The 72,089-nt window shown below is 39.1% G+C and overlaps 2 long non-coding RNA genes across 3 annotated transcripts; one reads left to right on the top strand and one right to left on the bottom strand.

The window, feature by feature from the left end:
- Positions 1-28,173: 28,173 nt before the first annotated feature.
- LOC132006609 (uncharacterized) lies at positions 28,174-56,295 on the bottom strand. Its single transcript, XR_009401155.1, has 3 exons — positions 56,184-56,295; positions 55,222-55,362; positions 28,174-28,385 (listed from the first exon to the last, which is right to left on the bottom strand). It is a non-coding gene; the product is annotated as an uncharacterized LOC132006609 (long non-coding RNA).
- A 2,401-nt stretch (positions 56,296-58,696) lies between these two features.
- LOC132006503 (uncharacterized) lies at positions 58,697-61,521 on the top strand. Of its 2 annotated transcripts, XR_009401118.1 has the most exons (4): positions 58,697-58,782; positions 58,939-59,063; positions 60,726-60,922; positions 61,225-61,521. It is a non-coding gene; the product is annotated as an uncharacterized LOC132006503 (long non-coding RNA). The 2 variants fall into 2 exon arrangements; XR_009401117.1 differs by having other exon boundaries at positions 60,726-61,521.
- The last annotated feature ends 10,568 nt before the right edge of the window (positions 61,522-72,089 follow it).

The raw sequence follows: 72,089 nt of genomic DNA, 5'->3' as shown, positions 1-72,089 counted from the left end.
TTACTTTAAAAAAAAGGGCACCTGGGTGGCTCAGTGGGTTAAGCCGCTACCTTCGGCTCAGGTCATGATCTCAGGGTCCTGGGATCGAGTCCTGCATCGGGCTCTCTGCTCAGCGGGGAGCCTGCTTCTCTCTCTCTCTCTCTCTCTCACTCTGTCTCTGTCTGCTTGTGATCTCTCTCTGTCAAATAAATAAAATAAATAAAAATATTAAGAAAAACACAAATATTGCAAGAGTAAATTACACAGAACAGTATTTTGGTTAAATCATTTAAGGGAGGTTATTATCTTTCCTCTTTGTTTATGCCCCCTCAGTCACATCCCCCCAAAATCCAAATATTTGAATCTTCAGACAAGATTATACACTAAAATGAGGGTAATGGTTCATTTGAATCCCTTCCTGCTCCTCAACCCTTAACTCTTTTTTTTTTTTAATTCAGAATAATAGCAAAAGAGATTGAAAGAGTATCAACAGCTTATTCTCATCTATGTTTAAATCCCCTGTTGGTTAGCAGCCCTCATTCCTTAGATGTTTTGCCAGAACGTCTATGAGAATAAATGTCTAAGCGTGATTTTTAAAAAGACATTTATACATCACCATGAAATCTTGTGAAAGATTGATTCAGCAGACCTTCACAGTCATTCTCATCTAAGCTATTTTAGAAATTGGCTACTCCCCCCCACAAACTCCCTCTTATTTCGGTAATTTACACCACATATTGTTACAAGTTAGATTGTTTTGCCCATCTCGTTTTTATTCCAAATCTATTTCCCCTGAGCAGTCAAAACTACTGTAGTGTAACATTTATTACTATCTATTTTTTATTACTCCTCAATCCTGTAACTATGCATCACTTCTTTGAGTTTTTTCTCATTAAAATTAATACATGTATATGTTTTAATCCTATAAATGCGTTTCATGTCATATCCTATTGGACTAGCAAAAATGGTATTAGGAAATTGATTCATGTTTGGAGGGCTCCCGCCTCCTCTCCTTTCTCTCTTCCTCTTACTTCACTCAGCAACCGTCAAGTGTAGAAATGATTGGATTTTCATTAAGTCTGCTAACGAAGTCTTTACACGTTACAATGAGCAGCTATCACTTAGGAAATGTCAATAACCTTAGAAGTCAAACCATGCTGATTCGTTTCCACTGAAGCATGGGAAAAACTATTCCTCTGGATGCATTAGCTTAGTCATATCGAGAACATTCAAAAACAATTAAGCTTTTGAATATGGACAAGAAGCATGAGGAGTGTGGAAAGTAAACTGTGTTCAAAGTAGAGGCTGTGGCTTCTCTTCATGGCTCTGTCCCTGACCAGCTTTGGTGAGCCTTGACAGGCGGGTTTTGAGATCCTTCCTGGATCTCAGATGCGTATGTAAAAACAGTATTTGATGACAATTTCAAAAATTCTATTCAATTATTGTTGGGGAAATGTAATGAGATGCATCTTCTCTCAACCCACAAATAAACCATATAACAGAAACATATACATATATATGTATATATACATATATATATTTTTCCCCACTATCTGAAAGAAAATGATCCTATGAAAATGTTCATAAGCCAAAGCAGCACAAAGCAAAGAAGCAATTACCATTAATTTATATGGGAAAACTTCTGAGTATTCCCAGACCCCCAAAAATCACCCCTTTTAGGCTTTCTTGATACCTCAGGACACAACTTATTAATGGAGGCACAAAACAAACCGAGCTGAGCACAGAGGCTCACAGACATGGTTCAAAGTTCTGGTGGCCTGATGCCCATGTGCTGAGTGTATGTTCCGAGGGACAGTGCTTGGTGATCCCACTCCCAGTGCCCTGCGTGTGCACCGCTTCCGTAACGGTTCACTCTCAAACCAATGCTGAACACCACTTCTGCATTTTGTCATTTTTCATAAAAGCAAAAATTCCCTTTGATTTCTTTTGGTAGGCAAAAGCAGGTAACAATGTAGTTCCCTCATAAAAGCGAAGTGGCATAGCAGTAAACTTTCAAAAGCAGGAACACCTGGATATACACAGAGAAGGAGACTTATTACAGGAAATGGCTGCCATGTTCATGGAGGTCAGAAAATCCCATGATCCACCATCTACGAGCTGGACCACCAAGCAAGCCAGTGATTTAACTCAGGCCAAGTCCAAAGGCCCAAGAACCAGGAGCACTGATACCCACGAGCCGAAGAAGATGGATGTCCAAATTTAGTCAGGAGAGTGAATGCACCCGTCCTGTGCCGTTTTGTTCTAGTCAGGCCCTCAATGGACTGGATGCCATGGGGGAGGGAGATCTTCTCTACTCAGCCTACTTATCAGATGGTACTCTCTTTCAGAAGTACCCTCACAGACACACCTGGATATCATATTTTACCAGATATCTGGTATTCCTTAGCCCAGTCAAGATGACACATAAAATTAATCATCACATAGCACAAAAAAAAAAAAAAAAAAAAAAAAAAAGTGTTTTGCCATGGTCTATAATGTCCTAAAAAATATACGAATGTGTCTAAGAAAGAAATTTGTGGAACAGTGATGGATTAAAAATACACAAAGGCACCAGGAAGAGTCTGTCAGGGATATCACAAAAGGTCCAGTGTGGTGACAACACGAGCAGGAAGTAAGTGAATGGGAGGAAGTATAAGGGAGTCACGCTAATCCTTGAAAGCTCAGTGATAATTTTAAGAGTCTTGGGGCTTTAAATTAATCACAGACTATCACTGATGCTGCTGGGGGTACTGACCTATCTTCAGTTACATCTGTGTTCCTTCTAAAATTATAGATTCGATCAAGAAAAAAACCTTAATGTGTTACTCACTTATCATTGATGAAAGTGTATTTTTTTAAATTAATTTATTTGACAGAGATCACAAATAGGCAGAGAGGCAGGCAGAGAGAGAGAGAAGGAAGCAGGCTCCCCACCAAGCAGAGAGCCCGATGTGGGGCTTGATCCCAGGACCCTGAGATCATGACCTGAGCCAAAGGCAGAAGCTTTAACCCACTGAGCCGCCCAGGCGCCCCTGAAACAGTGCATTTATGCAGAAGGACAATATGATACTGTAGAGATTTAGATAGAAAATGCCTCACAGCTCCGAAGTATACAGCCCCTCCTTTCTAGGATTCGTTACCTCGTTTGCAATACTCTGGGGCCTTCCTTTCAAAGAAAAAGAAAGGCTTATTGTTCAGTCAATAAAGTACAGGACTATGCACTCAATAAATGTTGATTTCTTATAAAGTTTTCGAAGTACGGTGGTTTTTTTCCTACGTTTTTTATGTGTAATTTTGCACAAGGGAATTCTCAGGCCTGTTCTGTACGGCCACTTTAGTGTTAGGAAGCGCACAGAACCCTAGAAGAAAAGAGAGCGCATTCACCCTACATCGCTTAATGTACAGAAGGAAACACGTCGAATTTAGATGGAGATAAATCTGATTCAAACCACATCACTACAACCACAACATCAACATACATATTACCCAACCATGCTTGCAAATATGGAGAAAGAAGAAAAAAAAAGTAGTTCAGGAAAATGCTTTATTACATGTTTTACCTACTTTAAGGTGCTGACTATTGAATAATTCTGCCGCCTCAGAACTAGGTTAACTACTTAAGTTGTGTAAATGTTACTGATTATTTCTGTTGCTTTTTCATACAATTAACATAAACTTGATCTATGTTGGTAATTTTAAAAAACACACACAAAGGATCTTAGGCAGCATTAAAAATGCTGATCTGCAATTTGCTCCCAGGAATGCAGAGGCTCTTTCTCACATACCCTCAGGGTGAGCAAGTTTAGGATATTTTAATAAATTCACACTTTAAATTATATAAAAGAGAACCATTAGAAATTAATGCCAAACTCTAAACAGGTTTGGATTACCACAGTAGATCATAAGTGATATGCAAACGTTTCTTTTTAGAAAAAACTAAGCATTAGCATAATTTATAGACCTATTTTCAAGCTACAGGCATCTGTAGAAGTGCTCACCAAGCTCCTCTCCAATTACAGCGGACATGCAAAGAGCAAGGGATTTCTAAAGGCTGCAATCCAAAGGGTGGTTCTCAAAACCAATTGCATATAAAATCATGGAGGGAATCTCCAGAAACCAGTGATGGCTGTGACTGACTCCCAGAGATTCTTATTTAATTATTCTGAGATAAGTCCCTAGTCTGGAAAATAGCTGGATTATGCTTGGCATGTAAGCCTCCAACATTCAGACCTTGGCATTATATATATATATATATATATATATATATATATATATTTCCCACATCCCCAGACACAAAATACACTAAGGACAGAGTAAATAAGGAAATCAGCTTTTTTCCAATATCTGATGAAAATACTTTCAACCAAAGCCATTAGAGCTTCTGTTTAGAACTAGCATTTGGAACTTAATGCCAAGTTAATGCTCTGAGGGGGACCGAACAGAGAAAGGACAGACCTGGGACAGCATACTCCAGAAAGTTCATGTCCAGCTGTGTTGGCCTCACCTTGGGGGCATTCTCCCATGGGTGAGCCCCTCCAGACCATCTCAGCTATGATGAGAATCTCTGAAAACTCCAATAACACGGACTTCTTGGTTTGGGAGATAAGCCCTTCGCCTCTCTCCAAGCTGTTTTGTCTCTGTAGCTGAATGACACAAACTCTAAGTCTAGCTTTGTTGGTTGACAAACTGACACCTATTCCCGGAAGCCAGGGAGAGATGGAAGGCAGAGGTGGCCTACTCCTACTCCTACTCCTCCTTGGGTGGTAACAAGATTGATAAGCAAGAGGACTGACTTGTGAGGTTTGTCTCAGCCCAAAAGATGAGTAGATCTTTGTACCTACCCACCAAATGCTTAGAAGTTTAACTAGAGGCTCTAATGGGGCTCTACCATGGCTACCGCCCAGATGGAGTCCACAATACATTGCTTTCTCAGGCTGCGTCCTTGAAGTGGGTCTTAGGGTGGGCACAGTGGGTGGGACGCACTTTGGAATGAAAGGGGAGCAGTCAGGCACCCCCAACAGCCCAGGTCCAGCCTGCAGGTCAACCAACAGTCACATCCTCTTGATGATCTCCTCGAAGTTTTCCTAATTTGAGATGGACATTTAGAAATAGATACAAGAATGAATGTACTTAACTACTGAGGTGAAGAGAAAAAAGATCATCTTTTAGATAACCTAATTAGAGAGTAATTAGTAATAACTAATTAGTTAGTAATAGTGTTAGAATTACTAGCAGTATAAGGTAATATTCATCTAGACTAACCCTAAAATTGTATGCCCCCTATTCAGAGTCTAACTCTTTATTTTAAAAGGTTTTGTTTATTTATTTGAGAGAGAGGGACAGAGCCACAACGAGTGAGGGAGGGGGAGAGGGAGAGGAAAGGAGCTGAGCAGGGAGCCTGACATGGGGCTCAATCCCAGGACCCTGAGATCATGACCTGAGCTGAGGCAGACGCTTAACCAATGGAGCCTCCCAGCACCCCCTTGAATTCTGGTTCTGATCAACATTCAAGACTTGGAAATAGACTAATATTAGGTGGACAGAAGCAAACCCATATCAAGGCTGGAGAAAAACTGATTATTTCTATCTCGCATCCTCCATTATTTTGGCACAGATACCTTCATTCAATAACCAACATGGAGACTTCCACATCAGGCTATCTTAGAGTTCCTAACACTCAAATTGCCTTCCTGGCATTAATAAATAGAAAATTTGGCAAAATACGAAAGGAAATTGTTTTCAGATACTGAGTCATCAGCAACAAGACCATCATCTCTAAGGGAAAGAAAACAAACATGATGACTTCTACTAAACCCCAGCTTTCTGCCTAGAGGCGAATCAGTCTCTCCTAGTTAAAAAGAAAGAGATCAGAGTTTAAGGAGACTAAGGCAGCCAGACCAGCACACGGAAGAAGAGAACACCGTACAGAGAAGGAGCTCCAAAATCTCCTTCATGATCCCCGTAAGTTGTTTGCTGGAAACGAGGAGGCACAGGCAAAGAGTGAAAGGAAGGATCTCAGAAAGCTGTGAACTGAACAGGTCTCAGAGCTCCCCCAGGAAAAGGGGGCATTTCAGTTCTAACCATCTGGACTAGAAAGTCCTCACTGAACACACGAGGTATTCAGTAAAAACTACAGGAGACTAACACTTTAGTCATAGCGTTTAACAAGCCCTACATGAAGGTGCTCTATAGCCACCTGTGGCAGACAGTTCTAAGATGCTCTCCAGGACGCCTGTCCTATGTCAGATGGTCTTTGTATAGTGTCCTCCCTTTGGGTGCAGATGGCACCATCCACTTAACAAAGAAGTCCTGCTGATTTATACTGTTAAAACTCTCAGAAACTCCGAATAGAAATAAACTTCCACCAAAGAGCAAAGATCAATAAAATAGACAATGAAAAGCTAACAATGAAGATAAATACCAAACATAAATTTTCTGGAAAAAAAATCAATAAAATTGATAAAACACTAACAAGACTGATCGAGGGGGAAAAAAAGAGAGGATGCAAATTATCAATGTCGCAAATGAACTAGGTAACGTCACTGCAGGTACTAGATTAATAAAGGAATATGAGTCATTATAAGCCAGCAAATTTGACAGGTTAGTTGAGTTAGATTGTTAAAACACCCACAAAAAATGACTCAAGCGAATTCAGAAATATGAAGATCCTTTTATGTATTAAAGAAACTTGACAATTAAAAAAAAAAAACCTTCTCATGAGAAAATAAAGTAAAACTTAAACGCTCTAGGTCTATATGACTTCACTGGGAGAAAAAAATTAAAGAAAAACATCCAATAACCAATCATGATTCCAACTCCCAACATATTAGGGACAGAGGGGTACTTTCTTAGCTTGAAAAAGAGCATCTACAAAACCCTTAAAGTCCACATCACACTAAAAGGGGAAAGACAATATTTTCCCATTAAGATCAGAAATAAAACAAAATATCCATTCTCATCTCTGCTACTCAATGTTGTTACAATGCAAGAAGGGAAAAAAAAATAACATTCAAACAGAGTAGAAATGATTTCATGATTCTGTATAGAGAAAATCTGAAGGAATATGCAAAAAAGTTGCCAGTTTTAATAAGTGAATTTAGCAAGATGCAGACTATACAGAAAAAAAACAGCAATTATATTTTTATATGAAAGCAGGGAAATGAAACTGGAAAATTAAATGTGAAAATAATTCATCTTACAATACCATCCAAAACCAATATATTTAAAATAAATTTAATAAATACTTATTTATAATAAAATAAATTTAAATTACAAAATTTAAATTTATGTAAAATAAGATAAATTTATTATAAAATAAATTTAATAATAATAAAATATAAATATAATAAAATAAAATTTGGGTAGACATGTACATTGTCAACTAAAAATATTGCTGAAAGAAATTAAAGAATCTTTAAATCATGAAGAAGTATACCATGTTCAAGGATCAAACATTAAAAATTATTAAGACGCCCATTATCTCAAAACTGATCTTTAGAATCAATGCAATCCCTACCAAACATGTTCTTTTTTCCCATTTCCCCTTATTTCTACCACTGATTTGCTTTCAGTGTTACCTGTGAAAACCTAGCTTACTGAAGAGTATTTCTGAGTCTGTGGAGTTGGGGGTGGGGAAGAAACAGACAGAATAAAGAATAATAGTTAATGATTCATTTCCAAGAAGCATCAAGGTTTGGGACACGGGAGAAGAGGAGAAAATAGTGAGGTTAAGGGTAAATTACCAGAGAAACGGTAGAACAACTAAATCGGGGTGTTTCACAAAGAAAAGCAAGGACAGCTCTCATTTGCTGCAAAGCAATCAGAAAGGAGGCAGAAGGAAATAAAAACAAGACGAAGATCATCGAAAATAGGAAGGGAATTTTTGTGCTGTCACAACCACCTCTAGAAATGTGCATCCGGCCTGTGCGAATCACTCCCTAACCAACTCCCCGCGGTGATGTGCGTCTTCGGTCATATTTCTCCTGTGTCCCATTAGCATAACTTGAAGGTGGAGTGGTGCTGTTCCCATACAGTTCTCTCTCCAGATACCCTGGAGTCGCAATTCCCTGAGTTCAGTTACTCCGTGCTGAATTATTTAGATGACTTCACTTTTTTCAACTAAAAGATGAGCCTGTCATTGTCCTGCCAGCAGACTGTCAATATCAAATGTGTCAAACCAGATTTCAGAAACTGATCATAACCTCCAATTTCTTACCTCAATGAATACCACGCCACGGGCAACACATACATTTACTCCTTCATATATTTATTTAAAATATATACTCTATTTAGCATAGAGTATAGTTGTATTAATTATATTGCTCAAACCCTCAATGTCCTCCTTATATTTTATGTATTTGATAAAAGTTTAAAGAGCGTGGTTTCTTAATGACTCTTCCAGTAATTGTAAGGTTTTCAATTTACCTTGGATTTTTGATGGCTTTTGTAATAGGTATTTTGCTGTTCCTTTTCCCTCCTACTGGAAGAGAAAGTATCTTTGACCGTCCTATCTCTCACCCATTTCTATTTGCTTCATTCAGTCTTGCGCTATCAATCCAAATAATCATTATTTTATTTTTCATGTAAGCATTCCCCCTCCGTTAGCCTTTCCAGCAGGAAGTGATGTAGATGTGTCATTTCATGTTCATATGTCAGTCATCCTGAGTCATAGTAATTAAACATCATGAGCTACACATTTTTAAGTTCTTTGTTTGTATTCATCTCTATGTCCGTTGTTCAGTTGTTCACTCTATCGCCTCTACATCAGCATCCGAAAAACCATTACGTCTCTGAGAAAGTCTTTTCCGATGCATTTACATGGAAACAACAACTTGCCTGGGCGTTGACATTTTGTTTCAAAACTGTTTTCCCTCAAAATTTTATGGTTGGTTATTGTTCTGTCTTCTGACATTTCATATTGTGGAGAACTGTGGCTGTTAAGATTTTTTGGTTTTGTTGTTGTTGGGTTACCAAGTTTTTGATTGCCATGGTTCTGCTCAGACACTGTTCTGCTGGAAAGCGGTCAGATTTTACCCGTTTGAGATTGAAGATGCCGTGAATATTCCGCGAGGTGAGGGTCTTTTCCTCAGTTGTGCCTAGAGAACAGCAATCTCTCTGAGGCTTGAGATTTTATTTCTCCTTCACTCGTGTTACATTTGTTTTGTTTTTTAATTGTCTCTGTTCCATCCGTTTTGGTTTCTGATTCGGAACTTGATTCTCTTACAAGCTTACAGAAAATATTTCTACTTATCTTTCCTATCATTATTTTATCTTTTATCTCTGCCTCTGTTGTAAAGTACATCATCTGATTCATTGGATTTCCTGCCAATAGCTCGCCGCTGATGCCTGTCGTTCTCAGTCCTTTTGCTATGTTTTCAGGATTCCTCGCTCTTCTCAATTTCCCTCTTCCTCTCTGCGCACCCCACAGCTCAGTCTTGTCCTCTGCTGGAACTGCAAGGCTTCCCGCGGCGTGTGGGTTCACTGTTCTCAGACTGGCATCCCCGCTTACTGGCTCAGAAGCGTGGATCATTCCAGGCCCTCCGTGGTCCCGTTACCACAAATACAAATCTGTACCTCTGGGAGACAAATCTGATTTTCCACCCAAAGCTTGACATGCCACTTCTTTCTCTATTTCTTTTTTTCTTCTTCTTCTTCCTCTATTTCTTAACTCCTTGATAAACACATATCGCAGCTCAATGCAGACAAATCAAAGGTCGGATATGATGTGCCCTTCCCAAAGGGAATCTGCCTCGTATTACAGTGAAGATCCCCTGATATTTTTACTGAGGAAGCATTTAACATAGCTAATTAGCACATATAACCTAATAAACAAGCAGAGGCTCACAATGAGCAATACCATTATCATATTTAATTCCTAATACTTTACCTGCATGAATAATAATAAGTAAATAACTTAATTATTTTATTATGTTATTTATTTTATGCACTTTATTTTTATAACTTTGAATCATTTACCTCTAAGTCTTCTAAAATAATGTCATGAAATTCAGGCAATTGGAAGGCCAGTGGAAAAATAACAACAGGTATCATAAGTCACTCGCTGCACTTTCCTCATGTCCAAGTCCCATGTAATGCAGAGAGAGTAAGTATGGGACCCTCCCAACTTACAAAATATATGTACAATATAGTATTTTTCTGTTACAAAAGTCCTATATTGAGCACAATATAATATACCTAACCTGTAACAGATTCCCTATCACGAAATGTCCTTGTTACTAAAATGAAACGTCAGAACTTCCTGATTCTACTTCTGGCACCATAGTGTTCTATGAGCCTTCTAGACTAACATCATTCCAACTCATTCCACAAAAGATGACCTTTGATCAGTATAATATGCCCTCTGCCTCCAAGGCACACAAAAGTCTAAAAATCAAACATATATTTTGAAGTGCTTTCAGCACCTGAGTGGGGGTGAGTGGGAAGCAGCCTAATCTGAATTTCATACTGTGGTTACTTAAGACACTGTATGTGAATTCTACTACCACCTGCGAACTCCCGTCTTAAAGACGCTGCGTACACGATACTTTAAAAACACTTATCAAAGTAAAAAGCATCAAGCTGTGCATATACTTAATGTACTCAAAATACTATGCTATTTGCACACATTTATTAATGTTCTGCTTATCTCTCAAAGAACTTTGAAGTCATGGTAATGCAACCTCATAAAATATCTTCAAAATAAATTATGCCATGTAAAATCTTTTTAAGAGTGAGAACCCACATGATTTCTGATGGCTTCAGAAGGACCTCTACGTATATGAAATGCAGCTTATTTTTATGAAGAAATCTGTTAACCCATGGCATTTCAACTCAATCCTCTATAACTCTTCAGCTTAAACTGCACATTCTGCTGCTTCTTCTAAATTGGTTTATATATAAATCCCAGAATCTAAGCCTGCCAACTAGGGGTTGTCTCTGTTCTCTTTTACAACATAGACAGGGCAAGGTTTTTGTCTACTTCAGTAAGAACCGTTAGGTCTCTTTGGGGGGTTATTCAGAGCACTGCTAACCTAGGGTTTTATTTTAATGTCGGAATCATTGTTTTGCTATTTTGTAATTAAAGAGATTTTTCTTGATGCAAATGCTCAGCAACATTCTTTAGGGACATTTTTAAGCGAATGTTCCCATTTTGTGTGGTGTAGCAAATGAAGTCATTTTTGTATTTTTCCTATTATATTTTGTAAGATCGGGAAAGAGCTTTGCTCCTAGAATGCCCTACCGTGGCTACAAGCACAGCGGTCTGAAGAAAAGCTCTTAGAATACAGAAACACAATCTGAAACAATGTGGAGGAACTGCCTGCCGGCTTGGGGGAAAGAGCAATAGTAGACAGACCGACTGGGCTCACAGCGATCAGAAATGAGGTCATTCACATTTAGCAAAAGCCTTGGGTATTTTAAGGCAAGAGGAGAGCCAAAAACAACCATTCCCCAAAGCCAAAAGATTCTTCGGATATGCAGTGAAAAGGCTCCCGATTCCATATGGGTCCTTTCAGTTACCTTTCTGCCCGCAGGTAACAATGACATCAGCCCTCAGCCTGTCTTCCAATATGGAGCCCCCAGGTATCATGAATGAGTGTGTTTTCCACAAATTTCAGTCATTTGACCAAGCTATTCAACATCACCTTCTCCATTTTCAACTGAGGACTGAGGCATTCTTATTTTCCATCATTATTTCTTCAAGTAATTTTCTACATATTCAGAGAACTGGGGGGGGAAAGTTTATTTGAGAATTGTGGATCATGCTCAGCTCACTAGTAATTGAAATGCTTTCTAAGCACTCTCTTTTCAGTGGGGTGTCACTATCAGGGAAAATCTACTTCCCGTGGACAGTCTTCAAAGCTATAAAAACTCCTTATTTTGTTCTCTTACGCTGAGGTTGGGGCGGGGGGTTGATGTTACATCCTCGTTCAGATAAAATGATTTTTGTTCCATATGTTCTGTCTGAAGGCCTGTAATTTCGCCACTGTTGATGGTGGAAATGAAGTTTGGTGGAGGAAATGATGTGGAAAGGCCTTTGATATTTCTGGGCTGTTCCAGTGAACGTGAGCATGAGTGCGCGAACAGATTTTACACACAGCATCTTCCAAGACATCAGAAAGCTAAATATCCTTTCCTTTTCAATGAATAATTATTTTGGTTTGATTTATCAATAATTTCTTCACTGTAATTATAATAGAAATAATGAATGGATCTTCTGTCTGCTAAGAATTATGCTCTCCTGTAAGGCTCTTGTTTGGTGGGCTCTACCAATAAGTCACACAGATTTAACATATTAAGGCTGTTATGCACAGGAATTTTTAGCAGAGCAGCACAATAGCTCAATTTCCAGGCAATAGTTTCTTGTAATAAATTGATATCAAAACAAATGAAAAGTTGGAAAGTTATTTCTGCTAATATAAAAATATGTGTTGTATAATGAACCTGTTTCCATGCAGGTTTATGGTGAAATCAACACTTCATCTTGATGCACAGTACAGTATAGAATAGTAAAATGCAGAAATGAACCAGGCTCAAGTAGAATGAGCATGGGAAGTTCTGCAGTTGATGGGAGAGCAAAGCATCAATTCGAAGACCGTCACCGTAATTTTGACGGGCTTCTTCTCCTCCTCTTTCCTCTCCTACTCCTTCCTTCCTTCCTTCCTTCTCTCCTTCCTTCAACAGACCTTCCTAAAAAAAGTGTAACCCTTTGAATGCAATAATGCCACATGATTTCTCAATCACAGCCTTTGCTTGGCCATTTGGAGTGGTCACGCCTGTCACCTCCTGGCTATGTGCAGTAATGAAAATGGACCTTTTAATTAGTTACATACACCCCATAATGGCTGCAAGACTCTAACATCCTTTATGCAAATGATTCCTTAGAGATTATTAATTATTTTTTGAGGAATATTAATTTCTCTAACCCTCCAAAATTATTACTACTCGGAAACAGGCCTGAATTCATTTTAACTATGATAAAACTGCACTCGGTGACAATTAATCGAGCACAGCAAAAGAGACCTTGGCGTTAAATGAGAAGTGCACTCACTATTGCTTCTTGTGGATACTTTTAATTTGTATGCACAAACATGATTTTAGGCCTAGGAAGTACAATTTCTGGTCAAATAAATGTTTTGGACACCTATTTTGAAAATAATTTATGGGGTGCTTCAGTGGCTCAGTGGGTTAAGAGTCTGCATTCAGCTCAGGTCATGATCTCAGGGTCCTGGGATCCAGCCCTGCATCGGGCTCTCTGCTCAGCGGGGACCCTGCTTCCTCCTCTCTCTCTGCCTGCCTCTCTGCCTACTTGTGATCTCTCTCTCTCTCTGTCAAATAAATAAATAAAATCTTAAAAAAAAAGAAAAGAATTTATATGCAGTAACACTGAGTTCAGAGGTGTTTTTATAATCAGCATGTTTATGCTCATACATATCTTTAAAAAGAAAAAAGTAGGAATTCAAAACATGCCCAAGGGAGCTGACTGTGGTTTGCAGGAGCACTACTGAGCGATATAAACTCAACCAACAGGATCGTCAGATGACGCCAGGGGCCAATCTCTTCTGCCTACAAATGAGGCCCTTTGTTTTAACCAGAAATACCCTGGGGCAAACATTTTGAAAAAATACATAAAACAATGACAAAGCATAAAGTTAATTTTGTTAAAATTAACAGTATCTTCTCTTCTACCAATTTACTATCAGATACAATACCTCAGGCAATATTATGAAGCCATCTATGTTCAAATTCATGGGTTAGGTATGTCAGAAATTCCATTTTATGTTCTACATTCGTGGAAAGTGACTATCATTTCAGAACTCAAATATATATTTTTTTTTAATTTTTTTTTTTTTTAAGATTTTATTTGACAGGCAGAGATCACAAGAAGGCAGAGAGGCAGGTGGAGAGATGAGAAAGCAGGCTCCCTGCTGTGGGGATCGATCCCAGGACCCTGGGATCATGACCTGAGCCGAAGGCAGAGGCTTTAACCCACTGAGCCACCCAGGTGCCCCTCAAATATATAAATATATTTATATATTAAGCATATAAATATATTTAAATATTTAAGTATATTTCTGGAAGACTGAAGTTGAAAACTCCACATTAAAAGAAAGGTTTTAAAAAAATAAAACCAAACTAAATACGGTGAACTGCATGTTGTGACTTTTTTCCACCACATTACATGCTGGTTTAAAGGATAAGTAACTGTGACCTATCAAGAGAAGAAACTGACCAGGGAACAGTTCATTTTGAAAAGAAAAGTAATTCATGAGGATTTTGACATCCTCATGTAAGCGAAGGATAAACTCTATTTATGAGTAGCAAATAAATGCTTGGTGGTGTGACAAACTAAGAGACACCAGGCTACATACATTGTAGGAAGAGTAAACATGTAAGATACATCAAGTTCGAGTGACTCTGTCTAAGATGAGAAAAGAGCAACCTTTGGAACTTGCTACTAATCTTTAATGCATGCATACATATATGTTGGCTGCATTCAAAATTGGTTTTGAAATTATTAAAAATAGGTCAAAGTCTTCTAACCTGTTGAAAGGTCTCAGATCATACTGAGAACTTGAGTAATGTTCTGGACCTTCTTTCCAGGAAAATAATAATAATAATTATTATACATATATATTTTAATATATATGTATATATATGTTAATAACTATTATTACTTATATATATATATTTGTATATATGCATATGCCAACTGTTGCAACTATTTTTATTGTTACAAATACTTCACAAACACCTGGACTCTGTAGGCAATTTTTTAATCTTCTTGTAACCCAAAGATCTATGCTAAGAAACTATGATTTAACCATTGAAAAGCTGTAAGAGTTGCTGAAAAAAAAAACATATTTCCTGAAAAATCTAAAACGTTACTTTTATTAGTCTGCCTTCATACCAAAAATGATCAACTATTCATATTAAAATGTTATATCTTGGAAATTACCCACTAAGCATGTTATGATAACTGTAAACATTTACATAAGAAAAAAAAAAAGAAAAACCTTATATAACACTGTATCAACAAGGGCAATTTTCTCAGAATACTAGCACACAACCTGATCAAGATAAGCCAGGCAGATGCTCAGAAAATTGTCTATGCGGAGGTGTGAAACAAAGTGGACAAGCAGAAACCCAGGTCCACTCATTCAGACCCAGGTAATGTGCTATAAGAATCAAGGGCAGCAGGGCACGGGGGTGGCTCAGTGGGTTAAGCGTCTGCCTTCAGCTCAGGTCATGATCTTGGAGTCCCAGGATTGAGCCCCGCATCAGGCTCCCCGCTCAGCAGGGGGTCTGCTTCTCCCTCGGCCCCTCACCCTGCTCACACTCTCTCAAATTAATAAATTTTTTAAAAATATATTTTAAAAAAAGAAGAAGAAGCAGGGCAGCAAAAAGACTCTGGGGCCCAGGGGACTCGTTAGGGTGCAGGAGCCTCACAGAAAGAAGCAGGAGAAGCTGAAGACCAAGATTTCCTTTTTCAAAATTCTCTCCATGCTCCCAGGCTGTGACGGAGCTAGTGAACCACACAGCGTGCACAAGAATGGTGACCATGCAAAACCGTGCAGATCCAGAATCTCTAATAAAGGCTAGCTTAACTTACAAAACCTTTATCCTGAATAAATCATCTGGGTATTGCAAATTCGCAGGAAAGTAGCTTCACTCTTCCTGTTAGGAAATGACTGGGGAACAGTTCAAGTAATCAGAATGTGGCCGACGGACCAAACAAGAGCGGAAAATCCGTTCAAGGAAGCACCCAAGTCCAGCATGCTTCAGTAATCTCTCCTTCTCATTTCCATTTCCCATTTTGATAAAAAAAAAGATTCACTGCAAATAGGGCTCCTTGTGAGCTGGATATGTTTTCATTCATATAAGCTTCTCCCTGACTCCAAGCTTTCACCCTCTTTTATTTAAGTAAGCTCCATGCCCAGTGTGGGGCCTGAACTCACAACCCTGAGATCAAGAGCCATACAGTCTATGAACTGAGCCAGCCAGACACCCCTCCCTAACTCTAATCCTGACACTAGATGGGAGGTGATAGAGACAGAGCAAAATCCCTCCAAATAAGGAGGTAACAATATAAAGGCTGGACTAATCTGCAAAGAAATAATTATAATATGATGCAATGACGACGTAAGGTAAAGAGCTCGATTAAGGGGGGGGGGGGGGGGGGCACATGGTGGGATGGAACTCTAGGCCAAGCGGGATTTCTACACTTTGAAACTATGAGCCTATAGGCAGAGGGGGAGGGCACAGAAGGAAGAGGAGAAATATGGAAAAATACAGAAGCCATTAAACCCAGGAGGCATCTGAAGTCATTAAGACAGATGGAAAAGTAAGACCACAGTAAAGGCAACAGGAAGGTCAAGATGGCCTTGACAATTCACTCTCTTCACAATTCAGAGCAAAATTGGGGGTATCATGAGATCATCTAACAGAAGGCTTGCTACACGATTAATACACCAAAAAGAATCCTGGAAGTCAGAATGGATGGGTGTGCCTCTGAGACAGAAAAATGTGGGAAAGGACAGAGTGATGAGGCCATTTTAAGGCATCCAAGAGGGAGGTAGCATTAGATAGTCTTGGTCATTGTATTAAAATAGAAGAGAAAGTCGTATAATGGAAGAAAAGCCAGCGCTTGTTGAGAATGAAGTAGCTTAGGGGAGCTAATGTTCAGAATTCAAAAGCCAAAAAGAAGTAAAGAGATTGATAGAGCTGCACGAAGGAACCAGTCAGTCTTAAACAACATGAATTTGAGTTGAGCTCCATCAGTCGGAACATAAAACTTGCCACAGTACTTGTCAAAAGGGAAGAGGAAACAGTGGAATCAAATATCAGAATTATTTTGTGAAGAGAATTTTTTTTGAAAGAAATATGTCGATAAGCAACTCCAAGTGCAAGGTTAACCAGATCTACCCCATTCACCAACCAAGGACGTGATCTTATAACAAAAAGTGGCTTCCAGACCAAAGGGCACTTTAGTTGCTGAGCACTGACAGGAGCTGTGGTCAACAAGTTTGAAGACAGAAAGCAGGTAGAATGGAAGGGAATTTCATCACCTACAAGAACACTGGACTGGGTGGAAAATGGCTAAATATGCAGGGGGAATAGACTGGGATATTTTGAGAATCTCATTAAAAAAATTTACCCCATCCTTATAGTGCATTGGGAAAGTGCCAAGAAGTGAAATTATGGAAAGAGAATGCCCTAGACTTTAAGCCCTGTTAAGAAGAATAATCCTTGGGGCACCTGGGTGGCTCAATCAGTTAAGCATCTGCCTTTGGCTCCGGTCATGATCCCAGGGTCCAGGGATCAAGCCCTGCATGGATCGGCCCACATCAGGCTCCCTACTCAGCAGGGAGTCTCTCTCCTCTCCCTCTTCCTGTGTGCTCGCACTCTCTCTCTCTCTCTCTCTCTCTGATAAATAAATGAATAAATCATAAAAAAAAAGTATGGCCCTTGAACAAAAGCAGTGGGAGGACCCTTAGCGGGAGCCTCTGACATGGGGTTCTCCAAGGACGGCAGCCTAGGTTGGGTTGGGGATAAACCAATTAACGTTGAACTCTACATGGTCTGGGGTTGTACCAGGTAGGTGAGGGTTAGCACACAGGGAAGAGAATGGCGGGAATGATAAGCCTTAGAATCTTAAGTTCATACAACAGAAAGTAACAGTAGAAGGGGCCACTAAATGGTATAAATATGGAGGCAACCGCTGACTGAAATGTCAAAATAAGTTCAAAAAAGGAGTATACTAAGAACAGCAGAATAAACACTAGAAGCCTATGATTAGACTTTCCTTTCAACTTTACATTAGTAATACTCTTTGTTCATCAACCTCTCTTCACTCAAAACAGTACTGTCCATCCTACCACACGGGTAGTACACACTTAAAATATGTCAATGACATTACACATTAATGCTCTTTTCTTTTCCAGCAAAGCTCACAAGACGTAAAAATTTCTGCTCTTGGTCCTATCTTCATATCTTCAGGACTCGTGAAAATGCATGCACTCATAAAGTAGCTTTAAAACAAGAGTTTTATCACTCAACAAGATCTAAATCTTCACAGTCTATTCTGTACATGGAGAAAGGGCTTCTGTGTATAGTGAAATATACAAGTGTGGGCAATTAATTCCATGTTCCTCAAAAGAATGGTGGAAACTGATCTCTCTAGGGTTTGTTTTTTTTTTTTTCATTTTACTAATGATCCATTATTTTATTCATGACATATGAAAACTTAACAACTAAGAGATACCTAAAACTCAGTGAGTTTCAGTGAGGAAGTGACTTCATTTTTCCTCAGGTTCTGCTCGAGAAGGCACCTGTGGGAGAAAACGTAAATGACTTAGTAGCTTCTTCAGTGGACTCTGGAGTGTCTCATGTAAAATGTCATTTTAATTACTTATGCAGGAAGAAGAAATTCTATCATGTACTTGAATTTTTTTTATTACTTTCAATTCACTTGTAGAAAGAATGAAACTCCCAAGAGTGACACAGAACAGAAATTTACAGAGATAATCTATAGAAATAAGAAAATCACAGGCAACATAATGTCAATAAAAACGTATCTTTCAATAATCACTCTCAATATGAACGGCCTAAATGCTCCCATAAAACAGCACAGGGATGCAGAATGGATAAAACGACAGGACCTGTCCAAATGCTATCTACAAAAGACCCATTTGGAACCTAAGGATACATCAAGACTGACAGTGAAGGGATGGAGAAGCATCTTTCATGCCAGCGGGCCTCAAAAGAAATCTGGGGTAGATATTCTCCTATCAGATAAATTAGATCTTAAACTAAAGACTGTAGTCAGAGATACAGACACTACATCATTCTTAAAGGGCCTATCCACCAAGAAGATCTAACAATTGTAAATATTTATGCCCCCAATAGGGGAGCAGCCAACTACATAAGAGAACTTATGTTAATCAAGATAAAGAGTCATACTGATATGAATACATTAATAGCAGGGGATCTTACCACTCGACTCTCAGTTACAGACAGAACATCCAAGTAGAAAATCAATAAAGAAATAAGAGCACTGAATGACACATTGGACCAGATGGACCTCATAGATGTATACAGAACATTCCACCCTGAAACAACAGAATATTCATTCTTCTCCAGCACACATGGAACTTTCTCCAGAATAGACCACATACTGGGTCACAAATTAGGGCTCAACTGATACCAAAAGACAGATGATTCCCTGCATATTCTCAGACCACAATGCTTTGAAACTGGAACTCAACCACAAGAAAAAATGTGGAAGGAATTCTAATACCTAGAAGCTAAAGACCACCTTGCTTAAGAATGCTTGGATCAACCAGGAAATCAAAGAAGAACTTAAACAATTCATGGAAGCCAATGAGAATGCAGACACATTGGTCCAAAACCTATGGGATATGGCAAAGATGGTGCTATGGGGGAAATACATAGTCATCCAAGCCTTCCTCAAAAAAACTGAAAAATCCAGAATACACCAGCTCTCTTTACACCTTAAAGAACTGGAGAATCAACAACAAATTAAGCCACCACACACATAAGAAGGGAAATAATCAACATTAGAATAGAGATCAATGAGATAGAAACTAGGGATACAGTAGAACACATCAAAAAACTAGAAGCCGATTTTTTGAAAGAATCAGTAAGATTGATAAACCATTGGCCAAACTAATCCAAAACAAAAGAGAAAGGACCCAACTTAATAAAATTATGAATGAAAAGGGAAAGATCACAACTAACACCAAGGAAAGAGAAACAGTTATATGCCAATAAGTTAAGCAACCTAGATGAAACGAATGCACTCTTGGAAACCTATAAACTTCCAAAACTGAATCAGAAGAAATTGACAAACTGAACAGACCAATATCTATTAACAAGATTGAAGCAGTGATCAAAAACCTCCCAAAAATCAAGAGCCCAGGATCTGACGGATTCCCTGGAAAATTCTAACAAACATTCGAAGAAGAAATAATACCTATTCTCCTGAAGTGGTTTCAGAAGATAGAAATGAAGGAAAATTTCCAGACTCTTTTTATGAAGCCAGCATAACTCTGATGCCCAAACCAGGCAAAGACCTCACCAAAAAGGAGAATTTCAGACTGATATCCCTGATAAATATGGATGCCAAGATTCTCAACAAGATCCTAGCAAATAGGATCCAACAGTACATTAAAAAAATTATCCCCCATCCCATGGGATTTATCCAGGGGATGCGAGGATGGTTCAACATTCACAAATCAGTCAGTGTGATAGAACACATCGTGATAGAAGAGAGAAGAACCACATGGTCCTCTCAACTGATGCAGAAAAAGCATTTGACCAGATACGGCATCTGTTCCTGATTAAAATGCTTCAAAGTATACGGATAGAGGAACCGTTCCTCAGCTTCATAAAATCTGTCTATGAAAAACCCACAGCAAGTATCATCCTCAATGGGGAAAAGCTGACAGCCTTCCCTTTGAGATCAGGAGCATGACAAGGATGTCCACTCTTGTCACTGCTGTTCAACATTGTACTAGAAGTCCTAGCATCAGAAATCAGACAACAAAGAGAAATAAAACATATTCAAATTGGCAAAGAAGAAGTCAAACTCTCTCTCTTCACAGATGACATGGTACTTTATATGGAAAACCCAAAAGACTCCACCCCCAAACTACTAGAACTCATACAGCAATTCAGTAATGTGGCAGGATGCAAAATCAAGGCACAGAAATCAGTTGCTTTCTTATACACTAGCAATGAAAATACAGAAAGGGAAATTAGAGAATCGATTCCATTTACTATAGCACCAAGAACCATAAGATACCTGGGAATAAACCTAACCAAAGAGGTAAAGGATCTGTACTCGAGAACTACAGAAGACTCATGACAGAAATTGAAGAAGACACAAAAAGATGGAAGACCATTCCATGCTCATGGATTGGAAGAATAAACATTGTTAAAATGTCTGGGTTTATATAGCGCATTTTGCTTTAGGAATAGAAAGTGCTTTGAAAGCATTACTGTAGGTTTTCCAATAGTGTGAGATGAGATGCCTATTTTTATTCTCACACACAGGGTAGAAGAGTGACTTGGACAAAGTTAGCCAAGTTACTGAAAGAATTCAGAATTAAACTCAGGACTCTGAATTCTAAAACAATGCAGCATCCACAAGAATAAATACTCCAAGACAGAGTCTTATTCACAGGGAAGTAGCACAAAATTTTTGTCATTAAAATATGCGTTATCAGATGGATCTTAAATAGCTTCTGAAAATAAGAATTAAAGATAGAACAGACTAATAATGAAATTCTTCAAGGCATGTAAAAGAGGCCATCAATGACTCAACCAGTTTAATAAAATACGTAATGACGAACAAATGCAAATTAACCATTTTAAATTTTTCTCAGGAATTAAAAAGCTTAATGATTTAGGAATTATGAAAACACCATTCTCATATATAAGAAGACTCTGCTGTTTGTTCTTTTTTTGTTATTATTTTGAAACTGAAATTGAGATTACTTTGCCAATTGGGTGACAGAAAATTTAATAAATAAATAGAGAGAGAGACACGTATGAATAACGACAAGTTATTCTAACCATAGGACAGCGTTCTGGGCTCAACATTCTCTCGGGTCTCCATTGGAGTCTTGACACTATGGCAAATACAACTTCTGGAAACATTCAGCAATGGTGTCCTTGCGTCTTTATTTTACTGTTATTGAGTTACATCCTGGTCCTTCCTTTACAATTTTGGAAATATTTTTATCACAACAGTCTGTAAGCTCCACAGACATTTATTAAAAGCCTACTCTGTGTCAGGTTCTGGGGATATGGAAACAAATGAGAAAGAGCTTCTTCCCATGGTCACAACCAAGGAAAGAGGAGAGTGGTTATATAAACAAGTAAGCATTACTGCACGTAAGAGAAGTGACAGCAGAAATATTTATGGAGCACATAGAAGTCAGCAGAAGGACAGATGGGGGCAGCCAAGGGAGTGTTGGCCCTGCTGTGGTTGCCTGGGTAGGCTGGTGGGGAATGAGCAGAGAACTATGGCTGGAATTCTGGGCAACGGAGGTCTTGTTGGTCTCATCACCAGCTGTCCTTTCTAAGGCTGGAAACTACATTTCCCAGAAACCATTTGGTCTGAACCATATCAGAATTTGCCCCTACGAGGAACCTGTGGAAGATTTGGAAGGAGGGAGGAAAACTGAAACCATTAACCTTGACATTTCACAGTAGCCCGCACTAACAGGATTCTGGACCCCGTCACAAACTTCCACTTTGTGGCCCCCCAGAATTAGTCGTTTCCTCCAGGCTGGCTTACTATTTCTCTAATAGTCCAGCCTCAGTCTCTGGGGGCTGTGGTCTCCCATATCCTACCATATCCAGATGAATTCTAATTCCCATATTAGAGGCTATAAAGATTCCTACATTAAATCACTCCTTTCCCTAATACTCGTAGACGAAGATTATAGACAATCGTTTCCTGACTCAACCCGGATAAGGCAGACAATTTCAGAGAGAAGATGAAATGTGGACAGGGTTTTGAAGGCTAAGGAAGAATTGATCGGGCAAGCAAGCTCTAGAAATCATCCCTATAGAAGGAAAGAGCCTGGGCACTAGATATAAATTAATCATTCTGAGTCCATGAGGGAACACAAAGAGTCACATCTAAATACTCCCAGAACTGTCCTTTCTGGCCACTGGGACGGACAATGCAATATCCCTGCTTAGTCTTAGCCCCTTACCCAAAGTCTAAGGTGTGGCTCAGCCTTAGGATTGAAGGTGGAAAGGCTTCAATCAGCTCTCACCCACGTCACCACATATACACAATAAATTCGTCTCAGAATAAATCCAAGAAGGCAAGTAGAACCAGACAGGGAAAGAGAAGCTGAGCTCTGGGGGTATATACTAAAACCCAAGACCTAGCCAGAACTGAAATTGGTTCATCTCCTGGATTTCTCAATTGTGTAAGGAAAAAAAAAAAAAAATAGAAAAAGAAAAAGAAAATATTTTCCCTATAAAAACACTTTGACTAATGTTTATATTCACTTGAAAACAAGGTTCTTCATTAATAATACAGTGTTGGAGAAAGGTAAGCATTTGAATGACTTTGAAAACACTTCTTGGTTTTCACACCAATTCTGCAGTTCCTACAGACCTCACGGGAATGAAGTCTTAAGAGTGTAATTCATTTTTTCAATCAGTATTTACAGTGTCAAACAGTGCCTGGCACCAGACTGGTATTGGGCATTCAAAAAAACCGGCAAAGATGCTTGCCCTCAAGGAGCTTAAGTTCTACTGGGTAGAGTTATAAAATAATTGGAAAAATTTCATAAAGAAGTAAATTCTGGAGCATACCATCTGGATGTAAGAGACTGGTCCTTCCTCGCCACAGATGACTAGAGCAAGAAAGGCTCACTAGTTGGTGATATCTGAGTAAGGGCTGCTTGCCACCAGGTCCCTTTGACCCTGGGACGCCCCCAGGTCCTATCTCTGGCCTCTCCCTAGTTCCCACCCTCTTTAACCAACACATTGTAACTCCTGTATGGTAAGTTGATAAAGGGTCCTTACAACAGGCTGACATACATTTACAGAAAAAAATAGATCCTTTCTGAAGCCATCAACAGGGGCTGGTTAGGGCTCAACTCCCATCAGGTGTTGACTAGCATGAAATGTAGTCACTCCTTTTTTTTTTTTTAAGATTTATTTATTTATTTGACAGAGAGAGAGAGAGAGAGAGAGAGAGATCACAAGCAGGTAGCGGTGTGAGCAGGGAAGCAGACTCCCCGCTGAGCAGAGAGACTGATGCGGGGCTCGATGTGGCGCTTGATCCCTGGATCCTGAGATCATGACCTGAACCGAAGGCAGAGGCTTAACCCTCTGAGCCACCCAGGCACCTCGTGTAGTCACTCCTTGATCAATCCATAAATTCTAACCCTTCCATCATCCTGCCATTTTTTCTAAGATCCTGTCACCACCAACCTCTACCTGGTGACTCCTACCCTCTTCTGGCAGTCATCAGCGGCATGCACAGTATTCAGAAAACTTTATCCCTTATACTTGGGGTTGGTAATGCCATTACATCAGGTACCTGGTAACTTCCTCAATGGGCAGATCACAGTGAGTTTTAGGGCTTCTGTACGTCTCTCCGGGGTTGACTGAAACACTGATTTATTACTTCACTTCTGTGCTCATACTCCTCTCTCTGTCCTTCATCCTCCACCCACACCTTTAATGACGTGACTCATACTTCACCAAGAAAAATGGAGCAATTTCAAGGTAATATTTAACAGACTCTCACCACCGCATCTATTACCTACCCACATCTGTTCCTTTGTACTCTGTTCTCCCAAACTGTTAACGTAGATGAACTTCCTGTGCTCCTATCCAAAACCAATTCTTACACTTTACCCAGGATCCCATCTCCTCATGAGTGCTCAAGGACATTGCTAAACCAATTTTTTCCTTGTTTTCCTACATCATTATTTTTTATTTCTAAATGGCTTATACTGATGACACACAAACATGTGGTAATTTCTTTCATGTAAAGAAGAAAATCTCATTTTCTAGTGTATCTGTGAAGGAGCCTGATAAGGAGTAGCCAGTAAAGCAGGAGGGAAACACAGTACATGGGGATTTTGTAGCCCCTGTGAGAAAAAAACAACAAACAACAAACAAACACAAAAACCCCAAAAACAAAAAACAACAACCAAAAAACAGTGTTTTAAGGAAAAGGAAGTAATCACATGCCCCGGCTTGTAAATCAGACAAGGTGATGACACTTTTGTACCAACAAGGATGATACCAGCACGGAAGTCACTAAAGAGTCATCAGAGCAGCTCTGAGGGGAAGGTGAGGGCGACACTTGGACAGCCCGGCTCACCGAGGCTGGGAGGAGAAGATGAGACCTAACGCTTCAGCTCTTTCAAGGAACAAAATGGTGTGATATTGACAGGGGAAGTGAAAATAGTGGTTGTACGTAGTATCACAAAAATTCCTTCTGTGGTAACGGGAAAAAACAGTGGGTCTTAAGTGCACGCAAGGAGACAGAAAAGGAGCGGTGAGAGCCTGCAGAAGGACTTCTCTGCTTCAGAAAGTAAGAGCTCAGGGTGAGGATGAGGAAGGAGACGTTGAGAGATAGAAATAGAAGATATGGGGGCACCTGTTTGGCTCAGTGGGTGGAGCGTGTAGCTCTTGACCTCAGGTTGTGAGTTCGAGCCCCATGTTGGGTGTGTAGAGATGACTTAAAAATCAAATCTTAAAAACAAACAAACAAACAAACAAACAAACAAAACAGAAGATAAGAAATGGCCTGAGGAAACAGATTCTGAACTTACTGTAGGATGCCAGCAGCCCCCCTGAGGTTCTTGTCCATGAACTCAAAATGAGACCAATCAGCAGGGTCGTGTGTTTTCTTTTACCCCCATTAGAATACAGGCATGGAATTCGGTGGAAAGTTGAAATAAATCAAGACTGTTGGTTTTCTGAGCCAGTACACGCAAGAAAGGTGACAAGAAAAATTGAGATTGTGTGTAAAGGACTTCTAACGGTGACTGACCATGACATTCATGCGGGGTAAGGAGCGAGGACAGGAAGCAGGGGAGGGATGATTCAATGACCACAGCTCCAGCAGACTGGTGATGCTGGTGGCACTCACAGATCTCTGCGGTAAGAGTGAGTGGTCCCTCTAGGAAGGGCGGTAAGGAGAACAGGACCCATGAGATTTAGATTTTAGAGAGGTTCTAATTATTGACAAAGTCTAGCACCATTTATGGAAGTAGATGCCTGAGATGAATGAAAGGCAAACATGGTCATTCAAGTGATGTGATAAGGTCTTGATCCTTAAAATCGTTGAGTAGCTTTTTGTTATCTGCAATATGGAAGTCACAGCTCTGTAGCCTATGGCACAGGCGCTTTACCGTTTAACTCTCTAGCTGTCCTGGTCTACTCTAAGCCCGCACCACTCTCTCTAGGGCACCTACACTTCAGCACTGCAGACCCCCTCAGTTTCTCGGAATATCACTTTCACTTCTCCTGCAGTACATCTTTATAAATACATTGTTCCGTCTGCCTGTAAAGGTTTTTTCCTTTTATATACATAATCATTTATACACATTATATACATAAATCATTTATGATTTCTTTCCTGATGATTACACACACACAGTGTTTATTCTCTTTTCAAAATATGAGTTCCTTGAGAAAAGAGCCAAATCACTCATTTGGACATTTCGACCTCGTAGTGTCCAACATATAAAATTAAAATATCTGAGATGAATAAATGGAAAGACAAATATAAATAGCTTTTCTTCTTGGTAAAGTGTCCATATCCCATTTCCTAACTCATTTTACACTTTCATTTATACACATTTCCTTATGCAATCAAAGGCTACTACGTTGATTCAAAGACACGTACCGGGGCGCCTGGGTGGCTCAGTGGGTTAAAGCCTCTGCCGTCAGCTCGGGTCATGATCTCAGGATCCTGGGATCGAGCCCCGCATCGGGCTCTCTGCTCAGCAGGGAGCCTGCTTCCTCCTCTCTCTCTCTGCCGGTCTCTCTTCCTACTTGTGATCTCTGTCTGTCAAATAAATGAATAAAATCTTTTTAAAAAAAAAGAAAGACACGTACCAATGTGAATATAGAGAGGAAAAATAATGTCAGCTTCTCTTCTTCATATTTCTCCATGACCCAGATAACCCCAGATCGCCCAAACCCAGAAGGTCTCAAATTCCTAGAGCGCCCCTTCTCCATGAGCTAAGCCACACATTTAAAGATAATCCTTACAACAGATTTGGAAAAACCTTGCTTTAGAGAAGTCTGTACACAAGATATTATGCTTTGTTATAATACAGAGGGTCATGCTGAATAATGTTGTTAGCTTTTTCAAATAGAAAAATAATACTGTTAACTGAATACTGTAACTTAATTTAAAAAGACCCGGGAATGCAGGAAGATATTTAATAACTTCTGAACTCGGCAACTAATGCACATTTTGATTTAGTGCAAAGGAGTGAGTGTGGCTTGTGAAGAACAGCCATTCCGCCCACCAGCCTTAGAAGGAAAAACAACTAAGACAGGATGTGAATCGGAGTGCCCTGCTGGGTCATGTAACAGAAGTCGCCCCAAGCCACCTGAGGGTCTCCAAGGAAGGAAATGCAGTTCAGCCCCTCCCTCTGACTGAAAGCATACAGAAGGTACTTAGCATGACACATGCCGTGCCAGTCCTTTCCACAAGCTACTGTTCGCAGTGGCATAGCCTTGACCATGACATTGACAAACTGCCCAGAGCCTTTTCAAAGAATAGCAGCTACTGCTTCTCCATCTACTGATTCTGGGGAAACATTATTTGACATTTGGTCTTTGTGGAACCTGGAAACCAGGAAAGGGCCACCAGATGCCTCTTATTAAAGAGTCCCAGGAGATGGTAGCCAACGATCCAGCAAAATCTCACTCACCTGGTCTGTAAGGACCCCTGAAATCCCTCTACGAAGCACATAACTGTCATTCCTCGAATTCTCACCGCTCAGGAGGAGGAACCCAGCATGAACTCACGAAAAGTCTCCCAACACCAAACTTTTAGAAATGCACAAAAATAGTGTCGTGTGTGTGTGTGTGTGTATGAGAAAATCCTCAGAGAACAACGTGTGGTGAAGCCCACGATCTGAGGCTGTGACTACCAGGGAAATTCTGCTGCTCTCAGTAAGCTGGAGCTTGAGTAAAAACCACCCACAAGGACAGGCCAGGAGGCCTTCAGGAATTGTTACTAAGAACCCCACATATACTTTAGGTGAAGACTCAGTAAAAGTATGAAATAGGAGGGAAAACTGTTTACACTGACAGAAGAGGACCTAAAATAGTTTTCACCTGGTTTAGCCTGGGCTCTGGTCAGGAAAATTAAAAATCTCCCAGAGATTCATAAATACAATAGGCCTGAGGCCTAAATTTCAAGTCTAATCTAGGAATCCCAACTTCAAGAAGTCCACATTAAATGCAGTCTGAACTCCTGAGAAATCTGCAGCCCCAGAGAAGCCCAGACCAAAATAAATAAATAAATAAATAAATAAATAAATAAAATGCTTTTCTTCAGAGGCATGCCCTCTCCATAGCACCAAAGTTTCACTGCAAATAAACTTGCACTAAAGATTTTCTTGCAAATCTTATGAAACATACTGGAAAACAACCCACCTCAGTACGAAGCAGTTTACACAGCAGGTAGCAGGAAGAAAGACTCATGAACTGGGCTCTCTGGGTGGCTCAGCAGGTTGAGCGCCTGGCTCTTGGTTTCGGCACCGGTCATGATTGCGGGGTTACGGGATTGAGCCCCACGTCAGGCTCTGTCTGGGCTCAGCAGTGGAGTCTGCTTGTCCTTCTCGCTGATCCTTCCCCCACTAATGTCACTCGCTCTACCACATAAATAAATAAATAAATAGATTTATTTTAAAAAGCGAATACTCAAGGAATTACGAGCCAATATAATGAGTTCGAACAACTAAGACATAAAAGAATTCACAAAAAAAAAACAACAACAGAAAAATCCCAGATCAATAGACTATTTAAGAAAAAGGCCTATTTAAAGAAAACAGAAGCTTAAATATTAAAAAATATAAAAATCGTAGTAAAAAATTAATTGAACGGGCTAAGCAGTCAATTAGAGCTGAAAAGAAGAGAAAACCAGTGAATCTGAATATTAATCTGAGAAAATGACTCTGAATTGAGCAGAAAATGAAAACAGACAAGAAAAAATATGAGAGTTTAATAGATACAGAAATTAAAATAAGAAAATGTAATGAATGGCTAATAAAAAGCTTTCCAACTGAGAGAGGACGGTTCCAGTCCAACGGGGACACAGGAGGCTCCCGAACCCACCTCCTCCCAGAGACACGCTGAATCTACGGCCACACACAGAACAATTCCCTGTGAAAGAAATGCAGACACCAGCTGAGCAACGCCTACACGCTGAGTGAACAAGAGAAAGCCCACACTGCGTAGGAACAGGAGATACTCTCTCACCTTAAACCTCACACCCAGCCCAGTGACATACAATCAGGAAGGAACTTAAATCCCAGCTTCACCCCGAGGAGAGAAGAAGGGTCTGGATCCCAACTTCTAAGACTTTCACCTGAGGAATGGGCCCAAAACACCTAAACCTGAAAGCCTAGTGGCTTTGTGTCCCTGAGACCCACAAGACAATAGCACACAGAAATGGCTGTTATTATGGCTGTTAGCAGGTTCCCAGAGCACCACGCCCAGACCCCAGGGCCTAGAAGACAGACGTGCCCATCTTCTAGTCTTTACCTGAAAGAGGTCTATTTGCATGTCTTAGAAACTGAGCCTGAAGGTCAGGCATCATCATTTAACATACATCCAGGGGCCAATTGCAATCCTCTCCAGAGATAGGGGAGGCCACTGGGCACCTCTGTCCTGCCCACTCTAGGTCACTGGTACCTCCCTAAAAGGAGGTTATGGACATGTCTCACCCTCTGGCTACTAAGGCTATCACTCCTAAGATGCACCTCTTGACCCCCTGGCCATGGTGGCCAAAAGGACTTGAGTGTGTGGGTCCCACAGGACCGTAGCAAACAAGAAACAATTCTCAACTACCTAACCCCCGCGCCAGGACTAGCTTCTAAAGAGCAAAGAAATTGATTGACAAAATAAAAACGCAATCTACAAAAAGGAAGAAAATATGTGCAAATCATATATTGGATAAGGGGCTAATAGTCAAACCATATAAAGAAGACTTAACACCTCAATAGCAAAAACAAACAATCCAATTAAAAAGATGGGCAGAAGAACTAAATAGACATTTTTTTCCAAAGATGTGCAAATAGCCAACAAAGCCATGACAAGGAGCTCAACATCACTCATCATCAGGGACATGCAAACCGAAACCACAGAGCATCGGCGCCTCAGACTTGTTAGAAAAGTTCTCATCACAAAGAAATAGCAAGTATTGTTGAGAATGTGGAGAAAAGGAAGCCCGGGTTCGCTGTCAGTGGAGATAGAAACTGATGCAGCTAGCAGGGAAGACATTAGAGAGGCTCCTTACAAAATTAAAATTACAACTACCATATGATCTGGCAATTCCACTTCTAGGTATTTACCCCAAGAAAAGGAAACCCAGAATCTCAAAGCGATATCTGCAGGGTCATCATCATTGCGGCGCTCTTCCCAATAGCCGCAATACGGAAACACCATGAGTGTCTGTCAGGGAACGGATGAATGAAGGAGTTATGATATATATGCACCATGAGATACTATTCAGTCTTGAGGAAGAAGGAAATCCTGCTCTTTCAGTGACATGGATGGGCCTCGAGGGCATCATGAAGTGAAATAAGCAAGACAGACACAGACAAATATTGCTTGGAATCACTTATACGTGGATTCTTTTTTTTTTTTTAAGATTTTATTTATTTATTTGACAGACAGAGCAATCACAAGTAGACAGCTACAGGCGGGGTTGGGGGTGGGGGGAGCAGGCTTCCTGCTGAGCGGAGAGCCCGATGTGGGGCTCGATCCCAGGACCCTGGGATCATGACCTGAGCCAAAGGCAGAGGCTTAACCCGCTGAGCCACCCAGGTGTGCCTTATATGTGGATTCTTTAAAAAAAAAAAAAAAAAAAAAAAAAAGGAAGGAAGGAAGGAAGGGAGAACTGCATAGAAATAGAGTAGAAAAGTGGCTGCCAGGGGCCAGGGCATGGCTAAAGCAGGGAGACTTTAGTAAAAGGATACAGACTTTCAGCTCTCAGATGAACAGTCTAAGGGCCTAATGTAAATCATGGTGACTACAGTTGATTTAAATGGGAAAGAGGTAATTTTCAAAAGGGTAATCTTGGAGATTTTTCATTAAATAATAAAAGTATATGATTCCTCAAAAAAGACAAAATTCCTCATATTCGGCAGCACAAAATACACTACGTATGGATTTATTCTTCACAGAAAAAGAAGAAAGAGGAAGGAAGGAAGGAAGAAAGGATGATCCATTAAGGGAAAGGATATTAATTGTAATAAATAATGCAGATAACTTTCAGAGAAATGGCATTTAAACTAGTAGACTCAACAATGCATAAAGACAATGGAAAAATATCACCAATGGACCGATGAAGAAAAATATCGGTTATATATCTGGGTACGGTGTATATCTTAACTAAACATTTGGCTTTGCAGATGTAGGCAGTTGTCAAAATGCATTCCTTATACAGTTTAATTTTTGCCCTCAAATTACACTGCAACAAAGTGGGTTCTAGAAATCCAACATGCTCACATTTCCAGGGACATCAGACAATGAGATGAAAAAGAATTCAACACATGAAGCACTGTTGCAGGATGAATTGTGTGCCCCCAAATTCATATGTTGAAGTCCTAACCCCAGCACCCCAGAATGCAGCTCTATTTAAATATGAGGACTTCAAAGGGCAACTGTGCTAAAATAAAGTGCCTTAGAATGAGCCCCCGTCCAATAATGACTGGGGTCACGCAGAGGAAAGGTCATGTGAGCACAGAGAAGATGACATGCAAGCCAAGGACTGAGGCCTCCTGAGAAACCAAACCAGATGACACATTGATCTTGGCCTTCTGACCTCCGAAACTCTGAGCCAATGAGTTTCTGTTGTTTAAGCCATCAAGTCTGTGAAATTTCAGGCAGCCCTAGGAAACTAATACAACTACGTTGTTATTAAATAAAAAATCCTAAGTACATTTCAGTAGAGACATAAAAATCACAAGATGAAGTTCCAATTCTTTACGTAACTTTAGAAAGACCATTATTATCAAAATAGGTATAGAAGGATACTACCAAAAGTGACTACGGTATCTTTCTAGAAAAACCACGATCATGACACATAGAGAGGCTTTCCTTTTAAAATCCAGGAACTTAGGGGTGCCTGGGTGGCTCAGTGGGTTAAAGCCTCTGCCTTCAGCTCAGGTCATGATCCTGGGGTCCCCTGGGATTGAGCCCTGCATTGGGATCTCTGCTCAGCAGGGAGCCTGCTTCCCCGCCCCCCACGCCTCTCTGCCTGCTTGTGATCTCTATCAAATAAGTAAGTAAAATCTTTAAAAAACAAAAATCCAGAACTTAAAGATTCTTAATATTACTACTTTTACTCAGTACTCTACTGTAGTTTCTAAACAGAAAAATAAAAAAATCATAAATATTGGAAATGAAAAAGGAAGACTCATTATTTGCATATGTTATAATTGCATATATGGGAAATCTTAACATATCTACAAACTTTTAGAACAAAAAACTCAGGTCAGCAAGTTTGATGACAGGAACATTGTAAAAAATCAATTGCGTTTCTGTAAAATAGCAACAACAACAAAAATAAATCTTTAAAAATTCAACTTTACAATAACAAATACAACTGTAATTTATCTAGGAAAACCTCTAGCAAAGATGTGCAGTATCTTTGTGGAATTTTAAATACAACAAGAAGTATATTAATGAAGATTCAATATTGGAAAGGTGTCAATCCCTCCCAGAATTGATCTCTAGAGCCAAAACAATTCTTTTCAGATGAAAACAAGTAATTTGTATTATTTTTTGCTGTTTCGGAGAAACTTGACAAATTGATTCTAAAAAGTATGAGGGACACCTGGGTGGCTCTGTCAGTTGGTGGGAATGCAAGCTGGTGCAGCCACATTGGAAAAGTGTGGAGAATCCTCAAAAAATTAAAAATAGAGCTGCCCTATGACCCTGCAATTGCACTACTGGGTATTTACCCCAAAGATACAGATGGAGTGAAAAGAAGGGCCATCTGTACCCCAATGTTCATAGCAGCAATGGCCACGGTCGCCAAACTGTGGAAAGAACCAAGATGCCCTTCAACGGAGGAATGGATAAGGAAGATGTGGTCCATACACACTATGGAGTATTACGCCTCCATCAGAAAGGATGAATACCCAACTTTTGTAGCAACATGGACGGGACTGGAAGAGATTATGCTGAGTGAAATAAGTCAAGCAGAGAGAGTCAATTATCATATGGTCTCACTTACTTGTGGAGCATAAGGAATAATAACATGGAGGGCATTAGGAGAAGGAAGGGGAAAATGAATGGGGGGAAATCAGAGGGTGAGACAAACCATGAGAGACTATGGACCCTGGGAAACAAAATGAGGGTTTCAGAGGGGAGGGGGTGGGAGGTTGGGTGAGCCTGGTGGTGGGTATTAAGGAGGGCATGCACTGCATGGAGCACTGGGTGTTACACGCAAACAATGAACACCACAAAAACTAATGATGCACTATATGGTGATAACATAATATGATAATAACATTTTTTTAAAAATTTTAAAAAGCATCTGCCCTCGGCTCAGGTCATGATCTCCGGGTCCTGGGATGGAGTCCTGCGTTGGCGCTGAGACCCGCACCTCCCACTGAACAGGGAGACTGCTTCTCCCTTTCCCTCTGCTTCTTCTCCTGTTTCTACTCTCTCTCCATGTCAAATAAACAAACAAAATCTTTAAAAATAATAATATAATAGGGGCACCTGGGTGGCTCAGTGGGTTAAGCCTCTGCCTTCAGCCAAGGTCATGATCCCAGGGTCCTGGGATCGAGCCCCGCGTCGGGCTCTCTGCTCAGCAGGGAGCCTGCTTCCCTCCCTCTCTCTCTGCCTGCCTCTCTGCCTGCTTGTGATCTCTGTCTGTCAAATAAATAAAGAAAATCTTTAAAATAATAATAATAATAATAATAATAATATAAATAATAATAAAATTATATGCAAATTGCAATGTCCAAAAATCGCCAAAATTCTTAAGGAAGAGTAACATTGGAAGGAGGGGCAGTATACCTAAGAGTCACATTATAAAACTGTAATAAATAAGAGAGTGACTCCCGAACATAGGATGACAAGCAGGACCCAAAAATGCTCAGAAGTGAAGCCCCATATTTTTCAAAACTTGCTAGAGGTAGATTTATCATTGCAAATCAGTGGGTAAGAAAGAACACCTCTTTCAATAATCTGCTCTGGGACAGCCGGTCATCCATGTGGAAAGGAAGCAAAATGAAGTTAGATCCCTATTTTCAAACCATACACAAAACTAAATTCTAGGTACATTAAAGATATATATGTGCAAAGTATTACTGTAGAATTTTTGGAAAATAATATGCATGAGTATCTTAAGTTTTCAAAATGGGAAAGGATTTTTTTATATCAGGCAAGAATGCATGAAACATTATGAAAGATTGAGTAATTTCTGTGCAACAAAATTCAAAATGAACAAGATAGAAAAGAAATCACGAAGTGGAAGAATATGTTTACAATGCATGTAACCAAAAAAGAATAAGTATCAATATATTTAAGGAATTCCTTTAAATTAATGAGAAAAAGAAAAAACATAATAAAAATATACCCCCAAAATGAATAACCATTTTACAGGAAAGCCAAATGATTATCAAGCCTATGGCAGGTTTCTTAGTCATCACAAAAATGCTAATTATAACAATAATGAAATACCGTTTTATGATTTTTAGGTTTGTCAATATTCAAATTTTGACAAGATTTTTAAAATATAAAGGTTTGGTAATACCAAGTGGCGACAAACATTGGAAGCAATCAGAACTCCCACAAACTACCGGTAGGACTATAAGTTAGTATAACCTTTTTGGCAAAAAATCTGAATATGGAATTCCACGCCCATTTACAAGTCACTGAAATCATGTTGATAAGAGCAACACAAATGTATGAATCCTTGCCACAGCAAGTGAGGCACAGAGGGGTTAAGTGACATTCCTAGGGTCACTCAACTAGTAAGCGGTAAAATCATGATTCAAATCGTGGAGTCTGAGTTCCGAGTCTCTACTCCACTGATGTGTAACGTACCTATCTGTAAGACACTCAGCAGCCATTAAAAAGAATTAGCCAGCTCTGTGTCTAATAATATTAAATGACCTCTAATATATACTGTTACACAAAGAATCAGTGCTTAGGAATGTAAAAAGTGGAACAGGATCTCCAGATAATCTATGAGAACTAGTGAGTCTGAAAGATTTGTCAGCTACAAGGTCAATATGTAAAAATCATTTTTATTTCTAGACACCAGCAACAACTATGAAATTAAGTTTTAAAAAGGTATCATTTTATGTGCACACACAAAATAAAATACATAAGACTAAATCTAAAAGTACTCAATTACTGAAGGAAATGAATAAATCATAAATAAATGTGTGTGAATATATATATATAAATATTAACCATGCAATAAAGGATTGATAAATTAGAGTATAGCAAAATTTAAAAATTCTATTCATCAAAGATGATTAAGATTAAAGATGATTAAAGATTTGTACTGATTAAAACAGTACAAATCAGACCGTGGAATAAGAGAAGACGTTTGCAACACATGTAACCAACAGACAACCTGGGTACAGAATATATAAATCATTGCTTCAAATCAATACAAAAAGATATATAACTCAATCATAAAATAGAAAAAATGTTATTATTTCACCAAAAAGATATACAAAGGAACATATGAAAATGTGCTCACTCTCATTAGTCATCTGGGGAATTTGAAGTAAAACTTGCGTGAGGCACCACTACACATTCATGACAATGGCTAAAATCAAGACAAGATTTACAACTAAGCTTTGGTGAGTGTGTGAGCTACTAGGAACTCTCGTGCTGTGCTGGGGGTACGTCGATTGCTACATTCACTTTGCAAAATGGCACTTACTGAAGTTAATTTAGGACCCAACGTTTCCACATCTAGTAGGTATCCAACAGCACTGCATCTCTGCATGCACCAAAGGACATTGTCCAAGTATCTACAAGTAGTTTTAGTCATAATTTTCTCAGGCTAAAAAACAAATCCGTCAATGCTGAAATGAACAAATAACTTGTCCATATAATGAAATCCCATACAGTAATGCAGTAAAAGGAACCGTAGCTACACACTTACAAGCATAACCTCAAAAAGATAATTTTGAGCTCAAGCAGCCAGACCACAAAAGGATAGACACTGCATGATTCCAGTTGTACTAACTTAATAAACAGGCAAAAACAATTTTCTGTGATATCTGAAGTCATAAATGGAGAGAGATGTACACCCTGTTATTTCAGGGGTATGGGGGGTTGTGGTTTGGGGTTTGGGCCAAGTTCTATTTCTGGACCGGGGGCATGGCTACATCGGTCAGCTTTGCTAACTCTTTGGGTTGTACATGTATGTTGTACACTTTTATAAGTGCATAACACGTCTATGAAGAAAGATTTTTTTGAAAATTCAAAAAAGCATGTGCATTTCAAATTATCTGCCTGCATGTACATAGTTTATCTAGATGCCTTACTTAATGGATAATGATTATATCTGAGAATAGTGCAGAAGAAGGACAAGGCTTTCCAGTGTATTTGAAAATCTTCCCCACATTTACTAATCCACACTTTCCAGGACAAGATAAAAAACCTAAAACATGAAAAAAAAAAAAAAAACCCACAACCCTAAAACATGGTTCCCCATGCTCTCCAACCACCTTGGAGCTCTCCGGTATTTTACACACATCCCCTCTCTCCAGGAAGAACCAGAATGGTGCCTGTTGCTTGTGTTGGAGAAACAGAATCAACTAAACGTAAATGAAATTTAATAGAATTAAAGAATTAAAGCAGAATGTCTTCTGACTCAGAAAACCTCCCACAAAGTAGAAGAGAAAGAACCCAGTTTTATTACTAAGCATTAAACCAGGATGTGATGTGAATTACACACCACCCTGTAGATGGCAAAGAAAGCAAGAAATCCCCCCTTTTTATACTTCCAAGTGGATACAGTCCATTACACACATGTTCTCAAAATAAACAATCACTAGCCCTCAAGTAAGAGGACTTGACAAGACCATATGCCACACAGAGTTCATCTACCCATACAGTTGGGGTGACCATCTGTGTTAGTTAATTGGCTCTATCCAGAGGAAAAATAAACCACTAATATGTTTGTGAATGGGGCTAGCTTTGCATCTTGGAGAGAGGGACCCACTGAAGTCAGGCTCCGAGCTTCCCACGGACACTGCAGCAAGGGGCACCTGCTTCCTTCATAATTTCATTCTAACAATACAGCTCCTAGGTCCTTGAGAAAGATAATCCTGGGTTGTAAAGCTGGCCAGACTCTTATTTAACTTTTCAAAATACTTATAAACATTCTAAAGAGCCCTAGAAGGAACTTGAAAGTTTTTGAAAGCACGTGCTTTATGAAAAGGGGAGGGGAAAGTCACTTCTCTTACTCTCCGCCCAGAGACTAGATCTCTTATTTTAATATGTATTTGCCCTTACACTTGCCTCCTCAAAACCTAATGAATGAAGAGAGAAGCCATCATCGGGAATATATTTGAAACGTTTTGAATTTTTGTGCCTCATCAGAGATTCACTGTGGAGTCATGTAGTTCTATGTACACATCTATATGCACAAATATGGAAATTATGCATTTTTTTTAAAGAGACAACTAAAAGAGAAATGTTAATGTGGTTCAGAGACATAGAGGGTTAAAAAAAAATTGCATTTAATTGTTTCCGGTGTGCTATCTATAAATATTTTTCCCATTCACACGGCAATACTGAACGAGGCTTAATTCCTCGTGGCAATTCGGAAGCAAATTAATACTTGTTAATTCGACAAAGCCCTGTAATGAGCTACAAGGTTGGAGGGAGATGCAGGTTCTGATTTGTGGCAGTAAGAGTACCTCCAATTTCGTCATCACTGTATTTAAATACCATTTTAATATTTTGAAACTCAGCATCTCCATTTTAAAAATACAGTAAGTCTAATTGCTAGCCTCATCAGGGTCTTACCTGGTTGATTAAACCTTACTGAAAGGTCTAGTGGGGGATTTTCAAGCTGCTCGGTTGTCTAATAAGCTTGTATTAAGTGATTCCCCTCACTCGCAATACAAGCAATTCAGACACGTAAGGGACCTAGTTAGGGGAGAGTATTAAAAAGTGTCTGGTGCGATTCTTAATTAAAAGAAAAAAAATCTGTGATACAGTGAAAATAGAAATAATTTGTTTAAAAGACTGCTACTCTTACTTCACTCCAAAAACCAATGATGTATGCATGAAATTTGAATATTTTTATGCCTAGGCATTTTATTAATTTTCAAATAAATATAAATTACTCTGTGAAATATAGCTCTTTACTTAATCAGGGGGAACCTAAACCCTGACAAAATTGAGTGAAGGAAGGAAAACTGTGAAACTTTTTCTTTCTTCATCTACGATGGCATTGGAACAATTTTTTTAAAAAAATGAAGAACACCATACAATGTAGCTATCCATAGCAATATATTCCAAAATCTTAAAACCCTTTAATAGGAAATTCTTTCTTATAGAATCAAATTATATTATGCCAAATTAAATACATTTAAATTAGGACGCCTGGGTGGCTCAGTGGGTTAAGGGTCTGCCTTCGGCTCGGGTCATGATCTCAGGGTCCTGGGATCGAGCCCTGCATTGGGCTTGCTGCTCAGTGGGGAGCCTGCTTGCCACCTCTCTCTGCTGCCTGTGATCTCTCTCTCTCTCTGTCAAATAAATAAATACAATCTTTTTAAAAATAAATAAATAAATTTAAATTGATTCGTGATTTCTCACATGGATTATCCCAATATACCCCTCACTCCGTGCCCATCTAAATCCTACACATCCTAACAAAGTCAGATTAAATCTCATTTCTTTCTAAATAGGTTGTTTCATGTGTCCCAAACCCACTGACTGTATGCCCTGAAGTGACACTCAATGATGAGCCCGAACCTCAGTTCAGTAATCGTGGCTTCATACCGTTCTATTACTGTCTTACTTTCCAGAATAGATTACAAATTCCTGGAAGCCTTTCCTTGATCATCTATTCACAGGTAAACTATTTCCAATTGATTTATTCCTTTCAACATCACTATGACATTCTTATGAAACCTCTGAAATCCTCTGCATTCCTCTTACGTTTGACTCTAATACCATTCTCAGAAATGCTTCTCTCTCTACTGACTGTAATTTCACACATTTCCAGAATAGGAGCAGACATGAGCGTCCAATTAAGCTTCTGAATTCCATCCCATCTTCGCTTGCACAGGTATTTAGCCGTTTCTCCCGTATCAGTTTTCTCGGGGTTTATCCATTTGTCTGCTTGCTTGTGTGCCTGATGCGCTTGTTTTGCCTTCCCAAGAGTATCCGCTCTTGGTAAGTCTCACTTATTCCCTTCGTGGTTCCAGTTCCAATTATCCGGGGTCCTTTTGTAATCATTCTATTCACTAAAATTCATCTCTCACAGAGTAGCCAAGGGCAGAGTTCAAACTGGTCAACCCAATAAAACACAAAGGACCAGGATCAGAGTAAGGCATATTTAATTCTAAAGGAATTCAAGGGAAATATTAGCAAAGATCTATAATCTGCCATTGTGGAAGGTGATTATTGCAGGGTGCTGAAATTGCCCTGCGAATTATCAGCCACACCTGAGCCCTGCCCCCTCTGACTGGCAAAATGAGGGCTCAGGCATGGACAGATTGCCGCCCGCATCTCTGCAAACAGTAGGATCTGGCCAAGCTCAAGATCTCTGTTCCCCTGACCCTGTTAACTTACAGGAACTGAGTATGGTCTGGATTCCCTAAGCTTCTCTCTGAATACCATCATCCCCTCCACTCCTCACTTCAAGCTTCCCCTGAAAATCAGGTTTCCCTCCGGGTCTCTTTAGGAAGGTCTTACGTGAGTCTTATTTTGGGAATGTGATGCTGCAAATGGGGAGATAAAGATCTTTTTGACCATCATTAGGGGATCCAGTGTTGCACCCAAGACCACCACCGCCACCACCATTAGCACCATCTGTGCCCAACCACCTGCTATTTGAAGGGTTAAGTAGCCACAGGGGAGAGCTGGCGCAGAGGCATCGGAAAGGCTTTGCTGTCATCTCTCTTCCGTGTCCTCCTATACAAATTTTACTTTGAAAAACGAAAGATAATTTATCCCCGTCTTTAAACTTCCCTGCCACCAAACACCTATCAGACCTGGAGCAGTTCACGTAAGATTTAGCCAATCTGTCGGTTTTAATTCTTCTTGCCAGTCTCTTCCTCGTTTTTATCCATTTCACTTTATATTTTTATCGATTTTTTTTTTTTATCATTCAGTTTTGGTTTTTGTATTTGCTCCACGGCACGTGGCCCACGAGTTTGTTAAACTTCTTCGTCAAATACCCAATACTGGGCTTCTTGATGGGCTAAAATTACTTTGACCAGAATGACAGTAAGGGTGGGCTAGCATTCCATTTATTCAATGTCGGTTATATGGCCAGTCGTCAAAGCCACAGGGGCCACCGGGAATCACCCCATCTACAAAGGACGTTCCAGCCCGGCACTCCCCTCTGACCCACAGACAAGTCATTCCAGGTACACAGCTCAATGGCAAACACACACTGCGGGCGGGGTGATGACCGCAAAACCATCTGCCAGAACAAACTGAGAGGATCTCAGGGAATGTCCTAGAAAAGGTGGTATTTCAATTGAGCCTCAATCAATGAGAGCAAAACAGGACAGGTTAGGTATTTCAGGAATAGAGGAATGGGTAAACAGAAGTTGAGTAGTGGTAAGCACCCGTTTTGTATGACTGACGAATGCGCCTCAAAATTCTGATGCTTTTGCCGAACTGTTTTTATTTCTTTAAATATTTTAATTTTTTTGTTTATTTGAGAGAGAGCACAAGCAGGAGCAGGGTGGGAGAGGGGCAGAGGGAAAGGGAGAAGCAGGCTCCCCACTGAGCAGAGAGCCCGATGTGGGGCTCCACCCCAGGACCCTGAGATCATGACCTGAGCCGAAGGCAGGTGCTTAATCGACTGAGCCACCCAGGCGGCCCTGAACTGTTTTTATCTACCATTGTATTTCAGCAAAAGAATACCTCCCCCAAAAGAAATGGTTAAACGAGGAGGGTTCTCCTGCTGATTTAGTACATCCTAAGTCAATAAAATTACTGTCTGGAGGCTGGCTGGTCTGGGATGGCCTCATCCACATTCTGGAGGCAGCGAGTGTGCCTCCGTTCTCACAGGGTCTCCACCCGCCAGCCGGCCCCGACAGCCGGGCCTGCTGACCACGGGACACATGAGAGCAGCTAGGCAGAGATCACATAGGTTCAAATCGGAACTGCACACCTGATCTTCCTAAAGTAGCTATCCTACAGCGTTACAATAAATTCCCTTTTTTCCTCTTAAAAAAATTATCAGTTATGAGACAGATAAGTAAATTGGTAAAACAAACAAACAAACTTTAAGAAACCTGTGTTAACTCTGGAAACATTCTCTGCTTAGCACTTAGTTTATAGTATTATCAGTGAACACATCCAAAATCATTTTAAAGATAAATTATGTTTTGTCTAAAACCCGGTACCTCCTCGAATCACTTGTCCTACAAAGTGAACCAAGGCCCCATGCTTGTTTCTTTCTCCTTGTAAGAGACAACTCGCCTGAATTTGATTTGTATGTCGATGAAACATTCAACATGCTAATTTACTGGTTAATATTCCCCTTTGGCACGTACCAGCAAAGGATAATTGGCAGTAATGTGATTTCAACTTACTTGAATTTGTAGCTGTTAATTGAACCTTCACTTTTAGTAACTCTGCATCACAGCGTAGAAAGAAACCGCATTCACGTAAGATGCTCCCAAAACTCCCTCTGTACAGAGAACATCAGGACAGGAAACTTTCTGTGTCCTCCCCCACATCTGGAATCCAGGGAATCAACTCTAAATAACCTCTAGCATTATCTTCTAATCTCATGATTTGATGATTATGGAATGGGCTACTTATCTATTTATCTCTCAAAGAAAGGCGAGCATAGCTCGGGCGAGGAGGAGTCATTAATCCAAGGAGGGGACTTTGAACTAATTTCAGTGAGGGATGAAGATAGTCAAGAGGTGATTTTAAATTGTAATGATGAAGAAAGCAATCAGCTGATGCAGATTTTAGAAGTTGTACCAGGAACAATAATGAGAAAAGAGGATACTTAATCACATTCACAAAAGAATTATAGGAATACATAATTAAAGCAATGATAATGAGTAATAAAACTCTTGGCGAGACATCTTTCAAATATCACTAAAAGTAGAGTAAGAAGCAAAAAAAGACATTGTCTTTTGTGTTAGTGACAGAGATTCTGCATGAGGTTCAAGCAGGCAATTATTAAAGTGAGAAAATCTTAGGGCTCCATGTCAACAGCCGTTGGGTATGTGGGAAGGGGTTGAACAAATTTGTAGGGTGTGCACTGTACGAGACAAAAAGAAAAACAAACCCAAGGAGATAATTGAGTACTTTATTTTTTAAAAAATTTATTTATTTAAGAGAGAGAGAGAGCGCGTGCAAGCAGGAGAGGCAGAGGGAGAGAGACAGAGACTCTCACGCAGATTGACATCGGGATCCCACCACCCTGAGATCATGATCCGAGCAGAAACCAGGAGTCGGATCCTCAACTGACGGTGTCATTCCGGTGCCCCAATTTAGTATCTTAATATATTCTAATAATAGAGGAGAAGCGACAGGATTTTATACATGAAACAGGAAAAATTACAGGAAGATCAACCGTCTTTCAAAACTACAAATGTTAGCACAGAGAAACAACACAAAAAATCTCATGAATTAGAAGGGTTAGGGGAGCTCGTAAGTGGGTAAAGATCATTCCATTCAAAAAGAAATGAGGACAAATTAATAACAAGGTTTATAAACATCGAGAGAGCAAGTGTAATGGAGTAATATATATAATAAATAGCAAAATGCAGGGTAGTTAGAATTATAAATACAGCACTGTAAGACAGAGCACATTATCTCACACACACACACACATGTATTTATATATGTATAGATCAGTAAGCAAATTTATTCCATCATTCCTGATGACCTATATATGTGTGGGGGGGTGAATTTTGAATACTTTTTAAAATCAGTTTTAATATCTTGTTGGTTCTCTCATTAATCAATATGTCAAATATTTTTGTTTTCTCTTTACATTTGTGTGATAACAATACATCTCTAAACTATCTTAACTTATCCTTTAAATATCTATAATACATATATAAATGTACAAAGTAACAACATGCAAGAGAAACGCCATTCTCGTATGTATGACTACAGATGCACGCATGTAGGAAATATGTGAAGTACGTGATAGGTACATACAATAAATATTGCACATCTAAATGAGAATTAAAACTCAGAGTGCACACCAGTTGCCACAAACTGTTTTAAATGCTTTGGATATATTAACTCATTTAATCCTTGCAGTTACCCTATAAAGTGGGTATAAGGTAGGGCCCACTACGGCTCCATTTTACAAATGGGGAAACGGAAACGCAGTAACGAACATGCTCGTGCAAACAGAAGGTGTCAACGCTAAGACTGTGCCCGGGACACGCGGCTTCAGGGGCTGACGCTAACCCTCACGATCCACTACCGCTCTCCATTGCTTGTGCCTAAGCTGACAAAACTGCCTTCAAAGGAATTGGACAAACATTAAGTAAATAAGATAGAAAACCTATCCCAGACTTGACGTTGTATTTTCCTTCCTCTTCCCAAAGGGAGTAAGAGGGACACAGACCTCCCATAAATTCCCACACTGATGGCAAATCAAGTGTGAACAGGGGCTTACCAGGCGAAGGACCGCTTAGTCAAGCTGCAGGCTTTCAAGTAATCCAGACGTGATGGAGTCTACCCTAGAGCTCTCCGAAACTACTGATTCAATCTCAGCGCCGTTACCTACTACACTTAAAGACTCACCGAGGAACGATTAGATCCCAGCTGTCTGAGCCAATGCAAACATATCACCCACTTTACAAAAATAAATAAATGAATAATGATATCTTCAGGAATTATCAATGAGTAAGCCCAAGGAAAGATCTGGAAAGGTTCTACAGCAGTAAATGAGGGAATCAATGGCCAAGACCGCTATAGCAATTACAGGCTAACGAGGAGGGATGAAGACAGATGTATCAAAATAGCTAACAGCTCCCCAACGGGCTAGCTTCCTCCTCCTTTGAAGCAAAAACGGAGTCTGCAAACTGTGGTGTTAAGTAGGACAGGTGGAGCAAATATGGCTGAAATGTTCCACTCTACTGATGTTCTCAACATTTTCATATACCAGGGTCCCTGACCAATGCCATCCATATATACACATATATATGTATGTGTGTGTATATATATATGTTTTTTTCACCTTCCTGTTTATATTTGTACACCAACATAACGAGCCCTGAATGTAAGCAACCTAGAAGTGGCCCGACCTGCCAGTGCAGGCTAGCATTACTCTTGTCCGCACTCAGCAAGGCCCTCGTGAAGCAATACCTAACTGGGGACAGAGGCAGAAAATGGATATAACAAGCTCCAGCTCTAGGGCCTTCCATGTGACCCCACCCCTCATCCAACGTGTGCCTCTATATCTCCCCAAACAATGGAAAAATTTGCCCTTTATTTCAAGTGGAGCTCTTCTGTTGTCAATTTTTTCTGTACCAACCAGGTTTTTTTGTTCAGTTTCCTTCCCAGCTCCTACCTGCCCAAAGACTTTGGTTCCACCCCACTGATTCTTACAGAAACGCAGCACCCCCTTGTTGAACAACGTGTTACATTTGTGCAGCAACCAAAGCTGCTCGGTTCTAAAGAGAAAGCCTGTTAGGAACATCTCTTTCTACAATCCATCCAGGCTGGTCGGAGGCTGTGGGAGCATAGCAATGACACCGCTGATATCATTGTGCCTAAAGCAAATGATTAAAAGCCCATCAATAAGAATTGGGAAAAACTGAGAATCAGAGGTTCCTTTTTTCCCCTGTTCTGAGAGTTCAGTTTTACTGATTCTTTTTTGATGTGCTGAAACTTTTTTGAATGTGTTCTTCTGCTTCCATCGTCTATAAAATAAAATGCTTTCATCAAGACTTATTAATTCATGTCTCCTTAACAGTATTACATTTCCAAATTATCTATGCACTGCTATACATTATCTTTAATTTTTATTATTTACACTTGCCTGGATTTTATTTTGGGAAAGGCAACAAATGAATGGAGTCAGTCTAAACACCTTACTAATCCAGAGTCATTTCTCTTTTCAAGTCCATATCCTTAAATCAGATGATAACTACCCAAGGCTATCAAAAAACACAACCAAAATTTATGATTGTAAGTGGTTTACCTATATTGATTCAGTCAAAACTCAAAAGGTAGTTAAGATTATAGCCCTATATTAAAGATAAAAATCCTGAAGCCTAGAGATTTTAAGCAAATTGCCCAAGGTTACTCAAGTGGTAACTGACAGAGGCAGAATTCAAATCCAAGTTCCGACAGCTCTGCATCCATGAAGGTATGAATTCTTTAAGAGAGACAAATCTCTTCTTAAAGGAATTTATCAATTGAGTGGTTATACACGGAACATGTAGAAACATGATGGTCATTTTTTCAATAACAGCACTTTTAAAACATGCAAAGTGATCTTTTTTAATGGTCCAAAAACCTAATAATAAAGTATGTCTCAGTAAGGAAATTTCTGTAGCTGGTAAGCTGATTTGTCCATTCATCTATTCAACATTACTTATTGAGTGATTACCATGTGAAAGTCCCTCAGAAGGAACACAGAAGCCTACAGACCAGTAGGGAACAAAACCAAACAAACAAGAGAGCACAGAGGGGAACAGCTCTAAGAACAGATGTACACGATGTTCCCCATGCAGGGGAGAGAGACATGAACTTGCTGGGCGCAGGGGTAGGAGGTCAAGGCAGGTCTTAGTGAAAGATGATATATAAAATGCATAATAAAAGGCAAACTGGAATGCCAATAGAATTCAAAAGAAAAAAGAGTAGGATGTAAAGGAATGCATTTAAGGAAATGCTAAGTCCCTATAACATGGAAAAATAATGTGCTTAGGAACCTGAAATTAGTGACATGCAAGTATGTAATTTTCTTCTGTCTTATTTCTGTGCTGGTAAAAGAATAAAAAGCTTCTATCCAAACCGTACGGTGTGGTTGTGAAAAGTGCTGGTTCCTCAGGGACTCTTAAATCTACTGCTTTAGAATCTCTTGTAAAGACACCCAGAAACCTGCCCATTGAACGAGCTCCAGGCATGGCCTTATGCATGAGGAACGCCATGCATAATGACCACCATTTACGCCAGAACGTTGTCAGAGATGTGACCAGACTCTACGTCAATCGTCTCTGTTCTGTGGAACGGCGTCTCAGATTTAGGGTAACGCTGCCTCCACATTGGCCCTGGGGACCAAGTTAGTGTCAAGGGACACATGCCTATTTTGAGCAAATTGGTCTGCTGGGTGGAACTTGTAATGCTTATTATTTGTGATTCTAATTGGAAAACATCTATAGAAAAGGAAACAATAAATCTAACACTAACAGTTAATAATATATTGTTCTTTATGATAATTATTAGATAATACAGGCACTAGAGGCTTAAGGCTTCTCTTCCATTGTGAGAATAAAATCTCACATTGGATATCATGGGTTACACGGGCTATTATTAAACACACAGGAAGTTCCTAGGTTTTGCCCTATTATTCAGCTTAATTTTTATTTTATTATTTTTTTATTTTTTTAAAGATTTATTTATTTATTTATTTGACAGAGAGAAATCACAAGTAGATGGAGAGGCAGGCAGAGAGAGAGAGAGGGAAGCAGGCTCCCTGCTGAGCAGAGAGCCCGATGCGGGACTCGATCCCAGGACCCCGAGATCATGACCTGAGCTGAAGGCAGCGGCTCAACCCACTGAGCCACTCAGGTGCCCCTCAGCTTAATTTTTAACTAGTGATCAGACACCAGCCTGGAATAAGTTTGTTGAGAAAGCAGAAAAACAAATCAAATTGAATATTTGATAAGAATGATTGCATGCTAAAATTTTTATTTTCTTTTAGGATCAATATGGTGCAACAGAGTTCAAGTAAAAGAGAATTATAGCGAAGTATTTTTGATGTCTTCAAAAATAATCATACTTGGATTAAAGTTAAGATAGATGTTCCGAAATACAGTACCATGTGAGAAAATACAGAGTCAAGAAAGGGAATAGTCCATGTTATCACGATGTTCTTAGTAAAAGTGTTCACCTAGTCCCCATAATGCAAAGGGTTTGTGTTAAGAGGCAGAGCAGCAGTGGTGTTCTAGAATGTTCTAGAGTGGCTCAGAACAAAGTATGTGGGGATTTTGAAAACCCTTGATCATCAAAACAGGGAGGAGTATTCACTCACAGAAAATCATGGCTTTGTGGTTTTGGGGTTTTTTTTGGGGGGGGGGGGGTGCAGTTGTTTGTTTGGTTGGTTTGGTTTGGTTTTGCTTTGCTCTTAAACAGCCAGTTCTCAGGACACCAGAGGCACAAGACTTAGCTTCAATCTGTTCTCTGCAATCACAATCTGTGTGACTCAGGTAACCTCTCTGAACTGCATGTTCTTTTCCCAAGTAGGGATAAAGCTACTGGCTTTTATACAGAATTGATTTTATATAAACTAATGTTTGGTTAAAGCACGTAAGCATTGCAAAATGGCTTCTAGTACGTCATGCTGGCCTTGTCAGCTGGGCCCCTTGTATTTAATTTTTTATTTATATTTTATTAATATATTTATTGTATTTTCATATCCTGCTGTTTGAAATTTCCAGGTCCTTTATCAAGAACTTTTCAGAGGAAAAGCTAATTCCTTCAAAGGACTGTTTTGAATGTCAAGCATCTGATCCAATTATAAAATAAGACATTCTGAAGAAAAATTCATTCAAAGAGGAAAGTTTCAAAAAAGGCAACAATTTTTTTTAAAGCTTGCCTGCAAACAAGCCGAGAAAATTATTTTATTTATTTTTTGCAGGTCCCATCTTTTTTTTTTAAGTTTTTACTGAAATTCTAGTTAGTGAACATATAGCGTAATACTAGTTTCAGCTGTACAATTTAGTATATAAGTGATGTAAATGATTTTAAAATGTTTTAGTTACAAAAGGAACCAAACGTGAATGCTTACTTTTTTTTTTTTTAAAGATTTTATTTATTTATTTGACAGAGAGAGATCACAAGCAGGCAGAGAGGCAGGCAGAGAGAGAGAGAGAGAGGGAAGCAGGCTCCCTGCTGAGCAGAGAGCCCGATGCGGGACTCGATCCCAGGACCTCGACATCATGACCCGAGGCGAAGGCAGTGGCCTAACCCACTGAGCCACCCAGGCGCCCCCGTGAATGCTTACTCTTTATTTCCCCTAAGAAAATACACCTTCTTTGCTTGGTAGTGCGATTCTAACACCAAGCTGTCCTGTTATTTCATCGGTAGGTACATTCTTGAGAACATAAACTTGAGAGCAAATGACGGTGATGATGTTTTCAGAGGTTTGTGAGATGTACAAGGGGGGTCATCACAGCTCCGCGCTCGCGGACACACATGCATGACTAGATATCCAAAAACCGCATCTACAGTATCAAGAAGGAAACAAAGGTATCTCAAGAGAACCTCCTTTCAGGGCGCCTGGGTGGCTCAGTTGATTAAGCGACTGCCTTCGGCTCAGGTCATGATTCCAGAGTCGCTAGATCGAGTCCCACATCCGGCTCCCAGCTCCAAGGGGAGTCTGCTTCTCCCTCTGACCTTCTCCCCTCTCATGCGCTCTCACTCTCTCTCTCTCTCAAATAAATAAAATCTTAAAAAAAAAAAAATACCTCCTTTCACACTAAAAAGTCAAGCAGCAGCCCTTTCCAATAGAACTTTCTGTGAGGACAGAAAGGTTTGAGACCCCTGGTCTTCCACGGAGCAGCCGGCAGCCCACTGAAAGCTGCTGAGCTCTGGAAATGTGACCAGTCAAAATGAAGAAATTAACTTTTTTTTTTTAATTAAAATTCACTTCAATTTAAACCTAAAATCTACATGTGGATAGTGGCTACCAAAACAAAAGTACAGAATAGACATTTTGAATATGCTCTTCCTCAGGGGTGTGTGTGTGTGTGTGTGTGTGTGTGTGTGTGTGTAGAGAGATATTTGTGAGGACAAAATAGTGGAAGTGGTAACTGTAGCGTTTATATAACAGCCTACAAACTTTACATCTCTTCCTCATTTTAAGGGTGTGAGAATCATGAGTCACGTCTCTTGAAGTGCCTTATTTCATGTCCTGTTATGTTGCAAAGCTATGACAAGATATTACCTTTCAGGCTTAACAAGTAGCTTAATAGATGTTGTACTTGTCGTAGAATGAATTGCCTGAGGTAAACAGATAGTAAACAAATAGTATAATATGTATTTTCTCAACAAATATTAAATAATATTTGTGTTCCCAAAACATTGTTGGGTGGAATGATTGAAGGAGCCAGTAACTTTTAATAAATCATTTTTAGACTCCGCCATTTATAATTCGCTTTCCTTTTATGTGATAAGGAGAAATTATTTCTTCTCCCGCCTCTATTACTCTTTTCTCTCCTTCATGTTTTCATAACAGATACCATATTTACAATGAAAATGAATGAAGTTTTTCACATAATTTTTAGTCTAAAGATTCAAAATTTTACTCTTTAAACTGGCGGTACCACCAGTAAAAGTAAGTAACTTTTAAGTTGATTTCTTTCATACTTACAACTATGTTGGCTTTACACTAAATGATGTGTACCAAGATACAAGATACCTAAATGAATGTATTCTTTTAAAATCCTTATATCTGGTTTTTTTTTTAAAGAACACTTTTTAAAAAAAAATCAAATGTCAATATGTCATTAATATTAAGAGAAATGAGGTTAGCACGGTTTAATATATGATGGGAGATTTTTCCTTGACATTTAACCCATCATATTAAAAGCTTCTTCAAAGGCAAGAAATATCAGCTTGTCACCTGGAGATCGAAATTGAGCTGCTCTGAGACAAACTGCTGTTTCTTCCCCATGATGAAATTCATAGAATGGACAAAAATGTCAGGATAAAAATAGGCCACCTTGGGTGGGGGGACCATCAGGAAAAGAAGGATCGTTATTGTTATAATTACAACTAAAAATCATTTAAAATCAGTTATTTTTCTCTTGTAGCACGTGAAAGACACCTAGCACCTGGATTTATATTATTAAATACTTAGCTGAGAATAAAATGCGATCAAACTATGTTTATGCTAGTCTGTGGATGTCACTTTGAATACAAGCTGAACCGTGGATAAGAAGGCATTTTAAAGAACAGCAAATATTTTAATTCATAATATACAAAGGACATACCACAGCTGGCATTTTGAAATTCTGGGATGATTAAAAAAAAAAAGATATATATCAATATTAAATCTTGCAAGATGTTGGAGGGCTGGATGCCAAATATGCACATTTTCTAAGGAAAATCTCTGATAATTCAAGAAGGACAGAACTGTAAATGAATCCACTCATAAGGATCAACAAGTTGCACTTTTCCTGCAATTTAAAAAGTATCTTGAACAAATGCCATGGAACAGAAGCACGGAGCTCAAGATGAAACCTCTCATTGCCCCCAAAGAAGGCTTAGCACAGTGAAATATCAGATTTTCCTGTATCTGGGACATGGAAGAACTCACGTTTATACAGATTTTGTTAAATGCCATTATTCGCCACTGACCACTCCATATTAGTTAACTGCTCAGGTTTTAATGTTACATATGGAGAAAATCTTGGCTACTTTCACGGATAGTTAATCCTGTAGATTATATGACACTGTTACCTCATGAGATTTTAATCCCTGTCAAATGGCTATGATCATCAGTCATATTCAGATTTTATTTAAGAACTGTAATATCCCCTTTCTATAAATCCTTTTCAATTATTTAGGGACGTGTTTTCTAGTCTCCCTTATCTTTATTCTCCATTGCTTTTCCAATCGATAGTTCTTCCAGTTAATCAATAATGCAGAGAAAGAAGTCCAAGTCAGATATGGGCCAAAAGCCAGTGTGACTTTAAAGTAAATAAATAACTATCAGAATGTGTGTATGCCTGGTTCATCAGATTGGCAAAATATCCTTTAATTTTGTAAGATTGAGATTTCACCAATAAAACAGGGAAGGAGGGGAGAGACAGCTAACTGGGTTAGTTGGGCTCACGCATAAAATCTGGTATACAAGGGATAACATCCAAACTGTGTTAGTCACCAAGCCCTCAGAAACAAAAAAAGTAAAGTGCAATTCTGTACAAATGACACCGAGACTTGGTATGTTTTACTCTCCCAAATACTGGCTGGTAGTAGAGGTACAGAATGTCAGACCTGTCAGTTTTCCAATTTACAATGACAGAAATGTGTTCTATATTCTTTGTGTGTTTGATGGCATTGTCAAGACCCATAAAGAAAAGACTTTTACGAAAGTTATCCATACCGCGATCAAAAAAGCAGAACTTTAAAAACCTAGCATGCCGAAAAATTTTTAGGAATAACACTGAACATTCTACTCAGCTTTGTATGGAGATTTCAAAAAAAAAAAAGATTTATTAAAGAATATGTCTGTACAATACACTGTCCTTATGTATTACACTATAATTTAACATGATGCTTGATTTTTACCACAGATTCAAATAACTAAATTAAACATTTGACACAAATCATGTTTTCACTTTTCCCAGTCAACATTAGGTTTTGAAAACTGGACATATTGTGAGTCAACCACAGCATGTGACCAACACATTTGCTTCTTTTCACTCATTATAGGAATTATAATAAAATACCTAAGTTACTCTACTTCTCTTCTTCCACAAAAATAATCAAGTATGACCCTACTTAGAAGTGAGGACTAGATTTTCTGGGGTGTAATAACAAATACTAGATTGTTAAAGAGTTAGATATAAGCATTCATAAATTCACTGCTATGAAATTCCTTCCAGAAGGGCTGTACCAGGCTATGTTGCCACAAGCGATGGAGGACACTATCATTCCTCCTCGTTCTTGTCAACCCTCGGTCGGATCTTTCTCCTGAGGTGAACCCCACAAGTGTAAAATAGTATTTCACTTTTGTTTTAGTATGCATTTGTCTGATTATTATAGAGGCTGGGTACCTTTCACATAATTAGCATAATTTTGTGCCTTTTTATAGTTTGCCAATTTGCTTCCTAATTTCTTCATCCTTTTTGGTTGCCTGGAATATAGTTTTAGTCTAGTTTCAATATTAAACCCTTTGCAAACCTCTTCACCCAATCTGTCATCCAAATGTTAATTCTTCCTGTGATACTGCTCACTGAACAAAACTTCTCAATGTTTATGTAGACAAATCCATACGCATTGTGCCTTTAGGGCTCTGTGAAGAACTTTCTCCTCACAGTTTTTATAGTTTTAGTAGTTACATTTCTCTCACTCATCAGTCTGGAGTTGACCACTGTGTGTGGTGTGAATGAGGAGTGGACGTGATTCCTCTACTGTGTAGTCTGTTTTCCCAAATAATGTCCAGTCCAGCCTTTCCCACTGGATGTGGGACCACTTTACCATTATCTAGTTACCAAACCAAGGGGTCTGTTTTGAACCCTATTTTGTTACATTAGTCTTTTTGCTATTTTCTACAATAACATTAATCATGCTTATTACTTAGACTTTGAAGCACAATATCTCTTAGGAGGTATTTTACTTCATTTTTTTTTAACCAACTGAGCTTTTCATAGATATTTATGTATGTATGCCCAATTCTTCAAAATTCATTTTTATGGGAAGCACCCTGAACTTACAAGTTATTGTAGAAAGTAAGCCTTTATATTATTAAAGACATACTATGTCTCTACATTTATTCACATCCGCTTTTATTTCCTTCACTACAATTTTAAAATTTCTATTATAAGGGTTTTGCAAATTCTTTCCCAGATAAATTTCTATGTCCTTTCAATTTTTGTCCCTTTAGTTTTAAAAATTTTAAACTTTTTAATTTTAATTATTTTGTCCAATAATTTTATATTACATTTTGAAAGAAGTCATTACTGATTTAGATGAATGCCTAAAAACTGAATGAGTTGACCTCATGTTCAGCAAACTTACTCAGATCTCTTATGAATTTATCATTTGTTAATTCTGCTGGGATTTCTCTGGAGATCATGTCTATGAAATGATAGAGTTTTATACTTTTTTATTATTTTTCTCAAAATGTGTCAAAATCTACATTTATAAGACTCTAAAGAATTATGCCTAATCTCTAGCAATTCATTGAACTATAGTAATGAAAAGTGGACACCCTTGATTTACTCCTGACCAAAGATAATGTTGAAAATTAATCTTTAAATATGACATTTACTATAATTATAGTATAAGCTTTTAACACATGAAGAGAATTTCCTTTTAATTTTCACAGCATTTTTTTTTTTTTTAAGTAGGCACCATGCCCAGTGTAGAACCCAAGGCAGGGCTCGAACTCATGACTCTGAAATCAACACCAGAACTGAGATCCAGACAAAGACGCTTAACTGACTGAGATACCCAAGCTCCCCCTCAGCATTTTTAAAACAGTTATCACGAATGGAAATAACTTTATAAATTATTTCAGTGTTTATATTGTTTGTTTCAGAGTTTTAAAAACATAATGAACTTGAAAAATTCTTATTCAGCATCTATTGCTATAGTTATGTGACTATTCCCAGTATATTAATGATCTGAATTACATTAGAAAATTCGGCCAAGTGTAACTATCCTTCCATTTTTATGATAAACTTTCTTTGATCACAAAGTGTTTTTAGATATGTGTTTGGATTTAGTAAGCCAGTACACGGTATGCCCAAATGGGATTATTTCCATGATAGATTCAGCTCAAACTCTAGGAAGACAGGTATCAGCCACTCCTGTAATCCACAGAGAACTAGCCAACTCCCCTCCAAGCAGCACTTGCACACAGTACCCTTAGCTTAGCACCCACCTCTGGCTCATCAAAAGGGTAGAGAACTGAGGCAATGTTAGAGAGCAAGGGGATGAGTGTTTAGGAGAAAACCATCAGTCTGTCTCTGAGTGACAATTTTCGCACTGGCAAGTAGCTGGGAGTATTTCAAGCTTCAAGGGGCCCTGGACTTTTAGAAAAACAATGACCTAGGCCTAATCAAGGTCTGTGAAGCAGACCAGAAAGAGAAACAGAGGTGAGTAGATATGGTAACACACTATGCAGACAGAGCAGGAGAAATTCTGGAAACCAACAGCTGGGGCAAGCCATGTGTATTTCTCACAAACCCTACAGGGGCTACACAGAGATAATATGTGCCCAGTGATTTTTTTTTTTTAAGATTTGTTTATTTACTTATTAGAGAGAGTGTGTGCACAGTAGTTAAGTGAGGGGCAGAGAGAGAAAGGGAGAGAGAATCCACAGCCAGACTCCCCGCTAAGTGTGAAGCCAGAGGCAGGGCTCTCCCTCGCAACCCAGAGATCATGACCCAAGCCAAGATCAAGGGTGCTGCTCAACCAACGGTGCCCCTGCCCCAGTGCCCCTTGCCTAAGAAACTTCAAATCCTTCCAAAGGACCAAGTGACCCCACCGAGGGTCACTTTGAAGAGATGAGGGAAGAGAACCTGACCTGCTTTGTGGGAAGTCACACTTCCCAACAGAGGCTTTCAAATTACTTGAAACTGCTCACATAAGACAATGAGTAAAGCACAGACATTGTTTGGGGTCAGAGAAAATTTAAAAAAGAAAATGTAAATCAATCCCGGGGGTGGGGGAATATCTGTTACAATATAGGTATGGGTATTAACATCTGACAACTTTTCTTTTGTGATCACTCCCAGTTGTTACCAGTAATAACTGTTACCAGTAACAATTTTTAGAGTGTAAAAGTCCTTTCCTACCTACGATCTGAGCATGAACCTCTCATCCAATTTGAAACTTTCTCATCCTTTCCTCTGCAGTCTCAAACCATTGCTAACCAACAACCAAGTTACTATATTCTCTCCCATGGACCAGGGAGCTCCTGGGAATACCTCAGTGATCTTCTGCGGATCCTGTCGGAGAAAAGAGCCTACTGCAGGGAACTCACACAGCCCCACCGAGCCCTGCTACAGGGGTCCACTCACATGGACTCTTCTGGAAGTAATGCTCAGGGGCTTTCTGACGGGGCTCCTTTCCAAACCTGAAAGCCCCAAGCGTCCAGCTCCCATCTGAGGGTGCTACGTCTGGCCCCTACACCAGGGAGCGTGCAGCCACCCACACCCCCCACTCCTGCCTTCCTTCCTCATGCTCTGCTTGCAACAGTAAGTCTACAGTGCAGAGAACATCTGTCAAGGGTCCTACGTGCTTTTCCAGAAGCTCTTCTCACTTGCGTTAAGGCAAAAATGTAACTTACTCCCTAAAATCTCTGTCCAAGGAAATTCCCATGAAACACTTCCTGTAACGAATGCTTAAGCCTCTTTTTCATACCTGGACGTAGGTGATAATCTCACGGTGTAGAAAGAGAGTTTCAGGCCACCTCCTTTGTGAGCAGCTCACATGTGGTCTAAAATAGCATTTTCGAATATACCAGCACTTGGCCTCTTCTTCATCTCTGTCTTGGTGCTTCCTCTAAAAGCGTAAGAACAAATATCATGTATCAAATGCCTTAGATGTTATTTTTAAAATTGAATTATATAAAATCCCTAAAGCATCCAGATTTAATTATCTTCCAAGCTCTTGCACAACGGAGTTTTAAATTCTTTGTATCCATTCTTTTCTGTAACAAATGTATATTAATTGCTTACTTTGAGCCAGGACTGTTCTAAGAACTGCAATTGTAGTAGGAAGTAAAGCAGAAAGGCTCTATCCTTGTGAACTTGCATCGTAAGGGAGGGAAAGACATATAAATAAATAAATGCTATACATCAGTGCTATGACAAAACTCTACAGCTAACTGCGTGGGTAAGGGACAGCATAAACTGTGGTTAGGAAAGGCGAAGGTGTTGATAATTAAGCAGAAGTTCTTTTTTTTTTTTTTTTTTTAAGAATGATTTATTTATTTGAGAGAGAGCATGCAAGCAAGAGGAGGGGCAGAGGGAGAAGGAGAAACAGACTTCCGGCTGAGCCCAGAGCCCAGAGTGGGGCTTGATTCCATGACCCTAGGACCATGACCTGAGCCAAAACCGAGAAAATCAGACACTTAACCAACTATGCCCCCCAGGGGTCCTAATTAAGCAGAAGTTCTAAAGAACTGATAGTGAGGCTTTCATACGCTATGGAGAAACAACCCAGGCAAATGCACAGCATGTGTTGTCCTGCTCAAGGAATAGCAGGAAGGCCGTTATCATTTTGAACATAAATGGTAAAGTTAAATGTAAAATTCTGGAGTCAAACTCTTTTTTCCCTCACCATCCCCTTTCTTCATGATAAAATGCACTTTTCAATCTTACCTGGAGGGCGAGATGGCATACACTCTTCTTGCCTTTTGTTGTCATTGTCATTCACGCATTTATTCGATGACGCTTTCCTAAAAATACTGCCTCCTTCCCAAATGTCCATCTCTAGAAAATTCTGAAACAACAGAGTAAATGAAAAAATTACCATTGGTGCAAGTAACCTCATTTAAGAATGAAGCTTTATGGGGCACCTGGGTGGCTCAGAGGGTTAAAGCCTCTGCCTTCGGCTCAGGTCATGATCCCAGGGTCCTGGGATCGAGCCCCGCATCGGGCTCTCTGCTTGGCGGGGAGCCTGCTTCCTCCTCTCTCTTTGCCTACTTGTGATCTCTCTCTGTCAAATAAATAAATAAAATCTTAAAAAAAAAAAATGAAGCTTTATTAGACTCATGCCAACCAAGTGGTCCAGGTACAAATGACAACATTTAAATAAAAGATAAACCATATAATTTTAATTGTTTCCAATTATTAGGTATTGAATTTCCTCTAGGCATGTCTATAAACATAATTGCTTAATTCAGCACTTTTAGTAAGTCTAATTTTAGTTGATGTGTTAGAACCTGAATTTCAAAGATTAAAAATTACTTTGGTCTTATCTGAACTCATAGTCATGTGGGGAGAAAAGGAAACAAAAAACTGCATAATAGAGATACAGGGAGGAAGTACAAAAAGTCTGGAGAAGGGTGCTAGGGTTGTAACAACGTAGTCCTAAAAGATGGCCTCAAAGTCTTTGACATTTCTTCCAGGAGGTCAGGTCTCTGTCTCTTCCCTTCACACCTGGTCAGGCCCCTGACTCCTTGGAGCTACCAATGAGGGAGGAAGGAGGAAATGTTGCTCTATGACTTTCAAGACCCCGTCCTAAAGGCATCCAGCTTCCCCGTGGCTGTCTTGGAATGCTAGCTGTCGGGGTGTTCCCTCCCAGAACACAGCCCTGGGAGCCAGCAACCTTGCTGGCAGAATCCTGAGTCTTGTGGAGCGAGCCCCGGTATAAGGGAGTGGTTGACAGTCCCCAGTGAGCCTACAGTCGGACCCGGAGCTGGAGAACCACCCCCGCCCCCACAGCCGGGTGGCTCCAGCCTCCAAAGGGCACGTCCCTTCCAGCCATTCAAGTCTTCCAAGGAGCAGCCGCAGACGTGGAGCAGAGATAATCATCCCCAAGGTGCCCCGTCCACTCCCTCCCACAGAACGTCAGGGCGCAAGGACATGACTGCCATCGATGACATGACTGCCACGTTCTGTCCTCAAGTGCGGGTGCTTTGTTATGCGGCAGGAGATAGATGGGACACATGATGGTCATCTATTTCAGAATTTCCAGATGGCCTTTATTGCAGATACTCCGTGACTTTCCCCCTCATGATCCTTCAGACTGTCAGACACTGGGCTAAAATCGTCTTTGGATAGGAGCTATCCATGCACCCCTGACTCTGCCTGGGAAAGAAGGGGAAGCTTCCCAGAGCAGATACCATGATTGGAAAAAATTGCCTGATCTATTTCATGGGTTCCCCGTGCCACTGTTCGAGGCCAACACGCAAATGCCTTTAATGTTCTGAAAAGCGCCTCAAAATCATCTTTCAATTGCATATTACTTGATCTTCAGTTTTGTGACCTGCCTGAACTTAGTACAAACTCCGTGTCACTCTAGAGGTAATTTTGTACGGCAGCCCCATCAGCTCGGTGACAGCGGATGATGGGAGAAAGAAGGCTGCCTTCTTTTGTCCCTACGAAGGACAAGGAGGAAGGGGTGAGGGAGACGCACGCAAGGTCTCCACTGCCTCTCCTCTATGACCACCGCCTGTGTCAGCTCCTCGACGTACAGGATCATTCAGGCTTGGCATCTGTAAAAACACTGGGCAGGTGTTGTTGTTTTTTTTCCTTTTTTGCAATCCTAATTTTTAAGAATCATTTAATTGGGCCCAGAGGCTGTGCTATGGGAGTACACAGAATTTAGGACAAATAAGGCGAATGAGTGCTTCGGGACGTTCCGTTGTTCGCGTTAAGCCTTTAGGAGGACAAGAGCTAACGGAGGACACTGGACCATTGTTAGGAAGCTGATGAGGAAGCACCAGCGCGATTTCAGCGAGAGAGAAGCAGCCACTCTCAGCTTACTGTCCATTTCCCACAATGAAAACCTGAGACGGAAGACAACGAACGCTGTATCCAGGCATCGTTCCTCCATTGTTTCTTCCTGCAGGTTTCATATTAATCCATTGCTGATAAATATACTGCACATATCCCTTTTCTTCTGAGTTTTTCCACTTGACTTTTTCTGTCCCCTACCTTCCGTCCTCTCGGCACCGAACGCTGAGCTACTACCTGGCCTGACGAATTTAAATCCCCTAAGACATCTCTTGCCACAGTATCACAACTAATTTTCTCCTTTCAATTAAAGGTCATAGTTTGTTTGAGAAGAGCAGAAAGTACCGCAAGCATATTGACATTGTGTAAATGAGAACTGAAATCAAGGGGTGGGTAGTTAATGAACAAAAGGTCATTGCTCAGTGTCTTAACTGCAGCATTTCGGCTCCAGATTAAATCCACTGAAGAGGTGATGGGCCAGAGGACAGCCAGCCAGCCGAGAGGGCAGTCACCCCACACGGTGGGTTCGCCAACCTTCTCTCCCTATTTTCTTCCCACGTATGTAGTTTGCTTCCGAGGACTTCCATGTCCGGCTAAGGGAACAAAAAGCGTATTTCCCCCTCGTACAGGGATCTATCGTTATTTTATAACATATGTGCCCGGTTATACCATTCAGCACGACAACCTGTGTAAGGAAGATGCACTTGGTTTCTTATGGGCTGAGGACAAGTCTGTAAAGACAAAGGTCACCCTGAAGAACAGAGTAGAAATTACACCTACTGATTCAAAGACTGCATGCATGTAAGTGTTCCAATAATTAATGCAGATCTAACTATGCTTTATAGTTTGCTTACTACTAACACAGAATGACAAACACTTCTGTAGGAGGAAAAGTTTGAAAAGTAAATTGCTGGAATATGTATTTTACCTTACATAAATATGTTTTAGGGAGACTCGTGCTTTAAAAATGTTTTGCAAAGCTGGTATAGTTACGTGCGTGTCTCCCAGAAAGAAGACGTGAAATACATTTTGTTGTTATTTTAAATTTCAGTGTTAAATTTTCACTACAATGTAACTTGAGGGTTTGCTAATAGCTTACAGATTGAGGGTTGCAGAAAAAAAAGAGACACTGGTAGGTAGACTAAAAATTCATTACAATATTACCTCATATGGTAATTATATATAGAAATCTTATTTTAATATAAGTTTTATGCTCTAACCCCTTATTATATTTGATTGTCGACTGTCAGTTATAAATCATTACTATCACTCGAGTAATCAATTAACAAATTTTGGTTTTGGTGAGAGATGAATCATTTGTCTGAGGTTCCTATTTTAAATAGCCTGAATTGCGTGTTTTAAATATATGTTTATATAGCCATTCATCTAAAAAAAAGATGGAATACTATTTCTATGATCCACCAATAAAGATGCTAACAGACAATGTTTGTGTAAGCACACACCATAGAAAGCAGCAAACAATGCAAAAAGAGAGTAATTTTGCTTTCCACATTCACCTTATTTCTAGGGATAGTTTTCCTTACCTATAAAAATTTAAGTTTAAATTAATATGTCTACATCGCCACAGTGCTATCGTTAATGGTTAATCATTTGTGTAAATATTCTTTGTTTAAAAGTTAGAGGTAGTTTGTATTTAGTAACTAACAAATTCAGTCTTATTAACGATGCCAGCTTTGGAATTCTAGACGTATATAACACATAAACTCTGTCCCAAAAAACCTTTATCATTTACTTCAGGAGGCAAATCTAACACACATGAAATGATTCAAGACATCATAAAATTAGGACAAAGGTGTGTTATTTCAGCTGCAAAAGCTATAAAAGTTCACAGGCAAAGAGATCACGGAAGCTAGAATAATTGGAAGCTTTTATGGGGGAAACGGTCCCATCTGACAATTCCGGGTACTGAATGCTTTCAGCTAACCACCTCCTGGTAACTGCGCCCCTAAACTTTTTACTATAAAAATATAACCACATTTGGAAATGGAAACGAGGGAAATTATTCTTGCTAAATTTAGGAAGTGCTCCCTGACAAAAACTTGATTTTCTATGAAAAATGTGATTTCACTTACAAGTTTTTAGAACATGCAATTCACAGAATATAGGAGAAGCAGTAATCAATGAAACACTAATGAACAAACTTTTTGTGGTGTGAAGACCAAATAAAATAACCTGAATCTTACTTGTTAGGTTTACACTCCCAGGTTTAGGAAGTAAATTATTCTGGGGAAGAGATTATCCCTGGAAAAATGAAAAAGAATGCCAAGTCAGAAAATTGCACACTGGCTAAGGAGTAATAAAAGGTTCCCTCAGCAGAATTCAAAATTTTAGTATGGGCCAGCAGTTCCATAATATGACTCTGAAAACTTAATTGGGAGAAGGTATAGAAAATAATTCACTGCATGATCACAGAGAGCAAACATTCAAAATATTAATTTATAGATGGCCATAATGGAAATCCAATCCCCTAAGATCTTCACAGCATAAGAGTAAATGAAGAACATATCAAAATGGACTTCCTGCCCACCTTCAAGATTCCCAGTCGAGACATCTTCCATTGAAGGAGAGAGATCCGGATGGATAATGAGGTCAATTAAATGCAAAAGTTATCATGATCCACACTGACAGAGGCTAACCAGGTAAATGTACAACAGCTCAAAAGAGAAAAAGAGAGAATCTCATGGATGATTGCCAAGCGGATGGCCAGTGCCGAACGCAGAGGTCAGGGTTAAAAGGGAAATTTTCCTTAGGTGATTCTCCACCCCAACATGAGAAGAGCTATTATGCTAAAGCAGCAGAGTACGTGGGGTATAAATATGAAATGGGTCATGAAAAAAAAAATGAAACAGCATGAGGAAACCCTAGTTATGCCCACTCTAGAAGTAAAGTTGTATTTTTAAAAAGCACACTTATTAATATGAGTATTAATCATCACTTATAGATAATGCACTTGAAGAAAAAAAAGAAGGAAAAAAATTTTACGGAGCCAAATATATTGAGATAATCAGTAAGGAGTACAAAACGTTCAGATATTCTTCAAGCCTTTTAAGAGGGAATATAAGACAACACGTCATACAGAATTATACAGCAGGGGCACCCGGGAGGCCCTGTGGCTCAGTCAGTTAACCACTGCCTTTGGCTCAGGTCATGATCCTGGGGTCCTGGGATCCAGCCCCACATCAGACTCTCTGCTCAGCGGAGAGTCTGCTTCTCCCTCTCCCTCTTCCCCTTCCCCCCAGCTCATGCTCTCTCTCTCTCAAACAAATAAAATCTTTAAAAAAAAAAAAATCCAATTCTATTTTCTTTGTTATTTCCCAACACGATCTCAGTAACAATAGCTGAGTAAACTTAGCAGTCATGAATAAATAAGAATCAGATTAAAACTGGAAAGGATAAATCCAGTGAACAATTCCTGATTTCCTACACTGTGAGCCATTAACAAATTTAAATAAATGAAGGAGGAAAATGTACACATAAGTTCAATAAATTACTTAACTGATAATGTACTTGAAACATGACTATTTGGCTTTAATTGAGTATAAATGTGTATTTTCCACATGAAAAGCTTGTCAAGGAAAATATCAAAATTAAGTATACTTCTAAAACCAATAGCAAATATATGTCTTCATTAATAAAATAGGGCTTTTGTTTTGTTTAGCTTTTACTTTTATTTTGGCAGACTTAACACGGCAAAGGAAATGACCGGTTTCCAGGTCTTAACTGTGGCCGGCAATGGAGATGCCCACGGATCCAAGTTTGGAAGTGAAGAGTTAATATCATTTTTCTTCCTCATTTACCCACAGGAAAGGACAGAAAAGCAAAATATCAAAGGAGCACTGGGAATGACTTCACTAATCGTGAGGACCCTTTGGGCAATAGAGCCTCAGAAGTATACTTTAGTCAAAAAGACCGTTAGACTGTAACTTTATTAACCCACTACACAGAACAGAGCAATGGGTACCAAGAGGGTTTCTTTGAACACAAAGCAACAAGAGCACATTCTCCAAATAGAAGACAGGTGGCTTGTTATCCATTACCCAACTGCTTTAGCTCCAAAGGGAAAAAAATAATAATCTCTATGGTTTCCTGTGTTCACATTTGAATAAGGCATACATAGCCATCAAACTTACTATGTGTTTTTTTAAAGCCATGGATAGGTATTTCTTTCATATCTAAAATTTATCCAAATACAAAGCACATTTAGAAAGGAATGTTAACTTTTTGATGTGAAGTAAGTCACAACTGTCATGGAATTTATATGTATTCTTCTATCAAGAAAATTTTCAGTGCAATTTTCCAAAAAATGTTATTTGAGCACATTTTTCATAACTTCAAGTCATGTTGTTACAAATGATAGACTAAAAATCAGGTGTCCTATTGACTCAAAAGACAAAGACTAAGACACGTATTAGAGAGTTAATTATTTTTTCTAATGTGTTTACCCTGAGCTGGGATGGCTTCCCACTTCTCCAATGTATCTACCATGACCTTGAATATCTCCCAAATTCCCTTAAATTTCTACTCCTAACACTGTTGGTTTCACTTATACCCCAGGTGTGTCTATACTGACTTGTGATTTCTCCCTAACTTCCCAGGTTTACCAACCATCATATAGAATGTCTCTCTCATTCCCAGGAGTTTCTAAACTATCCTAGGATATCAGCCTAATTTCACAGCCTGTACACACTAAACTGTACATGAAGTGTCTAAATCCTCAGTTTTTCTACACTGACCAGTGTTGGATCTGTAATTGCCCAGTTCAATCACTATCTTTGGATATCTCCTCAATCTCCAAGCGGCATCTTTTCTGGTCTAGGATGTCTCTCTAACTCACCAGGTTCCATCCTGATCTTGAACATCTCCTTAATTCCCCATCAAGTTCTAAATTAAACAGGAATGGCTCCTTCATCTTCAGGTGTACCCACCTTGACATTGTATGTGTACATAATCCCCCTGATACGTCTACACTGACCTGGCATGTCTTCCAAATCCCCAGATAGTTTTACAATGACTTGGTAATGTTGAGTTCATTTAACTCACATGATTTTAGAAAATATAATTTAAGCCAGAAAAAAAATGCAACATTAGAAACATTAGAAAAATCTTAGATGTACATTTCTTCATAAAATATTGATGTATTTTCTGTACAGAAGAAAATATTTCAATAATAAGAATTCACAGAAGAATTGAACTGATTAAATTTACAAATATAACAAAATCTGAGGATCTCAAAATGAGTACGTTTAATGTCTGGGTCTCCTAAAAACATAACATGTGCTAGTCAAAATGCATACTTTGCTAAAAGGAATTAATTTGTTCTAATTGTTCAAGAAAAGTTACCATTTTTACTGTCAAAGCAGGGTAATGTTAATGTTGGCTAATACAGCATCTCAAAATCTTCTCATGACAGAAAGAGATGCTAAATACAAAAAGGAACTCAGTCTGTGTACTGACAGGGGCGTGGGGGGGTGCTCTCACCAGAATAAATACTTTGGCTACTGCCAAATTATATATTGCAAATAATTATTCATTTCTTTAAAAGAACAGCAAAGGAAGTAGCACTTCAATATTTTTTTGAATAATTCACATCACTTTGTAAGAAAAGGAATCATATCCTCAGGGAAATTTCCAAATAAGGATTAAACTCAGAAACAGATTGCCTCAAAACAGAGATCACCAACTGTACTTGCAAATGAGGCATCCAGGCAGCATTTTTTAACATCTCTATTTTAATTACTAGGTAAATTGTACTTATTTGTAATTGTGAAAACCAACACTCGGAAAGTTATTTTTAAAGACTGTACTGCACAGGGGAATCATGATTGTTACCATGTAACTCAAATCTTCCCATATGCGAGCAACATCTAGGAATGAAGCTTCATGTCTTTGCTCCCCATTCTGAGGCTACGGAAACTTAAAGGAATCCCAAAATTAAGTCATTCACCATCTCGTATTTCAGTTACTAACACTTACAGACATGGTACACGGAATCAAGCCAATCATCTCCATATTAGTAAATATTTTCCCATTTCATATCACACAGGGGAAATTAAGCTACTTAGGTCTCAATTTTAATTATTTATTCAGACACTCAGTGTCGTGTAGATAAGATTCTATGTGAATTTTGGGGGATTTTTGGACACTTGACCTGGATATCTTCCACTGGGAGGGCAGCCTCTAAAAATACATCTTATTCATATTTGAATTTATTTGGAATTAAAAATAAAAATATTATCCTGGGCCAAATTTTGGTGTAGAGTTTTATTTTTTCATCTACATTCTAATTTTTTGAACCTCAGCAATTGGTAAATTACTGTAATATTTGTTAAGGAGTGGGGATAATGTAAAATATGTAATATATACTTGTATTTTATGCAGCATTTAAAAATATGCACATATTTTACACACATAGACCTTATTTGTTTTGAGGTTTTGGCTCTAAATTACAGAGATGAGTCCTAATCTAAGATGTTGAATATCTGTTGTTTAAAATGCAGTTCTAAGATCATTAAGCTTTCACGTAAATAATAAGATATACCTTGCAGCTTGACAGACAACAATATTTCATTTTCCTAACACAGAAATCTACAATCAACTTCTGCTAATGCTATTTGAACATGGCATCCTTAAAAAACATAACTACTCAGTATTAAAAAATTTGTTTCACTCTTTTAAAATTGTATCAATGAAATTTAAGCTTCCACAGTTGAAGAGAAAATTCTACAAATTCATACAGAAAAAGAGACATTTGAAACATGTGTCTTGTAGTAAATGGACTTTTTAATGACCCATTCAGTAAAGAAAAATTGTTTCCCAGCAGAAATTCCACAGATTTCCAAACTGTCTGAATGCATAATAATGAAATTACTCAAGCTCAGGTAATACCTTTTTTATTATTTTTAGCACCTGCCATTTTTCTGTGAAAGCACATCCGTTCATTCTGTCATCTAATTAGCATCAGGGCAAGTTATGACAAACCAAATAGTGTAGGTAGGGAATCAAAGATAACATATTTTACAGAAATAATGCTATTTGTTCACCGTCTTTTTCTGACACATCTCACATTTTATTAACTTAGTCCTTGAAAATCAGACTAAAATCCACTTGCTTTACTCTGGATCATTCTGAATAAAATCTTGCATTCTACGAAGAAGTCAGTGATCTGAATTATGCTAACAGAAATGGTTTTCCAAATTGGAGGGGGTTTTCAAAACTTGACTTTTTTCTATCCGTATAGTGAAAATTCTCCCAAATGTTCATTTTAATTCCCATTGTATTTTTGCCTCAGTTATTTTTAAACCACAAAAGTGCTCTGCAATGGAATAGATTCACCTGCTTTAATAAACATGAGCAAGATGGTGTGTCTGTTAACTTTAACTATTAGCATGACAACTGTCTTTCTCACACAAATTAATAATGACCTTATCAAAGAAATTTATGAAACATTACTGGGATAAATTTATGAAACTTAGCATTTATAAATTTTTTAACATCTAGGAAAGAAAATAACAATATACATTTCTGTGTGATCTTATCCCTGATTATTTCCTTAGAACATATTTTGAGAAGTGGGATTAACTGGAGAAGAGTATACAAACATTCTTTTTATTTTTTTTAAAGATTTATTTCTTTATTTGAGAGAAAGAGAGAGCAGGAAGAGGCACAGAGGGAGAAAGACAGTCCTGAAGCAGTCCAACACGGGGCTCGATCCCCGGACCCTGAGATCATGACCTGAGCCGAAATCAAGAGTCTGATGCTCAACCGACTGAGCCATCACCTAGGCACAAATATACAAATATTTTTAAGAATCTTGTGCTTTGGATCTGGAAGTTTAGTACCAGTGCACTCTATAATTTATTTATTTACTTTTTTTTAAAGGTTTTATTTATTTATTTGACAGACAGAGATCACAAGCAGGCAGAGAGGCAGGCAGATGGAGACGGGGAAGCAGGCTCCCTGCTAAGCAGAGAACCCGATTCGGGGCTCGATCCCAGGACCCTGAGATCATGATCTGAGCTGAAGGCAGAGGCTTTAACCCACTGAGCCACCCAGGCACCCCGCACTCTATAATTTATAACAAATTCTAAAAAGGTAAGGAAATTTGTTAAGACTACAGTTAATATATCTGTCTTTGAAAGTTTAAATTAAGTTCAGGTTGATGAGAGTCTCAAATTTATCATTGAAAAATACACCCAAATGTAAAAAAAAGTCATTTAATCTTATATTTATAATTACGTAAATCATCTCTGAATGGCAGGAGATGATGTGTAATTTCTTATGTAGAACTTCTAGACTACTTAGACAAAACCAGAGATTTAGAACAAAATCACAGAGCGTTTAACCTGCCTCAAGAGAGCCCTTCACTCTGCATGTACTATACTTGCCCGTAAGTCATTGTAAGTATTGTTCAATCAACAAACATTTATCGACTGGCGCTTAAGTGCCAGTCATTGTGCTACAATGCCGAGCATGTGGTGATGAAAGACACAGAAAACCTCAAAGAGTTACAAAGTTACAATCCAGCAGGGAACACAGCCCAGAAAACCAATTACATTTTAATACCATACAGGAGTACGGCACAATGGAACTGAAGGGGAAGAACATAAAACCTGGCCTGGAAGGGGGTCAGGACGGGTTCTCCACCCAATGGTCCCTGAGGATTGGGATAAAGTCACTGAGTCTGAGAAGATGAAGAAGGTTTTTTGTTGCTGCTGCTGTTTGTTATGAAGTAACAGCAAATGCATGAAAAGAAAAACAATACAACAGAAGTTCAATATAGCTAGAGCAGAATGTGGTGATTTCTACTGACCAACAACTGATATTTAATGGTTTAGTGGCCTCTATGTGTTCCTTATATTCTGTATTTCTACATGCAGAAACTCCTTGATGCAGAAATATATAAATTTTTTTCAAATATCTAGCAATTCCTTTATATAAAAATAAATGATATTAATATTTCTGTGTATCTCTTTTCATAGTTTTTTCAACATAGCTACATTTTTTTTATTCAATTGGAGTTGGTAGTTTTATATTTGGTTTTCTACATACTATTGCAAATATATTCCCATATCATTATTTTAAGTTATTTTTAAAAATATTTTTAGTAAATACAAATCATCATCAACACGTACCAAAATATACTTACACAAAATCCTATTCATTTTTTTTTTTTGCAATTAAGAATTTGTTATGGACTAAACAGTGTCCTCCCAAAATTTATATGTTAAAACTCTAACCCCCAATGTCATAGTATTTGGAGGTGGGGGCCTTTGGGAGATAATTAGGTTTAATAATCATGAGAGTAGAGCCCACGAAAGGATTAGTGTCAATACGAGGACACAAATCCTGCTTGCTCAGCCAGTTGAGGAAAAGGTCTTAGCAAAGAACTAAATTGGCCAGCACCTTGATCTTGGACTTCCCATCTCCAGAACTGTGAAAAAAATATATGTCTAAGCCACCCATGGTATTTTGTTATAGCAGACCAAACTAAGAGAGCATCTGTAATTTTTTTAATTAGAAAAATATCAATATACATTTTTGTGTAATATTATTCCTGATTATTTCCTTAGGATAGATTTTGAGAAATGGAATTATTGAAAAGAGCATACAGAATTTTTTTTAAAGATTTTTCAAGAGAAAGAGAAAAGGAGCGAGTGGGGAGAGGCACTGAGGGAGAAGAGAGAGACTCTCAAGCAGACTCAGGGCTGAACACAGAGCCCAACAGACACCAGGTGCCATTTCATAACCCGTTAGATCTTGATCTAAGGCGAAATCAAGAGTCTGGGGCTTAGCTGACTGAGCCATCCGCATGTGCCAAGTATACAAACATTTTTAAGGATCCTGATGTAAATTTCCAAACCAATTCCAGGAAGAATACATTCTTAACAACAGCATAAGAGAAGTTCCATCCTGCAGGCATATCTTTTACTATATTATCTTTCATTAGCTGGATAATTTTTTTTTTCTTGACCTAACTTTTCATTTCAAATATGCAAAATAAATCTGAAGGTTCTTAGACGTATTACGTGTAAAAATAACTCTTACTAAACTATTATAACAGCATATACTCATGCTTCACAAAGTTAAAATTTTAAAAACCTGAGATTTAAAGCTTTGTTTTTCAAAATGTGAAGACTATAACCGGTATAGCTTTCCTCAACAGTTGAAGTTTTGGAACACTCCTTAGCAAGGGACTATGCACAGGTTCTATTAAGAAGGGAACAGAAAGATGAATGAAAACTTAATCATACAGAATTAAACTCACCTTTACTCTGACTTCTCATCCACGGCTTTTTTCATTGTGTTACATGCCGAGACTATATAATGTGGAACTTCCCTTAGAATTCAGAATATTTCTGTACATGTCCTCATGTTTCAACATAACCTAAAATGGGATAAGCTTTTTTTTTAAAACCACAGGTAAAAAACAAACAAACAAAAAGCTTTAAATAAAATCCCAAATTCCAAGGTTAACCCCCTTGACCAACTACAGGCCAACAGTATTTTCCACGAAGACCAGTAGTATTTTCCACTAAGATTTTCACCTTTCAGAGGATTCAGAGATGGTATCGACAACGTGTGATGCCAGAGTAAAGTCACAGCCAACATTTGCTGTAGCTAAGAAAATCGTGAAATGCCTGTCTTCCGTAGACAGGAACAATTTTCATTTGCTTAAAGGTTCCTAAGTACATACAGGATTCTATGCAGTTCTGGATTCACATCAATTTCTAGATCAATAATTAAGGTTCTATAAAACTTATATACAGCTAATTGAAGATTCTGTAAAATATACATACAGAATTTGTCAACCTCAGACTCCTGAGAATAATTAAATTAGCTCTGGCAAGAGACAAACTTCAAAGTTTGCAGGAGACGAGCTTCCAACATTAGAAGTCTATTTCTTGTCCACCTGAAATCCAACACTGGCATCCAGCGCTGCTTTCTGGAACAGTCTCTCCAAAGTCACAAGAGAAGACAGTGGTTAGGGGAGGCACCTCAGCTACTATCTACCTTCACTGAAAGTGACACACCATTTGTGCTTACGGTTCACGAATGAGAACAGCGTGGAAGCCCGCGCAATGGAGAGGAGGGAAGGGTGATGTGTGCCGCTGATTTCTGCCATGTATCCCAACTAAACAGGATATTTAAAATCTGTACTGCAGGGACACCTGGGTGACTCAGCTGGTTAAGCCTCTGCCTTCAGCTCAGATCATGATCTCAGGGTCCTGGGATCAAGCCCCGCATGGAGCTCTCTGCTCAGCAGGGAGCCTGCTTCTGATCTCTCTTTCTCTGTGTCAAATAAATAAAAAATCTTTAAAAAAAATAAAATCTGTACTGCATGAAAGAGTTAACAGAGGTCAGAATTCTACTATGATATCTTCATTGAATGTGTCCTCAACCTCATATTAGACAGTGCACAGAAACGTTAAGACATTTTAGACATAATCCCTATCCACAAAAGTCCTAACATTTATAATATAGTTAAGGAGTTGGTGAAAAATGTATGAATAATTTAATAATTTTCTGCAACACAGAAAATGAAAACTTTCATTATCAAAAGGGGGAGATCCATGAATAATAAGGGTAGGCTTTTAGGCTTCATGAAAAAGATAGGGGGCAAGTCCATCCCCAAAGGACAGCAGAGTGGGATGTCTACAGGAGCAGGAAAAAGCATGTGCCTCAGAGGCAAGATGATGGGCTCCAGAGAAGGTGAAGGGGAGAGGAGACATGACAGCCTCAGGGAACCTACGGAAATGGGCCCCACTGGCCATAGAGAGTACATTTTGAGAAATCGTGGAAGATAAAATTAAATACACAGAGGAGAGAAGCTTGGAGACCACACAGAGAAACTTAAAAACTGTAGAAAAGCAGGAAACATAAAACTCTTGGGCAGAAGGCTGATTATGTTTTTGTTTAAGAATTACACTTCACCTATGTCTACAAGGACACAAGTAGCTTACAAAATTTGGCATCAAGGAATAAAACAAAGCAGAGTTTGCTTGATGAAATTAAAGAAGTTAATGAATTTAATGAAACAGAAGGAAGGGATGCTGCACTACCTTGTTCTTGGAACCACAGCTGGGCAGGGAGGACTCGACCGTGCTGTGAGTCTGGCTCTGAATTTTCTTACTTAAAACACAGAGGAAAGTCGATCGGGGGAAATCATTTGCACTGGTTGAGCCAAAAAGAAATCACCTTCAATGCATGTCGTGATATAAGCAGGGCAGGGTGTGAGAAAGGCTCTCCGGGCAGTGACTCCTGCAGGGAGTCCAGGGCCCAGCAGGAAAAGGAAGGAGCACAGCCCGGGTAAGGGCCCCATCACCATGCTTGGCAACGAACACCCCGATGACCAAAGGAACACAGCAGCTGGGGCGATCTGATGGTAGCAGCAGGGGCGATCCGATGGTAGCAGCAAATGCCTTGTGTGTGTGGACCTTGCGAATCCCTGACCAGGCTCTGAGAAGTGTCAGGAAAGGAAGGGGGGCACACGCTAGAGTTTTCACGAATCAGAGACATCCCTGAAACTGACCAATCCAGTCCCAGAGCACCACAGGGACACTTCCACAAATGTAGGTGGACTTCTTTCCATGCAACTGTCCCTTCTATTTCTGCCAAGGAGCCTAATACTACCGATGGGGCTACAGCAGCGCAGACGCTTGCATTGATTATTTAGACGAGATACGGAGAAGGCTTGTATGAATAATTTAGCTTACCATGACTAATGGTATTGCTTTGGGAACACCCAAACTTCACTCGGAAAATCAGACAGTCCTACGGCTATTAGAAACCTCTAGCGATCAATGACAACACCTTCTCTTCTTCACGTAATGCCACATCTAAATCATCATGATGACTCCCGTTTCCAAGTCTTTCGGAACAGGACGTAGTATACTCTCTGACAGATGGCCCTAGACATAGTAAGACAGACCTAGTTTACAGATTGCCAGTTTTATAGAGAAAGATCAAGTATAGTCCCATACTAAAGAATAAGGAAACCAACACACAAAAAGAAAAAATGCTTTAAAATGCAGTGACAACAATACCAACTCTCATTCATAAGATTCTTGAAATAAATCAGGTGAAGGAAATGAAGATAAAAAAGATACAATTAAGGTAAATCTTCCAACACTCCTCCTTGAAACTTGTGATGTTCCTTTTTCAAACACCTAAAACATTGTTATAACATTGTTATAATAGCATGCTGTTAAAAAATATACACGACTTTATTATTAAGGGGCAGTGACAACTGGTTTGATCTCATTTAGTACTATCCCCTAGGTAATAGAGAGGTAATCAAATTTCAACCCAGTATGAACAACTAATAATTATAAGAAAATATCACCACAGTAAATCAGCATCCTTCAGTTACTTCCACCACTTTTTATTATTTCTAGGTAATAATTAAACCAACATTGATCAACCAGAGACATTTATCGATTCTCTCATAGTACAGATGATACCATTTTGTTCCTTGCATGAACATGTGACAATCTTCTAAGTCACTGGATTCCAGACTGTGGATCTGAGAATTTACTTAACACATCATGACCTATATGGGGCTCCTTTGAAAAAAATGGACCAATCTGTCCATTCTAACATCCATAGTCTTTGCTACAACATCATGCAGAAAGAACTTATAAATTTGACCACTCTACAAAATACCACTCTACGATGGGGAAAAAAAAAAAAGGGTTGACTTCAATGAAGAATAAAAAACATGACCAAAAACCATGTTTCCTTTCAATCAAATAATAAGATCTAACTATCTCCTGAGGCTCTTCAAACAAAAGACTAATTCTTGGATTA

The sequence above is a fragment of the Mustela nigripes genome, chromosome 18 (assembly GCF_022355385.1).
Source record: "Mustela nigripes isolate SB6536 chromosome 18, MUSNIG.SB6536, whole genome shotgun sequence".
NCBI lineage: Eukaryota > Metazoa > Chordata > Mammalia > Carnivora > Mustelidae > Mustela > Mustela nigripes.
This window is presented reverse-complemented; position numbering and strand designations above follow the sequence as displayed.